The sequence below is a fragment of the Chelmon rostratus genome, chromosome 20, assembly GCF_017976325.1.
Source record: "Chelmon rostratus isolate fCheRos1 chromosome 20, fCheRos1.pri, whole genome shotgun sequence".
NCBI classification, from domain to species: domain Eukaryota; kingdom Metazoa; phylum Chordata; class Actinopteri; order Chaetodontiformes; family Chaetodontidae; genus Chelmon; species Chelmon rostratus.
The window spans coordinates 1,668,103-1,729,050 of record NC_055677.1 but is presented as its reverse complement, the minus strand read 5'-3'; the positions used below and the strand labels follow the sequence as shown (position 1 = coordinate 1,729,050).

The 60,948-nt window shown below is 40.9% G+C and overlaps 4 protein-coding genes across 7 annotated transcripts in view; all 4 read right to left on the bottom strand.

Moving 5' to 3' along the window:
- Positions 1–850: 850 nt before the first annotated feature.
- LOC121623621 (protein NLRC3-like) lies at positions 851–12,643 on the bottom strand. Of its 3 annotated transcripts, XM_041960967.1 has the most exons (6): positions 12,603–12,642; positions 12,038–12,237; positions 11,551–11,670; positions 10,649–10,884; positions 2,514–4,353; positions 851–1,109 (listed from the first exon to the last, which is right to left on the bottom strand). In XM_041960967.1, the coding sequence occupies exons 2-6, from the start codon at positions 12,157–12,159 to the stop codon at positions 866–868; spliced, it is 2,562 nt and encodes an 853-aa protein (XP_041816901.1). In that variant the 5' UTR covers positions 12,160–12,237; positions 12,603–12,642; the 3' UTR covers positions 851–865. The 3 variants fall into 3 exon arrangements, with proteins under 3 accessions (XP_041816901.1, XP_041816902.1, XP_041816903.1); XM_041960968.1 differs by lacking the exon at positions 11,551–11,670 and having other exon boundaries at positions 12,603–12,643; XM_041960969.1 differs by lacking the exon at positions 851–1,109 and having other exon boundaries at positions 2,510–4,353; positions 12,603–12,640.
- A 2,183-nt stretch (positions 12,644–14,826) lies between these two features.
- Positions 14,827–19,930, bottom strand: LOC121623656. 2 transcript variants are annotated; one of them, XM_041961020.1, is made up of 2 exons: positions 19,869–19,930; positions 14,827–17,118 (listed from the first exon to the last, which is right to left on the bottom strand). In XM_041961020.1, the coding sequence occupies exon 2, from the start codon at positions 16,516–16,518 to the stop codon at positions 15,709–15,711; it is 810 nt and encodes a 269-aa protein (XP_041816954.1). In that variant the 5' UTR covers positions 16,519–17,118; positions 19,869–19,930; the 3' UTR covers positions 14,827–15,708. The 2 variants fall into 2 exon arrangements, with proteins under 2 accessions (XP_041816954.1, XP_041816955.1); XM_041961021.1 differs by lacking the exon at positions 19,869–19,930 and adding an exon at positions 18,694–18,829.
- A 14,629-nt stretch (positions 19,931–34,559) lies between these two features.
- Positions 34,560–38,517, bottom strand: LOC121623628 (protein NLRC3-like). The gene is made up of 5 exons (XM_041960976.1): positions 38,463–38,517; positions 37,902–38,042; positions 37,433–37,552; positions 36,531–36,766; positions 34,560–36,418 (listed from the first exon to the last, which is right to left on the bottom strand). Exons 2-5 carry the CDS (start codon positions 38,021–38,023, stop codon positions 34,560–34,562), a joined length of 2,337 nt encoding a protein of 778 aa, XP_041816910.1. The 5' UTR covers positions 38,024–38,042; positions 38,463–38,517.
- A 21,917-nt stretch (positions 38,518–60,434) lies between these two features.
- LOC121623625 (protein NLRC3-like) overlaps positions 60,435–60,948 on the bottom strand; it is a 4,014-nt gene continuing 3,500 nt past the window's right edge. The window contains exon 5 of the mRNA XM_041960974.1: positions 60,435–60,948. This exon is cut by the window's right edge and continues 1,345 nt beyond it. Coding sequence (XP_041816908.1) covers positions 60,435–60,948 — 514 coding nt within the window.

Genomic DNA, 60,948 nt, shown 5'->3' with positions numbered 1-60,948 from the left:
CTGACTGACTGTGAGCTTCATCCTCAATCATCTCTATGGTGGAGAGGAGGACGCTGAATAAACTGCTATCCATCATGGATAATAATAATAATACAATACTTCTTACCACTACTGTTTGCTTTCGATATTTTATTATTATGTATATAATTTTTTACTGCTTGCTATTTCGATATTTTATTATATATAGTTTGTTCTTACAGTCACGGTACACTTTATTTTCGCTGCCATTTGCATTTGATATTCCTTTTGTGCAATACTTTTACTACTGTTTACTATTTGGCTGTTTTATTATTTTGTTATGTATATAACCTTTTTACTGCTCGCTATTTTTATATTTTTTATGTATAGTTTGTTCTTTATAGCCTTATTTTCACTTATTTCACTGTGTGTAATGCTGCTGCTGCACTGCAATTTCCCAGCTTGGGATAAATAAAGTCTATCTATCTATCTATCTATCTATCTATAACTGGATCAAATGTGCACTGAGCAAAGTGAGACGGATCTTCTCGTCATCTTAAATGTGTCCTGCTGCCTTCTTGTATTAATAAAGTTTATTATTTATGCTCCTGTTTACTGGTTGAGTCAGAACACAAAGTGACGACTTTTTCTGAATGGAAGCATCACGATATGTTGAAGTGTCACCTGTCGCTGGTGACAGATCAGACACGATACTTCAAACACCTGCGTTAGGAAATGTGCTTCACACAGTGTGTGTGTGTGTGTGTGTGTGTGTCATTCATAAAACCAACACAAATTAAGTCTAGACTGAACTCTGAGTCAAACTGTTCAGACTGTTAAACTTTGAAAAAGAGCTGTTGTGATTTGTGCTCAGACAAACCAAGAAAACAAGAGAACTGAAGAAAACTTAAAACACCTGGAATGGATTTAAATTTGGAAGACAAACACTGGACAAGAGGAAAAAAACATGAACTGACCTCAGAGTCTCCAGTCTACAGTTTGGACTCTCCAGTCCAGCACACAGCAGCTTCACTCCTGAATCCTGCAGCTTGGTGTAGCTCAGGTCCAGCTCTCTCAGATGGGAGGGGTTGGACTTCAGAGCTGAGGCCACGACTTCACAGTGAGTCTCTGAGAGTCTACAGCGTGAAAGTCTGTGATGAGAGAGAATATAAACTGAACATGCTGTCGGTTGGTCAGCCTCAGCTGCTCAGCCATTGATCACCAGGTTTGTGGTTTGAAGCTCCTCTTGTCCACATGTCAAACTTTCCTTGAGCAACATAATAAACAACAAATTTCAGCTTCAGACAAAATGTCTCTAATGTAAATATGTGTCATAGTTTGATGGACAGGCTGCTGTGATTTGTGTTTGTTGAACTTTATTAACTGCAGTCACATGTATTTACCTCAGTCATGTGTCTGTGTGTATTTTGTGAATCTTTGTTACACCTTGTGTCTCTCCATCTGCTTTTCATCTGCCATGAAATTAATTTAATGACTCCGATTTCATTAATATCAGACAACCCCGATTCAAAAGGTCTGAACTCCGTGAGAAACATCAATAAAACCAGAATCAATCATTTCCAATCAAACTGATTCCTGACAACAGTTTCCTGAAGTGTTCCTGAGTCCAGGTATTAATCTCTTTATCCAATCCTGTCGCTCCATCCTCGCTGTGAACCCCTGAGCCTTTCAATCATGATGCTATCACCTGTTACCAATCAACCTGTTTACCTGTGGAATGATCCAAACAGGTGTTTTTGGAGCGTTCCACATCTTTCCCAGTCTTTAGCTGCTCCTGTCACAACGTGTTTGAAACGTGTTGCTGCATCAGATTCAGAATCAGCAGATATTTACAGAAATCAATGAACTGATGAGCTCAGACAGTAAATATATTGACTTTGTGCTGTTTTCAGGTGAGTTTCTGTCAGAAAGGATCAGCATTCTGTTCATGTTTCACACAGCGTATCAACATTTTTGTTGTAATAATGACTAAAGATTGTATTGTTATAATTTTCTGGGTCATAGTTGTATCAAGTGGAGTTCAGCTGGCTGCAGTGAATGTTTTGGAACAAAGACTATAACTGAGCTGGTTGATGATGGAGATCCTCCACTGAACTGAACCTGCTGAGCTCTCCTTCACTGGCAGAATGAACCTGGAGGCGTCCCAGGAGCTGACTGTGTCATGAGCTGCTGTCTGAGTCAATCAGGAGCTCCATACACAAAGACTGTGGCTGCTAATTCAGTCAAAATCACAGTGGAAACGTGTGCTGCTGTTTTCTCTGCATATGTTACCTCTACAGTGACTGTTGTGAGAAACAAGTTCATTGGTTTGAACATTAAATATCTTGTCTTTGTATTTAATTTAATAAAATTAGAAAATAATTTGCAGATCACTGCATTCTGTTTTATTTACGTTTTAAAAAGTGTTCTGGCGTTCTTGGAATCAGGGTTAAACTCTTATAGTGTGAAGTTATGTGTGTAAAGTGTGTATCTTTAACACTGATGGCTTCAGCTTTACGTTTCTGAACAGTGTTGATAATCACATCTGGACTTACACAGCCTTTCTGCAGTTCCTCACAGCTGGAATCAGTCTCAGTTGTCCCTCCTCTGATGTGTTGTACTTCCACAGGTCCAACTCATCCAGAACCTCCTCTGACAGCTGCAGCATGTAGGCCAGAGCTGAGCACTGGAACACAGAGAGTTTCGTCCCTGATCTGTTCTCTGACTTCAGGAACTCTTGGATCTCCTGATGTACTGAGCGGTCGTTCATCTCCATCAGACAGTGGAAGATGTTGATGCTTCTGTCAGGAGAGATATCATCACTGTTCATCTCCTTCAGGTTGTTGATGGCTCTTTGGATGATTTCTGACTTGTTTTTTCTTTGACCCAGCAGGCCTCCTAAGAGTCTCTGGTTGGACTTCAGAGAGAGGCCATGAAGGAAGCGAACAAACAGGTCCAGGTGGCCATTTTTACTTTCAAGAGATTTCTCCATGTTGCTCCTCAGGAAGACATCCAGGGATGGGTGGTGGCTATTAATGTTTCCAAAATATTTAAATTTCTCAAAAAAAGAACTTGGTTTTGAGTCTTTTAGGAAAGCCTTCAGTACCTTTGTGTTCCTGCTGGTGTAACAGTGGAACATGTAGACTGCAGCCAGAAACTCCTGAATGCTCAGATGAACAAAGCAGTAAACTGTTTTTTGGAAGATCACACACTCTCTTTTGAAGATCTCTGTACAAACACCAGAGTAAACCAGGGCCTCAGTGACATCAAGACCACACTGCTCCAGGTCTTCTTGGTAGAACATGATGTTTCCTTTCTCCAGATGTTCAAACGCCAGCCTCCCCAGCTTCAGAAGAACTTCCCTGTCAGCCTTCATCAGCTCCTGTGGACTGGTCTCATGTCCCTCATCATACTTCTGCTTCTTCCTCTTTGTCTGAACCAGCAGGAAGTGGGAGTACATGTCAGTCAGGGTCTTGGGCAGCTCTCCTCTCTGGTCTGTAGTCAACATGTGGTCCAGAACTGTAGCAGTGATCCAGCAGAAGACTGGGATTTGACACATGATGTGGAGGCTCCTGGAGGTCTTGATGTGTGAGATGATTCTGCTGGACAGATCTTCATCACTGAATCTCCTCCTGAAGTACTCCTCCTTCTGGGCATCAGTGAAGCCTCGTACTTCTGTTACTCTGTCAACACATGCAGGAGGGATCTGATTGGCCGCCGCGGGTCTGGAAGTGATCCAGACGAGAGCCGAGGGAAGCAGATTCCCCTTGATGAGGTTTGTCAACAGCACGTTGACTGATGACTTCTGGGAGACATCAGACAAAACCTCATTGTTGTGGAAATCCAGTGAAAGTCGGCTTTCATCCAGGCCGTCAAAGATGAACAAAAGCTTACAGACAGCGAGCTTCTCTGCTGTCACCTTCTGTAATGTTGGATGGAAAACATGGAGCAGCGTCAGAAGACTGTACTGCTCATCTCTGATCAAGTTCAGCTCCCTGAACGAAAGCAGAATCACCAGGCTGACGTCTTGGTTTTCCAAGCCCTCTGCCCAGTCCAGACTGAACTTCTGCACTGAGAAGGTTTTTCCAACGCCAGCGACGCCGTTCGTCAGAACGACTCTGATGTGTCTCCGCTGGTCAGGTGAGGCTTTAAAGATGTCCTGGCACTTGATTGGAGTCTCATGGAGGGTCTCCATCTTGGAAGTTGTCTCAAGCTGCCTCACCTCATGTTGGGTATTAACCTCTTCACTCTGTCCCTCTGTGATGTAGAGCTCAGTGTAGATCCTGTTGAGGAGGGTTCCACTTCCTGTTTCATCACTTCCTTCAGTTACACATTCACATCTCCTCCTCAGACTGATCTTATATTCATCTAAAACCTCCTGAAGATCACCAGTCACTAAAAAAAGAGAGAAAATGAGAGAAAACAAAGAAAATCTGACAATCTGAAGATTGTTTTCATTATCAATAAAAAAAGCAATACAAGAATATATGAAGAGGTAAAGGTTCATGAGTCCAGTTTCTCTCCCTCGGCAGCGCTTCATCTAAACAGCTCACTGTGGCTGTTCCTTCCTCCCACCAAAATCTAAAATGCATCTACTGAACAAATAAAAAAATACACTGCATTTTATACAGCTGCTTCATCGTGAAAGCCTCCCACTGGTTTGCCAGTGGAAAACTTAAACATGAACCAGCAGCAGGAAATGTGTTTACATTAGAAGCAAATGAACAAAGCTCCAATATGATTATAGGAACAGGAAACAGTAAAAAAGGCTGATACCTGAACATTCAAACAGGAGCGCAGGAGTGAGTCAACTCCAAACCACAGACATTTAGTTAGATAAAAACATTTCTGACGGATACAAAGTACAAGCTTCATTTATTTGTCATTCAACAGCACAGGAGCTAACAGAGCTAATGCTGATGGAGCTAACAGCGCTAATAGAGCTAATGGCGCTAATGCTAACAGAGCTGATGGTGCTAACAGAGCTAACAGTGCTAACATTTCTAATAGAGCTAGCAGAGCTAATGGCGCTAATGCTAACAGAGCTAATAGAGTTAACAGCGTTGTGTCTGTCTATGTATGAGGCTGTTTGTGTGTATTTAACTGTATTTGTGTGTGACTGCGTATGTGTGTGTCTTCGTCTGTTTGTGTGTGTGTGTCTGCTTGAACTACACATTGATCAAATTGTCCCAAGTATTTTGAACAAGCACCCCAACCAGTTCCAACATGGAGATGTGTCTGGTATATGTGTGTCTGAATGTGTATGTGTGTGTGCGTGTGTAACTTCTGCCCCACCTGCTGATAATTACCTCTCTATCTCTCCCACTTTTGACCTGTTCCTGAACAGCTACTTTTTTGCTGTTGGTTTCTTCCGAACAACTTGTGATTGTGACAAAACCGTAGCTGCTATCAAAAAACCGATTACACTGTGAGATGCGGACAAGTTTGGACCAGATGTACGTGTGTTTTATGTCCAGATATTCTTTAGAAAAATGACTAAAGGGTCGATTTAAACAGACACACTCCGGCAGGCTGCGACTCAGAAAACAGGAGATTGTATGGGTTTAAATGGAGCAGCAGACCAGGGCAGCTGGTGCAAGATCCCTCTTTATTTAAATTTGGTGGGGGCTAACCCTTTAAAATTGAACTTTGACGAGAGAAGAAAGGTTTGTCTATAAAAAGATCCAAAAATTATGTGTCTCCTATTCACTGTTTGGATTTTACGGCAGTTTTAGAAAATAATTTCAGGCGATTTCTCACTGGCTCTTTCACTCTAATTGATGAGGTCATCCACTCTAGAGGGAAAAATTCTGAGCATTTTTTGAGAAACTTTATGGTCTTCAGATGGTCATAGCTCGAAAACCGCAAGAGATATCAAAAAATGTGCCGAGGTTCATTTTGAGCAAGCAGTGGACAATTGAAAAAGGCTGAAATTTGAGGAAATTTCCCATTCATTTCTTATGGTAAGTTCTTCACAGTTTTTTGCGCATAACTTTGCGAATTATTGACTCTGGTACTCGCCTACTATGCTGCCAATGGCTCAGGCTCATCCTACATCCAGCACATGTTCAGACCACACAGCCCAGTCCGCCTGTATAAAACTACCTGCTAGAGGATGACCGACGTCTCAGCACAGCAACTCGTTCAATTTTGTGAAAGGCTTGTTTAATCAAGAAAAAGGAGGGCAACTTAAGGCAACGAAATCAGAGATTGAACAAAGTATTCCAAGAGCATGGTGCAGGGCAGGAGTTGTCTTCATCCCTAAGGAGAAGAAGTCATCGGACCTTAGCCAGTTTCGGATGATTTCTCTCCTAAATGTTGAGGGAATGATTTTCTTTAGTATCGTAGCACAGAGGCTGGCTAATTACTTAGAAAGGAATGGTATGATAGATATGATGATACGAAAAGCAGGGATACCAGGATTTGCGGGATGCTTAGAGCATACTGGCATGATTTGGCATCAGATTCAGACAGCTAAGAGAGAGAAAAGAGACTTGAATGTTGTATTTTTAGATCTGGCTAATGCGTTTGGGTCAGTACCACATAGCCTTATTTGGAGTTCCTTTCACTACTCTAAAGTGCCGGAGATAGTTGTTAACTTGGTGAAAGCATATTTCCAAGACATCAGACTGTGTGTGCAAGTATCGCAGAGCTCACAACAGGCTGGCAAAGATTGGAGGTTGGTATTATGGCAGGATGTACAGTTTCCCCGCTAGCTTTCACAATGGCTATGGAGGTAATTATTAGGGCTTCCAAGTGGGTCGTAGGTGGGGAGAGACGGCAGAATGGAATGCGTCTTCCACCAATTAGGGCTTATATGGATGATATGACACTGCTAACTTCAACAGTGCCATGTACAAGGAGGTTGTTAGATAAAGTCAATCAGAATCTCAAGTGGGCTTGTATGAAGATTAAGCCTAGTAAGTCAAGAAGTATTTCAATATACAGAGGGAAAGTAAGTGATAGGAAGTTTGCTATAGATGGTGAGGAAATCCCAACAATTAGGGAGAAATCAGTCAAGAGTCTAGGACGGTGGTACAATGTGGACCTGAATGATGTTGAACAGGTTGTGCAATTTAGAAAGGATGTTGCAGAAGGGCTGGAGAGAATAGATAAATCAGGGCTCCCAGGAAAACTGAGGTTGTGGTGCTTGCAGTTTGGCTTGTATCCTAGGTTAATGTGGCCAATGTCAGTATATGAAGTCCCATTATCTGTAGCAGAGAGAATGGAAAGGCTAGTTAGCTCTTATATTAGAAAATGGTTGGATGCTCCCAGGTGCTAAAGCAATGTAGCTTTGTATGGGAAAGGAATGCTTCAGCTGCCAGTATCCAGTCTAACAGAGGAGTTTAAATGCACTAAGGTTAGGACAGAACTTTTATTATCTGGGAGTAAGGACATGTTAGTTAGCAATGTGGTTCCGAACCCTTCTGGGGGGAGGAAATGGAACCCAGGGGCAGCAGTGCAGGAGGCAGAGGCAGCTCTTAGGCATGCAGAAATAGTAGGAAATGTTCAATTTGGCCGGGGAGGCTTGGGGCTTGGCCCAGGCAAACCAGTGTGGAATAAAGCAGGTCTAAAGGAGAAAAGAAAGCTTGTAGTGGAACAGGTGCGTAGGCAGGAGGAGTTGTTAAGGGGGGCAAAAGCAGTTGCCAACCCCGCAGAACCTAAGTCTCTGGGTACAGGGCGATCAATCGTGCCCACTCTGCTCAGGTACAGCAAGCTTAAAACACATTTTGTCAGGTTGTAGAATTAGCTTATCACAAGGCCGGTATACATGGCGGCATAATCAGGTGCTGAGAAGCTTAGCCGCAGGCACTGAAGAGAGAAGGAAACAGGTGAAATCTGGAAGTTCTAGAAAGGAGAGGATAGGTGTGCAGTTTGTTCGAGAGGGGGAGAAAAATAGAGCTGCTAAGTCAGGGAGAAGGCAGGTAGGTGGCTGCCTGGTAGGGGCTGATGATTGGCAAATGCAGGTCGACTTGGGAGGAAAGCTAGTTGTGCCCCAGGAAATAGTTTATAGTAATCTGAGGCCGGACATTGTCTTATGGCTCATGAGTAAAAAGACTGTGTGTTTTATTGAGTTAACAGTCCCTTTTGAAAGTTCAGTGGAGGCAGCTTATGAAAGGAAGAAGACTAAGTATGCAGATTTAAAGACAGAATCTGAGTAGAGGGGATGGAAGACCAGGGTCTGTCCGGTTGAAGTGGGGTGTAGAGGTTTTGTTGCAGGGTCAGCTGTTTCACTGTTGAGGGAGCTGGGAGTGCAAGGGCAAAATTTAAGGAAGACAGTGAGGGAGATGAGGCTGCTAGGTCTAGTCAGTTGATATGGATCAGGAGAAATAGGGGGGGGGGGGGGGGGGGGGGGGGCAGAGGACATACATGCCTAATCCGGCAGGAGAAGAGGTTAAAGTCTGAACAAGACACCTCTCCTCTGCTCTGCTTTCCCCGCCCCATCTTCTCGCTCTCCCAATAGGAAGAGATCCAGTAAGAGGAAGTTTAGAAAAGGTGGGGGTGTGTCCAGCTAGAGTCTCTCTTTGGGACCATGTGGCCTGTTCAGGTGAGTTTGCGTTGTAAGATACAGAGTTGGCTTGTTTTGTTCTTTTTTGGTTGTTTTCCTGTTTTGTTTGCTTCTTGAAGGAAATGTTAGAAGAGGCTGTTAAATCTAGTCTGTGGTTTAGGCCTCCACCTTCAGCACCCTCTAAACTTTCTACCCCCTACCCGAACAAGGGTCTGTATCCGATCCCTGCTTTCATCGTTGACTCTACCTCTTTACTTTCTACCCCCTACCCGAACCAGGGTTTGTATTCCCACCCCGCTTTTATTGGTGCAGTTGGTGAGAGGCAGGGGTAGATGATGGTAGTGCGGCAGTTGGCAGTTACATGTGACATCTAGGCCTGTAGTAGCATTGTAGCAGCTAACAATAGCTAAAGCGGTGGTAGTATGATAGTATCTTAGCAGTTAGTATTGGCATCTAGCAGTTAACAATAAAGTATAGGTGAATCTAGCTGTATTGTCTTCTTCTGTTCCTCTTAGCAGATAGCGGGTAGCATTTAGCATTAGCATTAGCTAAATGGTGGCATCGGAACTGTATTGTCTTCTTCTGTTCTTCTTAGCGGTTAGCATTAGCATTAGCTAAATGGTAGCATTAGTACTGGCCACTCCCTGGAACATCTCTGGGTCAGTTGAACGTGGCAGTGCTGTTTGGATTGTGTAGGAGCAGTGTGAACTGGCAATAGGGGGGGTGACTCTGGGATGCCGGAGTTCACCGCCTAGCCTCCTGGAGGTGTCGTGGGACTAAGTAGGCGAAACACCGTTGAAGGGAGGTTTCCACCTGATGACCCCAGAGACGTGTTAGGAATCACTGCTCTTTGGCAGGTACAGAGGCAGATTAGGGCTCCAAGGTTCTTCACTGAGAATGAATCCTCTTTTTGAGCACAAGTATCTTGTGTTTAAATTAACTTAAGTGGTAGACTTTACCATGTGGACAGTTACTCCACCCACTCAGCTGCTCCACTATTCAGTCTTTGTTATCAGTATCTTCTGTTCCAACAGTGTGCGTCTCTGACAATGTGAGTTATCATCAATAATACCTGACTTTATGCTTCATGGTGCTTTAATACTGTCCAGACTGCAGCGTTTACAAGCTCATGTGGTAACTGAGGGAATCTTTCTTCATTAGGCCTGAAAGGTAATATGACAAACTCTCTGTCTCACTGGGATGGCTGTGCTGTGCAGCTGATACAGTCGGACTGTCTCTGTCTCCAAGGACACCAAGACCAAGAGACTCACCTGAACTTCACCTGAGATTCAACAGACAGACTTTCTCCTCTCAGAATGTGACCTGACACCTTCAGCTAACCCAACCTTCAGAGTCGGGGTGGAGATCGACCGAGTGATTCTGCTGCACTGCTACACCTCATTCTCCTCCACTGAGCTCCATATTTGACTGACTGACTGTGGTTTCTCAGTTGAGATTGTGTGAATTTGTCACTTTTCTAAGAAAAAGGCAATGAATCATTTAACTCAGCAGCAAAGCGAAGCAACTCCCAGCAGTCTAATCTGGTCACCGTCTACTTGTTGAAGTCAGAACCATATTAGTGTTTCACTGAAGCCTCTTTCACACTGGACAAAAACCCACTAAGAGCCACGAACATCTGGCTTTGTCTTCAGTGTGAAAGGGTTCAATCAGCATCCATTCCCAGTTCAAACGACTCTGCAGTCGTTGGGTGTATTTATGGGCTCCAGCTCCGATCGGCAGCGGTGGAAACGTGACGCCCAGGGGTGTCACGATGATGATGAAGCTCCAGACATTAGCATGTAAATATTGCCTGACATCAGACACAACTGGCAACTGGTGGCACTCCATTTCTATCTCATCATCATCATCATCATCTCAGGAAAGATTTTGAAGAAACCACCATGTGTTTCCAGTTCATTCCTGACTCTGAATGCACGTTTACCTGCGTTTACAAACCCTGCATACACCTGATCACTTTGGTGTGAAAGTGGTCCAATGTTCAAGCCGTCAGCCTGAAAACTCAGAAACTAAATGTAGCACTTGGAGCAGTTCAGCGTATTTGATGAAGATGATGTTCTCACATGTTTCTTGCAGTTTTTGTGTTGAATGCTCTCATTGTAAAATAAATGTCATGAATTGTAGAAGGTCACAGTTTCAACATGTGTGGGTGGACAGTCTTACTTTGCACAGAGCAGGTTTGACTGGCTGTCTGCAGTCCAGCTCTCGTTCTGGATCTGTCTCCACACCGCGGACAGGAGGAGTCTCCTGATGAAGCAGACTGGTCCCAGTATGAGGTGATGCACTGTCTGCAGAACCGGTGTCCACAGCTGGTAGAGACTGGATCCTTCAGGACGTCCTGACACAAAACACAGCAGGACGGCTGCTCCTCCACAGAAACATGACTCCTCTTCCTCTCTCTGAAAGACATTTCTTTATAACTAAACTCAATCACTGATGGTTGTTGAAAATGTGAAGATTTGTGCGACGCTGTGTTAGTTCACTTTAAACTGACATTAGAAGTGTCTCTTTCTCGTGCGCTGATGACTTTTACACAAGTTCTGTCCATGGATGTTTGTTCCTGACCTTTAGGAACAATATCTGATGGAGAGAGTCTGAACTCAAAGGTTCACTTACTAATGATTCAAAGTGTTGATCACGGTGAGCAAAGCTCTTCTACAAATCACTTTTTATCACATGTTGTACAATTATGACACAAAGTGATTCAACATGCATCAGGTCATAACAGCTGATCTGATGAAGAGTCAAACCAATAAATGATTCTCAGATCAAATATGAGAAAGTGAATTTCACATGTGAAGCAGATTCTTTCACATTCTGAATCGTTGCAAATGTTCACAGCAGCTTCAATGTGAGGGCAGAAATATATGAATGTTCCTGAGGTGTAAATGTTGAAATGAAGCTTCTCAACAGTTTTACTGCAGAAATAAAATAAGGTCGATCTGAGTTTGAAACACTTTCTGCACCAAAAGTTCTGCATCATGAATAGAAATCTAGATATTTTATCTTCATCCTCAATGCATCATCTCCCATCAGGTCAGTTTACAGTAAAAACAGAGTCTCACTTTGTGTCTGAGGGTCCAGGTTCATGGCTGAAGACTGGAGGATAATCTTTGGACCGGTCACTCTTCATAGACAGACAGCTGGATGCTGGAGACTCTGCTCTCTGTCTGCTGTACTGAACTCTGCAAACACCAACATGTTTTTATTTCTATCACATTCACATTAATGAAGCTCTAAAAACACAAACTGCTGCTCCTGTCCATAATGAGGACCTTTAAAAGTCTGCATTAGTCCTCTTAGATTAGATCAGAGCTTTTCTCTGTGACTGACAGCTGTCACACATTCTAAGATGAAGATGCCTCCAATGATTTCTCTTCATGTCACAAAACGTTTGTTAAATTTAAAAATACATTTTAGTGACATTTTTAATATAAAACCACAAAATGAAAACAATGAAAACAATGAAAACAATGAAAACAGTGAAAACATGGCGCTGACAGAAGTCACTGAAAGTGAGTCGTAGAAATGAGTTAATAGCAGTTCTCTCACTTTGTGTCTGAGGGTCCAGGTTCATGGCTGAAGTCTGGAGGACGTTCTTTGGACCGGTCACTCTTCATAGACAGACAGCTGGATGCTGAAGACTTAACTCTGTCCTCCTCTTCCTCCATCATCTTCTGATCTGAGGTCAGTCTGAGAGTAAAACAGTGACGCTGACGGTGAGCTCAGAACACAAGAATCAAGAAACAAGACTGAGAGAGCAGGAAGTAACACACACACACACACACACACACACACAATCATGTTTCCATCATTTCTGGGGACATTAAAACGACTTATATTCATTTCCTGGAGACTAATCCTAACCATCACCATGACCACTGCTTGCCTAAACCTGAACTTGACCAAAGTCTTCACCCTAAAAGTTAATGATTTACATTACAGGGACTTCCGTTTTGTCCCCATAAGGACGGCGAGTCCCCACAATGTGATTAATACATGGTCATACATGGTCTCTCTCTCACACAGTCTAACATTTGTGTCCTCTACAGTCCACAGGAAGGAAACTGACTCACACTTTAACAGTAAAGTCATGAAACGTTGGATTAACACTCACCTGCTTCAGCTTCACTTCTCCTCCGTCTGCTCTGTTCACTCAACATGGAGTCTGAACTCTCTGACTTTAGTTTCTCTTTCAGGATTCCCTCCCTGTTCTCATGAGCCTGGGTCACATGATCAGTGTTGCTCCTCCCCTCATCATTTACAGGAAGTCACCAGGCAGCATCTGTGTGTGTGTATGTGTGTGTGTGTGTGTTGCTCACAGATCAGCTGTTTAACATGATGTGTTCATCAGTGTTTCTTTTGGCTCGAACAGACTGAATTAAAAAGGCTTTTCTGTCAAGATGTTGGTGCTTCAGCATTTAAATGATGGAAATAATCTGTTTTGTTGAAGTTACAACTAAACTGCATCAAAGCAAATGAACTGAATGTACTTTTAGACTGACAAGAAACACAAACACAGTTCATCTCAGCACAGGAGACACGTTTTTAATCAGTTTGCAGTTTTTGGGGATGATGTTATTGATTCTTTGGGACTAAATAATCTTTGTTCGTTTTATTTTGTGCTAATTGTCGGCTGGAAGCTGGTTTTGGGTCAAAGTTTTCAAATCGTGCTTGCAGGATGTCAGTTTGTGAATGTTTGGAGAAAAAAGAGAAGATTTGCTCATTTCTGGGCCAGAAGACTCAGATTTTTCTGACATTTTACTGAAACTCTCCATCACATGTTGGATTTGTCAGTTTTATGAGACACTGTGTTTTCACACATGATGTGATTCAACATGTTTTTACTTGCATTTTGTTTTGTCTTCCCTCTTTCTACCATTCAAGCTGTGTCTCGTGTGCTGGACACGTTTGAGCGCTGAACACTGAAAATGTCATTTTTTCACGTCATGTATTTTTTAAATGGACTCACCTCTTCACACCTGTCTGGCCTCATTGACCCTTATATCTCATCGCATGCATCACGCTGTCAGAATACAGGGCTCCTGTCTGTGGTCGGACTTAAAAAGAAGCCACCTGGTCAAACAGCAGACCCAACAGGACACCGAGCTGCAGATGGTCACACTTCAAACACTTCAAACCTTCGGCGCGGCTTCGGAGTTTAATGGTTTCTTTTGTTGTCTGTTTTAAATTTTTCTTTATTATAGACAGGAGTCTGCACAGGGTGTTTTATTTTGAAAACCTCCGTTCCTGTGTCTGACATCCTGTCTGGCTCGTTCTGCTCTCTGCAGACTGACACGTCGTCCGTCACAGCATATGGGAGCATATTCTGTGCTGAGCAGAACGGAGACCTGATTCTGAAACGTAGACTGAACGCGCCTGATGGAGCTGTATGGATTGTCTACAATGGCAGCGATCAGATCCGTCGGACGCTTTGCGGACAGAACACGGAAGTTAGGGGTAGTGCTTAGGGGTGACGGATGATGTTTTGTTGAGTTGGAAACATTACAGTTGAAGTGCTGACACAATGCGACTGCTCTCATCGCTCCACACACAGTAGATTTATGCCCTTGAAGTGAATCACCAACCCTGTTTTGAAATGGGAGAAAATATCTGAGTGTCAGACACACTTATAGGGAGGGACTGTCAAAGGGGTGGAATCTATCACAGAGAACGCGTTGCCAGCCTGAAACAGCTGGTAAAATTTGCTCTTTCTTATCCTCCTCTCGAAACCATTCGCCATGCCAACCAGAACATATTTACATCTACTGAGGACTAGGTGAAAGATTTAAGTTGTAACTTATACTGATGTTGGAACTATTTTAACTGATGCAATCCTGAAAACATTATTAGTGTGTAAACTCCATCTTAAGATAGATGACTTTATTAATCCCCAGCTGGGGACATTTGGGTATTACAGCAGCAGGTAATAGCAGTTGGAAAAAATAGCAACAGAAAGAGAAATACAAAATACAAGCTGGCTATATATCAATCAATCAATCAATCAATCAAAATGTATTTATATAGCACTTTACAACACTCAAGGTGACCAAAGTGCTTTCTAGTTAAAAACAAACTGTAAAATTAGAAATGAAAACAGATTAAAAGAAAACAACAACAGAACACACACCAGGGAAATAACAAACAGATAAAATCTAATAAAATAAGATGATAAAATAAAATGTCACCACATTACTGTGTATTAAAAGCCGGTCTGAAAAGATGTGTTTTGAGCCGAGTTTTGAAGAGGCCAAAGTCTGTGATGGTGCGCATGTCAGGGGGCAGTTTGTTCCAGAGTCTGGGCCAAGCGACAGAAAAGGCTTGATCCACCTAGATTTGTGGACCTTAGCGCCCTGTTTGGGTTTCGGACAGAGAGAAGCTCTGTCAAATAAATAGGAGCTAGGCCGCTGAGGGCTTTAAAAACAAAAAGTACATTTTTTTAAATCTATGTCACTGTCATGCAGTCTGTGAGGGACTGAAGAGCAACACTTTTGGTTGGGAACACTGGTAAATACAGCTGGAGGTCATCAGCGTAGCAGTTAAATGCTAAATTATGTCTCGCTATAATTGACGCCCTGCGGCAACATATAAAGTGAAAAAAGCAAAGGTCCCAAAATAGAGCCCTGGGGAACTCCACAAAACAAAGAGGCAACAGAGGAGGACAGGTCACCAATCATGACAGAAAAAGTCCTGTTGTTTAGGTAAGAATCAAACCACTTGAGTGCAGTACCACGGATACCAACATAATTATTTAAGCGGGACAAGAGAATGGAATGGTCCACTGTATCAAATGCTGCCGTTAAGTCAAGCAGCACAAGGACAACAGGACGTTTGGCATCAACAAACACAGTTATGTCATTGTGTACTTTAAGCAGTGCAGACTCTGTGCTCTGCCGTGATCTGAACCCAGACTGGAATTTTTCCAGGATAAAATTATTTTCTAAAAATGCCTGTAACTGGACAAAAACAATTTTCTCAAGGACTTTTGAGATAAAAGGCACGTTAGAAACAGGTCTAAAATGAGATAAAACATTAGCATCCAGATGTGTTTTTTTTAAGAAGTGGTCTCACAACAGCATGTTTAAAAGAAGCCGGAACACATCCTGAGCTAAGGCAAGTGTTCATTAAAACCAAGAGGACAGGCCCAACAGTAGAGAACACCTCTTTAAGCAATTTTGTTGGGAAAACATCCAAAGGGCAATTTGTTGTTTTCATGTGTTTCACTACATCAGCAAGTGATGAGAGGGAGATGGGCTCAAAGTGGTCAAACGCTGAGGAGTGTGGGGTTGTAGCAGACTGGTCTGGTCTGGTCTGATGCTGCCGCTGCTCAGCGCTCTCACAGACATCACTTTGTCAACGAAAAAGCGCAAGAAGTCCTCACATGTAGAAACAGTGGCGTCAGACAGAGGACGAGAGTGGGGGCTCACAACGGAATTAATGGTACTGAACAACACGCGGGGGCAGTGTCCATTAGTCGAGATAATGTCGAACGAGGACGTACGTGTAATGAGGAAAGAACAGCGAGGGGGGGGGGGGCTCAGTGAACGTGCTGTCGTCACCGGGTTAATCCACGTCTCCGTCAACAAGAGGAAATCCAGCACGTGTGTTGAGAAGCAATCGTTCAGGATAAAAGTTTCATTTGTCAAAGACCTCGTATTAATGAGGGGGACGCGCACTGGCGTGTGGTCGGTTCGCTTGGAACCACGAGCAACAGGACGGAGATTTTCCTGCAAGGAGCCTCGTCTGTAGATGCTGACCCGCCACGGGCGGCTGGGATGTGTGTAGCCGGCATCTGGAACAGCTGATCGGAGCCAGCTGACCTCCGAGGAGCACCGCACAATGAAGCCGTCAAATTCCCGGGGTAACCGCAGCAGGTGACGATGATCGTACTCCGAGGACTGTGCCAGGCAGACTCTCAGTCGAACAAGGACTCCGCTTCGTTTCCCCCGCTTTCTGTGACGACGTTTGCGGGGCGGAGGAACAGGTAGACGCCGCAGGTAGTGGGGCACAGACGCCAGGAACGGTGGGAGCATCTTTGACTGTCCACTACAGTCGTAGAACGTAGACTTTATCGATCATACGCCAGCAACGGTGACACATTATTTACAAAAAGTGAAATTAATAGCAGGAGCAACAAAACACAGAGCAGAGGTGGACGGCTCGCCGTACACAAAGGCGCCATCTTTGTCAAATACATATATGTACATTTATACTAATGAGTATATAAAGTCCAGGTTCCAGGTGGAGGAGGTGTGTAAGTGAGGAGCAGAAGGAGTGGAGGAGTGTCTGCAGAGACTGTGTAGAAGGACAGAGCTGATGATACTCTGTCACATCCACAGCAACACACAGGGAGGATGCTGGACTGGACACTGTGTCTGACAGTGGAGCTGATCTCAGAGCAGTTCACACTGCAGCACTGACACTCATCTCCACTTGTTGTGATTCCTCTGTCAGTCACTGCTGGATGAAGCTCTCCTCTCCACTCTACCTCCCAGTAACATGGCCCAGTCAGAGCCTCTCCACCCACAAGCTGCTGCTGCTGCTTCAACCTCTCTGGATCATCAGGACGCAGCCGATCGGCTCTCAGCCAATCACCTTTCTGATCGCTCACGCTCGATCACGATCACTTCCATCTGATGAGAGAAGAAGACAGACAACAGAAGTCATGAATCAGAGTTTACAGAGACTCCTTCATCAGCTGGCAGTCAGTGATGCAGCACATCCAGTATAAAGAGCAGCAGGGACTTCAGTCCTGTTCAGACCAGAAGTGGAGCGGCTGTGTAGCGTAGCCAGCTTCCTCTCAGCTCTCATGTTAACGTGTTGGAGTGAACACACTGAGCTGGAAGCTCACACACCTGCAGACACTTTGGCCATCAAGCCTGTTTACTCTGCACATGTCACTCAAGTACACAGTGGAAATAAAGTGCTGAGAGTCCCTGAACGCATCATCACTGCAGAGACACAGATATTCACTGTTCACTGGAATGATGCATTTACTGCTGTTAAGGTTCAAAGCTGCTAACAACCAGAGTCTCAGTCACATCTGAATATTTCATCTACTTTAGAAATATCACAGGACAAACATGTAAATATGGAGTCTGGTATAAAAATATTGGGACAAATGGACAGATGCATATATATACTGGTACAGCTGGTCTGACAGGGATCAGCTATATATGAACATGTTCCTCTCTGTGGAAATCTGATGAAGAGTATACAGACATGACCGTGACGTGTTTTAACGTCACTGTTTTCTGTTCTTGCTTTGTTTTAATGCTCACTTTTAATATTGTCGTTCTATTTTTTATTTTTCTTAATATTCCATCATTGTGTTTTATTTGAAAGCCCTTTGTGCTCGATGCTGGTCAAGTGCCGTGGAAATAAAATCCTGACAGTGAAGTAAGTATCAATGAAATATTAGCCGCCCCCGACTCCTCTCAGTTTATCACACTATACTTCAGCCACTCTACTAATTATATGAAGTTAATATTCAGCAGTTTTTAACGAGGCTAATCACACCCACTGTGAGGTTCTGCTGCAGAAGTTCTACATTTCATTCCATGTTTCACCCATTTTACACAAACAACACAGCGTTGTGTTTGATGGGACGACGTTAGCCAAGTCAAAAAGTACTGTCAGCCAGTATTTAGCCGGTGTTCAGTCACTTACATACACTCATACGTTTTCATACACCGGCATGGTTACTAAATGTAATGATGGTTCTTTGAAATGAGAGCCAGAGATTTGCAGGCTTCAGTCACACTGATCTGAGAGCTGTGACAAACATTAACTGATCAATTCTTTAGTGCTGAAATGAGAGAACAAACAGTTTGAGATCAGATTTGATGGTACGACAGTTTGATGAAGGAGGACCTCTGTCTCTATACAGCTCGTGATGCTGTCAGCTGTAATCCAGCTTTATTTCCTGTAGACATGAACACAACAACAACAGTCGTCTGCACATCAACTCAAACACATGATCACAACAAGATTCTGACTCCTCTGATTGGCTGACTGTTCTCTCTCTCTCTGTCTTTCTGTCCAATCCTGAAGCCTGTCACCATTCTCCTCTCACAGCTTCACTGAGGAAAGCAGCTGCTGAGAAGGTTGGAGGTTTACAGGAAATACTGGATCTGTGCTTTGATACTAACTGTGTTTAGAACAAACCTGCTGAGACCAGCATGGACTGACTCCAACCCTCTACTGACCTCACGGTCTTCAGTCTACAGTCTGGACTCTCCACCAGATCAGACAGCAGCTTCACTTCTGAATCCTGCAGGTAGTTTCCTCTCAGGTCCAGTTCTGTCAGATGGGAGGGGTTGGACTTCAGAGCTGAGGCCAGAGAAGCACAGCTGATCTCTGACAACCTGCAGCGCCTCAACCTGAATAAAGAATAAATGATGAAGATAAAAATCCATTTCTAATCCAATCAGATGTGTTCAGGTTGTAAATGTGCAGCTCAACATGACTCTGTCCTAATCAATGAGCTTTGCCCTAAAATCAGTCCAGTGACTTTGTCATTGTGTTATTGTGGATCATCATAATGTCAGATTCTACAGACATCATCCAAATGTCACCACAACATTCATACAGCTGTTCATGTCAACACAGATCAATAACATGCTGCTCATCTCACTCAAGGCCACATATTGATCCTTTTAACAGCTGTGTGTGTGTGTGTGTGTGTGTGTGTGTGTGTGTGTGTGTGTCTGTGAGTGTGTGTGTGTTCCTGTGTGTGTGCGTGTGTGTGTGTGTGTGTGTGTGTGTGTGTGTGTGTGTGTGTGTGTTCTGAAGGATCAATATCAATCATCAGTCATTATTTGTAAAAAACACATTAAAATCATCAGAAACTAAAGAAATATTTCCACTTCATCAAGTCAACTTGATCAATTGAAACAAATATTAGTTCAGAGGATCTTCTGGATCCAGATGTGAACATTTACCAAAAATCATCAACATTCATTGACTTGAACAACTAACAGTCAACATTTTCTACACTTTCTTTAAGAAGCACAAATCTTTCTGACTGAAGACTAAATTTACTTCAACAAACATGAAAATATCAACAAAAGCTCATTTAAAACGTGACTGATGGAAGTTGTGTCTGAACAGAAATGAGCTTCAGTTGTTCATTAAACATATTTTCATTCTGTTTTTAAATGTCTCTTTTCATAGTTGATCTGTCACATGTTTTGCTTTCTCTGCAACACTCAGCTTTTATCTTTACCTGCGTTCTTTCAATTCATTTTCTGTTTCCTGTTTTTATTCTGTTTTCAATGTAAAACACTTTCAGCTGCATGTTTTGTATAAAAGGTCTTTTATCAATAAAGTTTATTATTATTATTCAAGATCTACAATAGTAACAGAGAGTCAGTGAACTGACCTCAGAGTCTTCAGTCTACAGTCTGGACTCTCCAGTCCAGCAGACAGCAGCTTCACTCCTGAATCCTGCAGCCTGTTCTCACTCAGGTCCAGTTCTGTCAGATGGGAGGGGTTGGACTTCAGAGCTGAGACCAGAGAAGCACAGCTGGTCTTTGACAAACTGCAGCTCCACAACCTGAATAAAGAATAAATGATGAAGATAAAAATCCATTTCTAATCCAATCAGATGTGTTCAGGTTGTAAATGTGCAGCTCAACATGACTCTGTCCTAATCAATGAGCTTTGCCCTAAAATCAGTCCAGTGACTTTGTCATTGTGTTATTGTGGATCATCATGATGTCAGATTCTACAGACATCATCCAAATGTCACCACAACATTCATACAGCTGTTCATGTCAACACAGATCAATAACATGCTGCTCATCTCACTCAAGGCCACATATTGATCCTTTTAACAGCTGTGTGTGTGTGTGTGTGTGCGTGCGTTCTGAAGGATCAATATCAATCATCAGTCATTATTTGTGAAAACACATTCAAATCATCAGAAACTAAAGAAATATTTCCACTTCATCAAGTCAACTTGATCAATTGAAACAAATATTAGTTCAGAGGATCTTCTGGATCCAGATGTGAACATTTACCAAAAATCATCAACATTCATTGACTTGAACAACTAACAGTCAACATTTTCTACACTTTCTTTAAGAAGCACAAATCTTTGTGACTGAAGACTAAATTTACTTCAACAAACATGAAAATATCAACAAAAGCTCATTTAAAACGTGACTGATGGAAGTTGTGTCTGAACAGAAATGAGCTTCAGTTGTTCATTAAACATAATTTCATTCTGTTTTTAAATGTCTCTTTTCATAGTTGATCTGTCACATGTTTTGCTTTCTCTGCAACACTCAGCTTTTATCTTTACCTGCGTTCTTTCAATTCATTTTCTGTTTCCTGTTTTTATTCTGTTTTCAATGTAAAACACTTTGAGCTGCATGTTTTGTACAAAAGGTCTTTCATCAATAAAGTTTATTATTATTATTATTAAAGATCGACAATAGTAACAGAGAGTCAGTGAACTGACCTCAGAGTCTCCAGTCTACAGTTTGGACTCTCCAGTCCAGCAGACAGCAGCTTCACTCCTGAATCCTGCAGGTTGTTGTAGCTCAGGTCCAGTTCTGTCAGATGGGAGGGGTTGGACTTCAGAGCTGAGGCCAGAGAAGCACAGCTGATCTCTGACAAACTGCAGCCCCACAACCTGAATAAAGAATAAATGATGAAGATAAAAATCCATTTCTAATCCAATCAGATGTGTTCAGGTTGTAAATGTGCAGCTCAACATGACTCTGTCCTAATCAATGAGCTTTGCCCTAAAATCAGTCCAGTGACTTTGTCATTGTGTTATTGTGGATCATCATAATGTCAGATTCTACAGACATCATCCAAATGTCAAAGAAGAGCCATGTCTCTCTTACTAGGAAGCCTGATCTGGTGCTTTCGAATGAACTCAACAATTTTTACAACCGTTTTAACAACTGTAATTTTAATGAGGAACTGCCGGTTTTTAAAAATGTTGTCTCCTCTCAGAATATCGTTGTCGACAAGGGCAAAGTGTGTAAACTTTTCCGGGGAGTCAAGGAAAGGAAAAGCCCTGGCCCGGATGGCATTGGAGGGCGTGTTCTTAAGAACTGTGCTGACCAGCTGTCAGACATATTTACTTTTATTTTTTCAATGTCCCTCCAGCTTCATAAGGTCCCCTCACTTTGGAAAGACTCCATTATTGTCCCAGTTCCAAAATCTGCATCCCCCAAATCACTAAATGATTTTAGACCCGTGGCATTAACTTCCCTAGTCATGAAATCTTTTGAGAAGATTGTCAAGGAAGCACTTCTGACCTCTGTTCAAGATAACCTGGACCCACTGCAGTTCGCTTTCAGGTCAGGCAGAGGCGTTGAGGATGCATTAGCCACCCTTTTAAATCTTGTCTTGACTCATCTTGAGGGAGCCAAGACTTTTGCTCGTCTTTTATTTATTGACTTTTCATCAGCTTTTAACTGCATACAGCCACACATTTTAGCAGAGAGACTGAGGGACTTCCACAGCATTGATCCTGGTCTAATAGCCTGGCTAATGGACTTTTTTAACAGAAAGACCACAACGTGTGAGGGTAAATGGTGTTTTTTCAGACACTCTCGTCTCCTCCACTGGATCACCTCAGGGCTGCGTCCTTTCACCATTACTGTTTGTTTTGTACACGAACGAGTGCCGTAGCCAACATGTGGGGCGTCACATCTTGAAATTCGCAGATGACTCAGTAATCGTGTCCTTACTGAGCAGTGACGACCCTGACCATGGCCCTGTAGTGAAGGAATTCACAGACTGGTGTTCCTCATCTTTTATGTGTATTAATGTGTCAAAGACCAAAGAAATGGTGACAGACTTCCGCAAACATCTGTCAGCCACTCCTCCTCTTGTCATCAAGGATCAAACCGTTGAGCTGGTCCATAATTACAAATACCTTGGTACTGACATTGATGACAAGCTGTCTTTTGATCTCCATGTTGATGCTGTTTGCAAGAAGGCACATCAACGCATGTACTTCCTGAGGAAATTGCGGAGTTTTAATGTTGACTGCACTTTTATGAGAATGTTTTATTCTTGTTTTATTGAGTCTGTTCTGACATTTTCTTTGATTTGCTGGCACGGCTTACTTTCCCTCAAGAACTAAAACAGACTGCAGGGTATAGTGAGAGTGTGCAGCAGAATTGCAGGCATTGACCTCAATGATCTTGCTGACATGTACAAGCTAAGGACCCTGAATAAGGCCCGCTCCATTCTCACTGACGAGTGTCACCCTTTGGTTGGTGAGTTTGTGCTGCTCCCGTCAGGCCGCAGGTTCATCCTGCCAAGATGCAGGACCAACAGACTTAAGTACTCTTTTGTCCCTGCTGCCATAGGTCTTCTGAACAAGTGACTGACTAATGTACTGTCCCATCTATTATTTCCTCTGTGCAATATGTTGTTGTTTTGTGATTGTTGCCTGTTTTTGTTACTGCTGGCTGTAGAGCAATTTGCCCCACGGGGACAATAAAGACTCCTTGAACCCCTTGAATGTCACCACAACATTCGGACAGCTGTTCATGTCAACACAGATCAATAACATGCTGCTCATCTCACTCAAGTCCACATACTGATCCTTTAAACAGCTGTGTGTGTGTGTGTGTGTGTGTGTGTGTGTTCTGAAGGATCAATATCAATCATCAGTCATTATTTGTGAAAACACATTCAAATCATCAGAAACTAAAGAAATATTTCCACTTCATCAAGTCAACTTGATCAATTGAAACAAATATTAGTTCAGAGGATCTTCTGGATCCAGATGTGAACATTTACCAAAAATCATCAACATTCATTGACTTGAACAACTAACAGTCAACATTTTCTACACTTTCTTTAAGAAGCACAAATCTTGACTTCCGGTTTGGCTCTGAGAGAGGATGGCAGCATAGGAGTCAGCGCTCCCGACTTTGAGAATAAATAGCCCACAACAACTCGAATTCATATCGTGTTCGAAATTAAAACAAGGTCAGGGCTTTTAAGATGTCAAAATCCAAAAACAAAAAGAGATCCACACGAAACATATTACACGATGGAGATGAAGACGATGAAGTTTCACTTGCTAGCAGCAACATGGAAGATAATGACATGCTAACAGATGAGGGGGAACAGCGACGCAAGCCTGGATCTTATACTGAGAGAACTGAGAGAATTCAGGAGAGATAATAGCTTGCAGCTTCAGGGAATCCGAGAGGATATCAATAAAACAAACAAGAGAGTGGAAGAAGCGGAGGAAAGGATTCTGGAAGCTGAAGCTAAAATACAAGCTAACGAGGAAGCAGCAGCTGAGATGCTCAAACTGCACATTGAAATGGATACTAAGCTAACAGACCTAGAGGGACGGTCCAGAAGAGAAAATATAAGAATTCACGGTGTTAAAGAGGGATCGGAAGATGACGCACCATCAATGGCTGTTTTTGTTGAACATTTATTGAAGCTTTAACTGGAGTTACCAGACTCACGGGAAATACGTGTAGAGAGAGCGCACCGTGCACTGGTGCCAAAGCCCCCACCAAACGCACCACCACGATCCATAGTTGCCAAACTGGCCAGCTACAGAACGAAGGAGGAAATATTAAAACTTGTCTGGCAGAAGCGGGGATTTGAGTATCAGGGAAATAAGGTTAATCTGGATCATGATTATGCACATGAGGTTTTGAAGCAGCGGAAGGAATATGCGGAGGTGAAAGCGGTGCTAAAGGACAAGAAAATCCGGTTCCAGACCCCGTTCCCAGCAAGGATGAGAGTATTTTACCCAGAGGGAACTGTGCTGTATGGCTCGGTGGAGGAGACAACCAGCGACATGGCAAAGAGGGGATTCCCAGTAAAGGTCATCAAACGCCCAGAGACTATTTTGGAGCAGATCCGAAGCCTATCGTATCGCGCACACAGAGGAAGACCAGGGGCCAGGTGAATAAGGATCGTAACCAGGGCTACAAGGAAAAACTCCAGGCATACAGACGTCAAGAACAGGAGTGATGAAAAGAGGACTGAGGACAGATAGGTTCATGTAAGTCATCAGTTCATCAGTTGATGTCCCGAGGACTGTTGATATAGGGTACATAGGATCTCTTTACTTTAATTAATATACGAACTAAACATGGCATAAAAGACATTTATATATATATATTTATATATATATATATATAGTCGGGCGCTTTTCTTTCTTTTGTTTGTTTTTCTGTTTACCTGTGCTGTGACAGGAATGGACATTAGCCAGATAATAATAATTCCATCGGGGCTCACTTAGGGTCATACTTGAGACCCCACGGTTGGAAGTTAACATATTTATCTTTTTTCTTTTACCGGTTCGAGGACAAATAAGAGTTCTTACTGCAGCTGTTGTTCTGTACAGCTCAAAGGTTTGTATTATTGTTTATATATGTTTTGGGAGTGTAAGGATTACACAAGGTTTTGCTATTTTACAAACATCTGGAAAATTGGAGTATGGCTAGTGGAAAGATAAATATTATTTCATATAATGTAAATGGTCTTCTAAATCCGATTAAGCGCAAAAAGATATTAACAAAAATGAAGAGAGAACAAGCACAGATAGTATACCTGCAGGAAACCCACCTGGACTTTAAGGAACATGAGAAATTGAAAAGATTGGGTTTCACAGGTGTGTTTTCCTCCTCTTATAAGTCTGGAAGAAGAAGGGGTGTCGCTATTCTTATATCAGGCAAACTACATTTTGAAAAAGTATTTGAGAAAAGTGATCCGGAGGGGCGATATGTATTAGTAAGGGGAAACATAGAAGGGACCCCGATCACGTTACTAAATATTTATGCACCACCTGGAAGCGACATCCACTTCTTCAAGAAAGTGGTTGATATGATGGTATCGGAAACAGTTGGCCTCTTAGTCTGTGGGGGAGACCTAAATATACACTTACAACCAAAAATGGATACCTCTAGTGAGAAAATACAGAATTCGAACTCATTGATTAAGAAAATTAGCCTGCTATTTGAGGAGGTGGGTTTAATAGATATATGGAGAGATCTACACCCCAATCAGAGAGATTATACACATTACTCCCCTCCCCATGCATTATACACAAGAATAGATTATTTGTTAATATTTGGAAAATACAAAGATAAAATACATACCTGTGAAATTGGAACAATTGACCTAAGTGATCATGCACCTATATACCTTTCGATAAACCTAAATCCAAGAGCAAAAATCAATAATTGGAAACTAAACTCAAGCCTGCTTAATGACCCTCGCTTTAAAGAGCAGATTAAAAAAGAGATTCGTTTCTATCTGGATTTGAATGATAAAGGAGATGTCTCTCCTCCTATTTTGTGGGATGCTCTAAAAGCTGTCCTGAGAGGCAAAATCATTTCAATATCAGCTTATAAAAAAAAAGAGAGAAACAAGAAATTAGCAGAACTACAAAATAAACTAAAAGAATTAGAGAAAATACATAAAGAGAAAGCTGCACAGTATGTACTGGACGAAATCAGGAAAACGAGAAATGAAATTAATAGTGTGACAACTCAGGAGATTAAGAAAAATCTAATGTTTCTTAAACAAAGATATTATGAAGGAGGGTCAAAATCAATGAAAGTTCTGGCTTGGAAACTTAAAAAGAAAACAGTACAGAACACATAAGATTAAAGATCCACTGACAAAAGTAACAAAAACTAAACTAAATGAAATTCAGGGAGCCTTTGAGACATTTTATAAGAGTCTTTACACTAAAAAACAGGATGCACTATCGCTGAAATAGATAGTAGATAGTTTTCTAGATTATCTGGAATTACCCCTGCTAAACAAAGAACAGAATAAAATAATGATTGAAGACATAACAGAAAAAGAATTGAAAATAGCAATAAACAAATTGAAATTAAATAAGTCACCAGGATCAGATGGCTATACAGCAGAATGGTATAAAGAGATGAAAGAGGAGCTAATACCTGTGATGCTTCATACATTAAATTGGGCATTAAGCACAAACACCACCCAGTTGGAGGGAAGCTATAATATCTGCCATCCCAAAAGAAAATAAAGATAAATTAGAATGTGGATCATACAGACCTATATCTGTTCTTAATATAGACTATAGGCTATTTACTTCTATCATAGCTAGGCGACTGGAAAGATTTTTACCTAACCTTATACATAATGACCAAACCGGCTTTATCCGAGAGCGTCAAACACAGACAACATACGACGAACATTACAAATAATTAGCCACATCCAAAAAAATAAAACAGCAGCGATGGTAATTAGTATTGATGCGGAAAAGGCCTTCGATTCAGTGAACTGGAGTTTCCTTTACCGAGTACTTCACAGATTTGGCCTACAAGAATCAATAATTAAAACTATACAAGCACTATATGATAAACCCACTGCAAGAGTCAAGGTAAATGGTAGCTTATCAAATAGTTTTACTTTAGAAAGGGGCACAAGACAAGGTTGTACATGTTCACCACTATTATTTGCACTATACTTAGAACCATTTAATCAATATATAAGACAAAACATAGAAATAATTGGCATCAACATTCAGGGAAAAGAGCAGCCTGCTACGCAGATGATATTTTGATCTTCTTGAGTCAACCAACAATCTCACTACCCAATTTAATGTATTCATTTGATTACTTTAGTCGCATGTCAGGATACAAAATTAATATTAGCAAAACACAATTACTTACATATAATTACAATCCGACAGATGAAATTAAGGATAAATATGATCTGGCGTGGCAGACAGAATATTTTAAATATCTGGGGGTTATCATACCGAAGGACCTCACAGAACTAAATAAACACAATTATTTACCAATAGAAAGGAAAATTAAAGAGGATATAGTGAGATGGAATTTAATTCCATGCTTGAGTTTTAGCTCAAGAATAGACTTGATTAAAACGAATATCTTACCCAAATTATTATATCTATTCCAAACTCTACCAATAGAAATAAGCCAAAAACAATTTAATGAATGGGACAAAATCCTGTCCAGATACATATAGCAAGGTAAAAGGCCTAGAATTAGATTTAAAACCCTGCAACTGCCAAAATTAAAAGGAGGATGGGGCCTTCCTTCTCTTAGATTATTACTGGGCAGCACAAATACGACCTATAATATGTTGGTGTAACCCTTCCTATGATGCCCAGTGGAAAAACATTGAAGAGGCTCTAACTAAGATTCCCATACAAGCCTTGATGGCTGATAGTAGTTTGCAAGATTTTATTAGAAGTATAGAAAATCCATGGATCAAGTTAACTCTAAAAATATGGAAAACAGTGATAACCAAATACAAATTAGAAAAAAGATATTGTGATCCTTAAGTGGGGTGCATATGACACACAGTTTGCACCAAATAAATTAGATAAAAGATTCATAGACTGGACAACTAGAGGCATAACGGCTATATGTAAGATTATAAAGGATAATGTATTACTTAGTTTTGAAAGAATTAAAGAGAAATATGCTCTAGAGACACAAGATTTCTATCGATACCTGCAGCTGAGACACTTTATTAGTGAAAGGATAAAAAATCTATCAGAACAAAGCAAACAGCTGTTAGACATATTTAAAAGGGCTTATAACTCACACAAAGATAGAGGTATAATTTCAGGGCTATATAAAGGGCTTATTAACATGAAAACACATTCCACTCTGTATATCAAGACAAAATGGGAAATGGAGGGAGGACCAGATCTGACGGAGGAAGAGTGGGCAATAATCTGGGAATATCAATGGAAGTGTAGCAGCTCACAGAGCTGGAAAGAGTTTGGTTGGAAAAGTTTGATATTTTATTACACCACACCAAAAGTCCCACTATAGAGACAACTCTCCAACTTGTTGGAGAAATTGTGGAAATACAAAGGCAAATCATTATCATGTCTTTTGGAGTTTTTCAGTTATCAAAACTTTTTGGAAGGAAATACATGAGGCAACACAAGAAATTTTTGGGAGTCACTTCTCTCTGGAAAAAAAAAGCCCTCACAAGAAAATGGCTTTCATCAGAAAGCCCAACGCTGAATATGTGGATGGACATTACAATTGATATATGTAGGATGGAGAGACTAACTGCAGAGGTGAACTATAAGACGGACTTATTTGTTTCACGATGGAAGAAATGGATAAACTACATCATGTTATGTAGACCAGACTTCGATTTCCTTAATTTTGCAGAAGAAGATTTTGTATAGCAAATGCAATAACCGTACTTCACTCCCATTTTGTTCATGTTTGATCATGTTTGTTTGGTTGGTTGTTTGTTCGTTTCATTGCTATTATCAGAAAAAAAAGGACACTCAAGCTAACATATTGGTAATAACAATTGAAATGGATGTCTGTTTAAAATTGATGCAGAAGGTCAATAAAAAAAGTGAATTATAAAAAAAAAGAAGCACAAATCTTTGTGACTGAAGCCTAAATTTACTTCAACAAACATGAAAATATCAACAAAAGCTCATTTAAAACGTGACTGATGGAAGTTGTGTCTGAACAGAAATGAGCTTCAGTTGTTCATTAAACATATTTTCATTCTGTTTTTAAATGTCTCTTTTCATAGTTGATCTGTCACATGTTTTGCTTTCTCTGCAACACTCAGCTTTTATCTGTACCTGCGTTCTTTCAATTCATTTTCTGTTTCCTGTTTTTATTCTGTTTTCAATGTAAAACACTTTGAGCTGCATGTTTTGTACAAAAGGTCTTTGATCAATAAAGTTTATTATTATTATTAAAGATCGACAATAGTAACAGAGAGTCAGTGAACTGACCTCAGAGTCTTCAGTCTACAGTCTGGACTCTCCAGTCCAGCAGACAGCAGCTTCACTCCTGAATCCTGCAGCTTGTTTTCACTCAGGTCCAGTTCTGTCAGATGGGAGGGGTTGGACTTCAGAGCTGAGGCCAGAGAAGCACAGCTGATCTCTGACAACCTGCAGTACCTCAAGCTGAATAAAGAATAAATGATGAAGATAAAAATCCATTTCTAATCCAATCAGATGTGTTCAGGTTGTAAATGTGCAGCTCACATGACTCTGTCCTAATCAATGAGCTTTGCCCTAAAATCAGTCCAGTGACTTTGTCATTGTGTTATTGTGGATCATCATAATGTCAGATTCTACAGACATCATCCAATGTCACCACAACATTCATACAGCTGTTCATGTCAACACAGATCAATAACATGCTGCTCATCTCACTCAAGTCTGGAATAACGATCAAATCAGACGTGTTGTTACTTCTGTTACTTTTACTTTCGTTCATTTCTTCTCATTCATAATAATCATGAGTCATTTTATGAAACATGCTCAGACAGGTGTTTTGCCTTTAAGACATCATGTTGGATGGACTTTTATTTTGAAGCCTTTTATTTTGACAAGTGTTTGTCCTGCTTCAGGAGTTCTGGGTTCACAAAGATCACTTCCTGTTCGTCATTGGAGGAAGTCAGCTGAATCTGTCCACATGCTCTTCTATATACACTCTAATCCACACTGGAAATGCTACAGAGGCAATGATGGAAATAAAGAATTTGATTGTTTGTTAAAAACGTTACTTCCATTGAAATGTGTTTGATTTGTTTGAAAAAAAAACATGTTTTATTTTCATGTATTTACAGCAGGAAAAACACATGTTGCCAACAAACTGGTGATTGTGTCTCTTCTGTCTTACAGTTAGTTTTCACTCAGTCTGCGTCAGATGGTGTGAAGAGCCACAGGAAACAGCGAGTAAAGCTAACTACGACTCAAGTCATCATTCTGTAAGTCAGAGCTGAGCTAGCTGGACAGCAGCAGCTCCCACGCTGGACTGAAAACATCACAGATGCTTTCTATAGAACTTAAATATGCCAATATGAAGTAAATAAGACTTTAGGACATAAATCATCATTTCAGTCAATACAAAACTCATCAACTCGTCTCCATCGACACACAGCTGACTGACTGTGAGCTTCATCCTCAATCATCTCTATAACTGGATCAAATGTGCACTGAGCAAAGTGAGACGGATCTTCTCGTCATCTTAAATGTGTCCTGCTGCCTTCTTGTGTTAATAAAGTTTATTATTTATGCTCCTGTTTACTGGTTGAGTCAGAACACAAAGCGACGACTTTTACTGAATGGAAGCATCACGACATGTTGAAGTGTCACCTGTCGCTGGTGACAGATCAGACACGATACTTCAAACACCTGCGTTAGGAAATGTGCTTCACACAGTGTGTGTGTGTGTGTGTGTGTGTCACATTCATAAAACCAACACATATTAAATTCAGACTAAACTCTGAGTCAAACTGTTCAGACTGTTAAACTTTGAAAAAGAGCTGCTGTGATTTGTGCTCACCAGAAAACAAGAGAACTGAAGAAAACTTAAAACACCTGGAATGGATTTACATTTGGCCGATAAACACTGGACAAGAGCAAAATACATGAACTGACCTCAGAGTCTTCAGTCTACAGTCTGGACTCTCCAGTCCAGCAGACAGCAGCTTCACTCCTGAATCCTGCAGCTCGTTTCCACTCAGGTCCAGTTCTGTCAGATGGGAGGGGTTGGACTTCAGAGCTGAGACCAGAGAAGCACAGCTGATCTCTGACAAACTGCAGTTCCTCAACCTGAATAAAGAATAAATGATGAAGATAAAAATCCATTTCTAATCCAATCAGATGTGTTCAGGTTGTAAATGTGCAGCTCAACATGACTCTGTCCTAATCAATGAGCTTTGCCCTAAAATCAGTCCAGTGACTTTGTCATTGTGTTATTGTGGATCATCATAATGTCAGATTCTACAGACATCATCCAAATGTCACCACAACATTCATACAGCTGTTCATGTCAACACAGATCAATAACATGCTGCTCATCTCACTCAGTCTGGAATAACGATCAAATCAGACGTGTTGTTACTTCTGCTACTTTCACTTTCGTTCATTTCTTCTCATTCATAATAATTATGAGTCATTTTATGAAACATGCTCAGACAGGTGTTTTGCCTTTAAAACATAATGTTGGATGGACTTTTATTTTGATAGACTTTTATTTTGACAAGTGTTTGTCCTGCTTCAGGAGTTCTGGGTTCACAAAGATCACTTCCTGTTCGTCATTGGAGGAAGTCAGCTGAATCTGTCCACATGCTCTTCTATAAACACTCTAATCCACACTGGAAATGCTACAGAGGCAAAGATGGAAATAAAGAATTTGATTGTTTGTTAAAAACGTTACTTCCATTGAAATGTGTTTGATTTGTTTGAAAAAAAAATGTTTTATTTTCATGTATTTACAGCAGGAAAAACACATGTTGCCAACAAACTGGTGATTGTGTCTCTTCTGTCTTACAGTTAGTTTTCACTCAGTCTGCGTCAGATGGTGTGAAGAGCCACAGGAAACAGCGAGTAAAGCTAACTATGACTCAAGTCATCATTCTGTAAGTCAGAGCTGAGCTAGCTGGACAGCAGCAGCTCCCACGCTGGACTGAAAACATCACAGATGCTTTCTATAGAACTTAAATATGCCAATATGAAATAAATAAGACTTTAGGACATAAATAATCATTTCAGTAAATACAAAACTCATCAACTCGTCTCCATCAACACACAGCTGACTGACTGTGAGCTTCGTCCTCAATCATCTCTATGGTGGAGAGGAGGACGCTGAATAAACTGCTATCCATCATGGACAATGATCAGCAGCCTCTCCATCACACAGTGGACAGACAGCGGAGCACCTTCTCCCACAGGCTGCTGCAGCTCCGCTGTCGAAGGGACAGATACAGGAAATCTTTCCTGCCACATGTCATTACACTGTACAATAACAGCTGAAGATAATAATAATAATACCATACTTCTTACCACGACTGTTTGCTTTTGATATTTTATTATTATGTATATAATTTTTTACTGCTTGCTATTTCGATATTTTATTATATATAGTTTGTTCTTACAGTCACGGTACACTTAATTTTCACTGCCATTTGCATTTGATATTCCTTTTGTGCAATACTTTTACTACTGTTTACTATTTGGCTATTTTATTATTTTGTTATGTATATAACCTTTTTACTGCTCGCTATTTTTATATTTTTATTATGTATAGTTTGTTCTTTATAGCCTTATTTTCACTTATTTCACTGTGTGTAATGCTGCTGCTGCACTGCAATTTCCCAGCTTGGGATAAATAAAGTATATCTATCTATCTATCTATCTATCTATGACTGGATCAAATGTGCACTGAGCAAAGTGAGACGGATCTTCTCGTCATCTTAAATGTGTCCTGCTGGCTTCTTGTATTAATAAAGTTTATTATTTATGCTCCTGTTTACTGGTTGAGTCAGAACACAAAGTGACGACTTTTTCTGAATGGAAGCATCACGACATGTTGAAGTGTCACCTGTCGCTGGTGACAGATCAGACACGATACTTCAAACACCTGCGTTAGGAAATGTGCTTCACACAGTGTGTGTGTGTGTGTGTGTGTGTGTCATTCATAAAACCAACACAAATTAAGTCTAGACTGAACTCTGAGTCAAACTGTTCAGACTGTTAAACTTTGAAAAAGAGCTGTTGTGATTTGTGCTCAGACAAACCAAGAAAACAAGAGAACTGAAGAAAACTTAAAACACCTGGAATGGATTTAAATTTGGTAGACAAACACTGGACAAGAACAAAAAAACAAGAACTGACCTCAGAGTCTCCAGTCTACAGTTTGGACTCTCCAGTCCAGCAGACAGCAACTTCACTCCTGAATCCTGCAGCTTGGTGTAGCTCAGGTCCAGCTCTCTCAGATGGGAGGGGTTGGACTTCAGAGCTGAGGCCACGACTTCACAGTGAGTCTCTGAGAGTCGACAGCCTGAAAGTCTGTGATGACAGAGAATATAAACTGAACATGCTGTCGGTTGGTCAGCCTCAGCTGCTCAGCCATTGATCACCAGGTTTGTGGTTTGAAGCTCCTCTTGTCCACATGTCAAACTTTCCTTGAGCAACATAATAAACCACAAATTTCAGCTTCAGACAAAATGTCTCTAATGTAAATATGTGTCATATTTTGATGAACAGGCTGCTCTGATTTGTGTTTGTTGAACTTTATTAACTGCAGTCACATGTATTTACCTCAGTCATGTGTCTGTGTGTATTTTGTGAATCTTTGTTACATCTTGTGTCACTTTATCTGCTTTTCATCTGCCATGAAATTAATTTAATGACTCCTATTTCATTAATATCAGACAACCCCGATTCAAAAGGTCTGAACTCCGTGAGAAACATCAATAAAACCAGAATCAATCATTTCCAATCAACCTGTTTACCTGTGGAATGATCCAAACAGGTGTTTTTGGAGCGTCCCACATCTTTCCCAGTCTTTAGCTGCTCCTGTCACAACGTGTTTCAAACGTGTTGCTGCATCAGATTCAGAATCAGCTGATATTTACAGAAATCAATGAACTGATGAGCTCAGACAGTAAATATATTGACTTTGTGCTGTTTTCAGGTGAGTTTCTGTCAGAAAGGATCAGCATTCTGTTCATGTTTCACACAGCGTATCAACATTTTTGTTGTAATAATGACTAAAGATTGTATTGTTATAATTTTCTGGGTCATAGTTGTATCAAGTGGAGTTCAGCTGGCTGCAGTGAATGTTTTGGAACAAAGACTATAACTGAGCTGGTTGATGATGGAGATCCTCCACTGAACTGAACCTGCTGAGCTCTCCTTCACTGGCAGAATGAACCTGGAGGCGTCCCAGGAGCTGACTGTGTCATGAGCTGCTGTCTGAGTCAATCAGGAGCTCCATACACAAAGACTGTGGCTGCTAATTCAGTCAAAATCACAGTGGAAACGTGTGCTGCTGTTTTCTCTGCATATGTTGCCTCTACAGTTACTGTTGTGAGAAACAAGTTCATTGGTTTGAACATTAAATATCTTGTCTTTGTATTTAATTTAATAAAATTAGAAAATAATTTGCAGATCACTGCATTCTGTTTTATTTACGTTTTAAAAAGTGTTCTGCCTTTTTTTAAATCAGGGTTAAACTCTTATAGTGTGAAGTTATGTGTGTAAAGTGTGTATCTTTAACACTGATGGCTTCAGCTTTACGTTTCTGAACAGTGTTGATAATCACATCTGGACTTACACAGCCTTTCTGCAGTTCCTCACAGCTGGAATCAGTCTCTGTCGTCCCTCCAGTGTTGTGTTGTACTTCTTCAGGTAAAACTCATCCAGAACCTCCTCTGACATCTGCAGCATGTAGGCCAGAGCTGAGCAGTGGATCTCAGAGAGTTTCTTCTCTGATCTGTTCTCTGACTTCAGGAACTCTTGGATCTCCTGATGTACTGAGGGGTCGTTCATCTCCATCAGACAGTGGAAGATGTTGATGCTTCTGTCAGGAGAGATATCATCACTGTTCATCTCCTTCAGGTTGTTGATGGCTCTTTGGATGATTTCTGACTTGTTTTTTCTTTGACCCAGCAGGCCTCCTAAGAGTCTCTGGTTGGACTTCAGAGAGAGGCCATGAAGGAAGCGAACAAACAGGTCCAGGTGACCATTTTTACTCCTCAGGGATTTCTCCATGTTGCTCCTCAGAAAGACATCCAGGGATGGGTAGTGGCTGACAAAGTTTCGAAAATATTTAATGTTCTCCAAAAAAGAACTTGGTTTTGAGTCGCTGGGTTTCCAGTCTTTTAGGAAACCCTCCAGTACCGCTGTGTTCCTGCTGGTGTAACAGTGGAACATGTAGACTGCAGCCAGAAACTCCTGAATGCTCAGATGAACAAAGCAGTAAACTGTTTTCTGGAAGATCACACACTCTCTTTTGAAGATCTCTGTACAAACTCCAGAGTAAACCAGGGCTTCAGTGACATCAAGACCACACTGCTCCAGGTCTTCTTGGTAGAACATGATGTTTCCTTTCTCCAGCTGTTCAAAGGCCAGCCTCCCCAGCTTCAGAAGAACTTCCCTGTCAGCCTTCATCAGCTCCTGTGGACTCGTCTCGTGTCCCTCATCATACTTCTGCTTCTTCCTCTTTGTCTGAACCAGCAGGAAGTGGGAGTACATGTCAGTCAGGGTCTTGGGCAGCTCTCCTCTCTGGTCTGTAGTCAACATGTGGTCCAGAACTGTAGCAGTGATCCAGCAGAAGACTGGGATTTGACACATGATGTGGAGACTCCTGGACGTCTTGATGTGTGAGATGATTCTGCTGGACAGATCTTCATCACTGAATCTCCTCCTGAAGTACTCCTCCTTCTGGGCATCAGTGAAGCCTCGTACTTCTGTTACCCTGTCGACACATGTAGGAGGGATCTGATTGGCCGCCGCGGGTCTGGAAGTGATCCAGACGAGAGCCGAGGGAAGCAGATTCCCCTTGATGAGGTTTGTCAACAGCACGTTGACTGATGACTTCTGCGAGACATCAGACAAAACCTCGTTGTTGTGGAAATCCAGTGAAAGTCTGCTTTCATCCAGGCCGTCAAAGATGAACAAAAGCTTACAGACAGCGAGCTTCTCTGCTGTCACCTTCTGTAATGTTGGATGGAAAACACGGAGCAGCGTCAGAAGACTGTACTGCTCATCTTTGATCAAGTTCAGCTCCCTGAACGAAAGCAGAACCACCAGGCTGACGTCTTGGTTTTCCAAGCCCTCTGCCCAGTCCAGACTGAACTTCTGCACTGAGAAGGTTTTTCCAACGCCAGCGACGCCGTTCGTCAGAACGACTCTGATGTGTCTCTGCTGGTCAGGTGAGGCTTTAAAGATGTCCTGGCACTTGATTGGAGTCTCATGGAGGGTCTCCATCTTGGAGGTTGTCTCAAGCTGCCTCACCTCATGTTGGGTATTAACCTCTTCACTCTGTCCCTCTGTGATGTAGAGCTCAGTGTAGATCCTGTTGAGGAGGGTTCCACTTCCTGTTTCATCACTTCCTTCAGTCACACATTCACATCTCCTCCTCAGACTGATCTTATGTTCATCTAAAACCTCCTGAAGATCACCAGTCACTAAAAAAAGAGAAAAATGAGACAAAACAAAGAAAATCTGACAAACTCTGCAAATAAATGTCATGAATTGTAGAAGGTCACAGTTTCAACATGTGTGGATGGACAGTCTTACTTTGCACAGTGCAGGTCTGACTGGCTGTCTGCAGTCCAGCTCTCGTTCTGGATCTGTCTCCACACCGGGGACAGGAGGACTCTCCTGATGAAGCAGACTGGTCCCAGTATGAGGTGATGCACTGTCTGCAGAACCAGTGTCCACAGCTGGTAGAGACTGGATCCTTCAGGACGTCCTGACACAAAACACAGCAGGACGGCTGCTCCTCCACAGAAACATGACTCCTCTTCCTCTCTCTGAAAGACATTTCTTTATAACTAAACTCAATCGCTGATGGTTGTTGAAAATATGAAGATTTGTGCGACGCTGTGTTAGTTCAGTTTAAACTGACATTAGAAGTGTCTCTTTCTCGTGCACTGATGACTTTTACACAAGTTCTGTCCATGGATGTTTGTTCCTGACCTTTAGGAACTATATCTGATGGAGAGAGTCTGAACTCAAAGGTTCACTTACTAATGATTCAAAGTGTTGATCACGGTGAGCAAAGCTCTTCTACAAATCACTTTTTATCACATGTTGTACAATTATGACACAAAGTGATTCAACATGCATCAGGTCATAACAGCTGATCTGATGAAGAGTCAAACCAATAAATGATTCTCAGATCAAATATGAGAAAGTGAATTTCACATGTGAAGCAGATTCTTTCACATTCTGAATCGTTGCAAATGTTCACAGCAGCTTCAATGTGAGGGCAGAAATATATGAATGTTCCTGAGGTGTAAATGTTGAAATGAAGCTTCTCAACAGTTTTACTGCAGAAATAAAATAAGGTCGATCTGAGTTTGAAACACTTTCTGCACCAAAAGTTCTGCATCATGAATAGAAATCTAGATATTTGATCTTCATCCTCAATGCATCATCTCCCATCAGGTCAGTTTACAGTAAAAACAGAGTCTCACTTTGTGTCTGAGGGTCCAGGTTCTTGGCTGAAGTCTGGAGGAAGATCTTTGGACCGGTCACTCTTCATAGACAGACAGCTGGATGCTGAAGACTCAGCTCTCTGTCTGCTGTACTGAACTCTGCAAACACCAATATGTTTTTATTTCTATCACATTCACATTAATGAAGCTCTAAAAACACAAACTGCTGCTCCTGTCCATAATGAGGAGCTTTAAAAGTCTGCATTAGTCCTCTTAGATTAGATCAGAGCTTTTCTCTGTGACTGACAGCTGTCACACATTCTGAGATGAAGATGCCTCCAATGATTTCTCTTCATGTCACAAAACATTTGTTAAATTTAAAAATACATTTTAGTGACATTTTTAATATAAAACCACAAAATGAAAACAATGAAAACAATGAAAACATGGCGCTGACAGAAGTCACTGAAAGTGAGTCGTAGAAATGAGTTAATAGCAGGTCTCTCACTTTGTGTCTGAGGGTCCAGGTTCATGGCTGAAGTCTGGAGGACGTTCTTTGGACCGGTCACTCTTCATAGACAGACAGCTGGATGCTGAAGACTCAGCTCTGTCCTCCTCTTCCTCCATCATCTTCTGATCTGAGGTCAGTCTGAGAGTAAAACAGTGACGCTGACGGTGAGCTCAAAACACAAGAATCAAGAAACAAGACTGAGAGAGCAGGAAGTAACACACACACACACACACACACACACACAATCATGTTTCCATCATTTCTGGGGACATTAAAACGACTTATATTCATTTCCTGGAGACTAATCCTAACCATCACCATGACCACTGCTTGCCTAAACCTGAACTTGACCAAAGTCTTCACCCTAAAAGTTCATGATTTACATTACAGGGACTTCCGTTTTGTCCCCATAAGGACGGCGAGTCCCCACAATGTGATTAATACATGGTCATACATGGTCTCTCTCTCACACAGTCTAACATTTGTGTCCTCTACAGTCCACAGGAAGGAAACTGACTCACACTTTAACAGTAAAGTCATGAAATGTTTAACACTCACCTGCTTCAGCTTCACTTCCCCTCCGTCTGCTCTGTTCACTCAACATGGAGTCTGAACTCTTTGACTTTAGTTTCTCTTTCAGGATTCCCTCCCTGTTCTCATGAGCCTGGGTCACATGATCAGTGTTGCTCCTCCCCTCTTCATTTACAGGAAGTCACCAGGCAGCATCTGTGTGTGTGTGTATGTGTGTGTGTGTGTTGCTCACAGATCAGCTGTTTAACATGATGTGTTCATCAGTGTTTCTTTTGGCTGGAACAGACTGAATTAAAAAGGCTTTTCTGTCAAGATGTTGGTGCTTCAGTATTTAAATGATGGAAATAATCTGTTTTGTTGAAGTTACAACTAAACTGCATCAAAGCAAATGAACTGAATGTACTTTTAGACTGACAGGAAACACAAACACAGTTCATCTCAGCACAGGAGACACGTTTTTAATCAGTTTGCAGTTTTTGGGGATGATGTTATTGATTCTTTGGGACTAAATAATCTTTGTTCGTTTTTATTTTGTGCTAATTGTCGGCTGGAAGCTGGTTTTGGGTCAAAGTTTTCAAATCGTGCTTGCAGGATGTCAGTTTGTGAATGTTTGGAGAAAAAAAGAGAAGATTTGCTCATTTCTGGGCCAGAAGACTCAGATTTTTCTGACATTTTACTGAAACTCTCCATCACATGTTGGATTTGTCAGTTTTATGAGACACTGTGTTTTCACACATGATGTGATTCAACATGTTTTTACTTGCATTTTGTTTTGTCTTCCCTCTTTCTACTATTCAAGCTGTGTCTCGTGTGCTGGACACGTTTGAGCGCTGAACACTGAAAATGTCATTTTTTCACGTCATGTATTTTTTAAATGGACTCACCTCTTCACACCTGTCTGACCTCATTAACCCTTATATCTCATCGCATGCATCACGCTGTCAGAATACAGGGCTCCTGTCTGTGGTCGGACTTAAAAAGAAGCCACCTGGTCAAACAGCAGACCCAACAGGACGCCGAGCTGCAGATGGTCACACTTCAAACACTTCAAACCTTCGGCGCGGCTTCGGAGTTTAATGGTTTCTTTTGTTGTCTGTTTTAAATTTTTCTTTATTATAGACAGGAGTCTGCACAGGGTGTTTTATTTTGAAAACCTCCGTTCCTGTGTCTGACATCCTGTCTGGCTCGTTCTGCTCTCTGCAGACTGACACGTCGTCCGTCACAGCATATGGGAGCATATTCTGTGCTGAGCAGAGCGGAGACCTGATTCTGAAACGTAGACTGAACGCGCCTGATGGAGCTGTATGGATTGTCTACAATGGCAGCGATCAGATCCGTCGGACGCTTTGCGGACAGAACACGGAAGTTAGGGGTAGTGCTTAGGGGTGACGGATGATGTTTTGTTGAGTTGGAAACATTACAGTTGAAGTGCTGACACAATGCGACTGCTCTCATCGCTCCACACACAGTAGATTTATGCCCTTGAAGTGAATCACCAACCCTGTTTTGAAATGGGAGAAAATATCTGAGTGTCAGACACACTTATAGGGAGGGACTGTCAAAGGGGTGGAATCTATCACAGAGAACGCGTTGCCAGCCTGAAACAGCTGGTAAAATTTGCTCTTTCTTATCCTCCTCTCGAAACCATTCGCCATGCCAACCAGAACATATTTACATCTACTGAGGACTAGGTGAAAGATTTAAGTTGTAACTTATACTGATGTTGGAACTATTTTAACTGATGCAATCCTGAAAACATTATTAGTGTGTAAACTCCATCTTAAGATAGATGACTTTATTAATCCCCAGCTGGGGACATTTGGGTATTACAGCAGCAGGTAATAGCAGTTGGAAAAATAGCAACAGAAAGAGAAATACAAAATACAAGCTGGCTATATATCAATCAATCAATCAATCAATCAAAATGTATTTATATAGCACTTTACAACACTAAAGGTGACTTAAGTGTTTTCTAGTTAAAAACAAACTGTAAAATTAGAAATGAAAACAGATTAAAAGAAAACAACAACAGAACACACACCAGGGAAATAACAAACAGATAAAATCTAATAAAATAAGATGATAAAATAAAATGTCACCACATTACTGTGTATTAAAAGCCAGTCTGAAAAGATGTGTTTTGAGCCGAGTTTTGAAGAGGCCAAAGTCTGTGATGGTGCGCATGTCAGGGGGCAGTTTGTTCCAGAGTCTGGGCCAAGCGACAGAAAAGGCTTGATCCACCTAGATTTGTGGACCTTAGCGCCCTGTTTGGGTTTCGGACAGAGAGAAGCTCTGTCAAATAAATAGGAGCTAGGCCGCTGAGGGCTTTAAAAACAAAAAGTAAATTTTTTTTAAATCTATGTCACTGTCATGCAGTCTGTGAGGGACTGAAGAGCAACACTTTTGGTTGGGAACACTGGTAAATACAGCTGGAGGTCATCAGCGTAGCAGTTAAATGCTAAATTATGTCTCGCTATAATTGACCCCAGCGGCAACATATAAAGTGAAAAAAACAAAGGTCCCAAAATAGAGCCCTGGGGAACTCCACAAAACAAAGAGGCAACAGAGGAGGACAGGTCACCAATCATGACAGGAAAAGTCCTGTTGTTTAGGTAAGAATCAAACCACTTGAGTGGAGTACCATGGATACCAACATAATTATTTAAGCGGGACAAGAGAATGGAATGGTCCACTGTATCAAATGCTGCCGTTAAGTCAAGCAGCACAAGGACAACAGGACGTTTGGCATCAACAAACACAGCTATGTCATTGTGTACTTTAAGCAGTGCAGACTCTGTGCTCTGCCGTGATCTGAACCCAGACTGGAATTTTTCCAGGATAAAATTATTTTCTAAAAAATGCCTGTAACTGGACAAAAACAATTTTCTCAAGGACTTTTGAGATAAAAGGCACGTTAGAAACAGGTCTAAAATGAGATAAAACATTAGCATCAAGATGTGTTTTTTTAAGAAGTGGTCTCACAACAGCATGTTTAAAAGAAGCCGGAACACATCCTGAGCTAAGGCAAGTGTTCATTAAAACCAAGAGGACAGGCCCAACAGTAGAGAACACCTCTTTAAGCAGTTTTGTTGGGAAAACATCCAAAGGGCAATTTGTTGTTTTCATGTGTTTCACTACATCAGCAAGTGATGAGAGGGAGATGGGCTCAAAGTGGTCAAACACTGAGGAGTGTGGGGTTGTAGCAGACTGGTCTGGTCTGGTCTGATGCTGCTGCTGCTCAGCGCTCTCACAGACATCACTTTGTCAACGAAAAAGCGCAAGAAGTCCTCACATGTAGAAACAGTGGCGTCAGACAGAGGACGAGAGTGGGGGCTCACAACGGAATTAATGGTACTGAACAACACACGGGGGCAGTGTCCATTAGTCGAGATAATGTCGAACGAGGACGTACGTGTACTGAGGAAAGAACAGCGAGGGGGGGGGGGCTCAGTGAACGTGCTGTCGTCACCGGGGGTTAATCCACGTTTCCGTCAACAAGAGGAAATCCAGCACGTGTGTTGAGAAGCAATCGTTCAGGATAAAAGTTTCATTTGTCAAAGACCTCGTATTAATGAGGGGGACGCGCACTGGTGTGTGGTCGGTTCGCTTGGAACCACGAGCAACAGGACGGAGATTTTCCTGCAAGGAGCCTCGTCTGTAGATGCTGACCCGCCACGGGCGGCTGGGATGTGTGTAGCCGGCATCTGGAACAGCTGATCGGAGCCAGCTGACCTCCGAGGAGCACCGCACAATGAAGCCGTCAAATTCCCGGGGTAACCGCAGCAGGTGACGATGATCGTACTCCGAGGACTGTGCCAGGCAGACTCTCAGTCGAACAAGGACTCCGCTTCGTTTCCCCCGCTTTCTGTGACGATGTTTGCGGGGCGGAGGAACAGGCAGATGCCGCAGGTAGTGGGGCACAGACGCCAGGAACGGTGGGAGCGTCTTTGACTGTCCACTACAGTCGTAGAACGTAGACTTTATCGATCATACAGCAGCAACGGTGACACATTATTTACAAAAAGTGAAATTAAGAGCAGGAGCAACAAAACACAGAGCAGAGGTGGACGGCTCGCCGTACACAAAGGCGCCATCTTTGTCAAATACATATATGTACATTTATACTAATGAGTATATAAAGTCCAGGTTCCAGGTGGAGGAGGTGTGAGAGTGAGGAGCAGAAGGAGTGGAGGAGTGTCTGCAGAGACTGTGTAGAAGGACAGAGCTGATGATACTCTGTCACATCCACAGCAACACACAGGGAGGATGCTGGACTGGACACTGTGTCTGACAGTGGAGCTGATCTCAGAGCAGTTCACACTGCAGCACTGACACTCATCTCCACTTGTTGTGATTCCTCTGTCAGTCACTGCTGGATGAAGCTCTCCTCTCCACTCTACCTCCCAGTAACATGGCCCAGTCAGAGCCTCTCCACCCACAAGCTGCTGCTGCTGCTTCAACCTCTCTGGATCATCAGGACGCAGCCGATCGGCTCTCAGCCAATCACCTTTCTGATCGCTCACGCTCGATCACGATCACTTCCATCTGATGAGAGAAGAAGACAGACAACAGAAGTCATGAATCAGAGTTTACAGAGACTCCTTCATCAGCTGGCAGTCAGTGATGCAGCACATCCAGTATAAAGAGCAGCAGGGACTTCAGTCCTGTTCAGACCAGAAGTGGAGCGGCTGTGTAGCGTAGCCAGCTTCCTCTCAGCTCTCATGTTAACGTGTTGGAGTGAACACACTGAGCTGGAAGCTCACACACCTGCAGACACTTTGGCCATCAAGCCTGTTTACTCTGCACATTTCACTCAAATACACAGTGGAATTAAAGTGCTGAGAGTCCCTGAACGCATCATCACTGCAGAGACACAGATATTCACTGTTCACTGGAATGATGCATTTACTGCTGTTAAGGTTCAAAGCTGCTAACAACCAGAGTCTCAGTCACATCTGAATATTTCATCTACTTTAGAAATATCACAGGACAAACATGTAAATATGGAGTCTGGTATAAAAATATTGGGACAAATGGACAGATGCATTTATATACTGGTACAGCTGGTCTGACAGGGATCAGCTATATATGAACATGTTCCTCTCTGTGGAAATCTGATGAAGAGTATACAGACATGACCGTGACGTGTTTTAACGTCACTGTTTTCTCTTCTTGCTTTGCTTTAATGCTCACTTTTAAAATTGTCGTTATATTTTTTATTTTTCTTAATATTCCATCATTGTGTTTTATTTTGAAAGCCCTTTGTGCTCGATGCTGGTCAAGTGCCGTGGAAATAAAATCCTGACAGTGAAGTATCAATGAATTATTAGCTGCCCCCGACTCCTCTCAGTTTATCACACTATACTTCAGCCACTCTACTAATAATATGAAGTTAATATTCAGCAGTTTTTAACGAGGCTAATCACACCCACTGTGAGGTTCTGCTGCAGAAGTTCTACATTTCATTCCATGTTTCACCCATTTTACACAAACAACACAGCGTTGTGTTTGATGGGTCGACGTTAGCCAAGTCAAAAAGTACTGTCAGCCAGTATTTAGCCGGTGTTCACTCACTTACAGACACTCATACGTTTTCATACACCGGCCACATGGTAACTAAATGTAATGATGGTTCTTTGAAATGAGAGCCAGAGATTTGCAGGCTTCAGTCACACTGATCTGAGAGCTGTGACAAACATTAACTGATCAATTCTTTAGTGCTGAAATGAGAGAACGAACAGTTTGAGATCAGATTTGATGGTACGACAGTTTGATGAAGGAGGACCTCTGTCTCTATACAGCTTGTGATGCTGTCAGCTGTAATCCAGCTTTATTTCCTGTAGACATGAACACAACAACAACAGTCGTCTGCACATCAACTCAAACACATGATCACAACAAGATTCTGACTCCTCTGATTGGCTGACTGTTCTCTCTCTCTGTCTTTCTGTCCAATCCTGAAGCCTGTCACCATTCTCCTCTCACAGCTTCACTGAGGAAAGCAGCTGCTGAGAAGGTTGGAGGTTTACAGGAAATACTGGATCTGTGCTTTGATACTAACTGTGTTTAGAACAAACCTGCTGAGACCAGCATGGACTGACTCCAACCCTCTACTGACCTCACGGTCCTCAGTCTACAGTCTGGACTCTCCACCAGATCAGACAGCAGCTTCACTCCTGAATCCTGCAGCTCGTTTCCACTCAGGTCCAGTTCTGTCAGATGGGAGGGGTTGGACTTCAGAGCTGAGGCCAGAGAAGCACAGCTGATCTCTGACAAACTGCAGCCACTCAACCTGAATAAAGAATAAATGATGAAGATAAAAATCCATTTCTAATCCAATCAGATGTGTTCAGGTTGTAAATGTGCAGCTCAACATGACTCTGTCCTAATCAATGAGCTTTGCCCTGAAATCAGTCCAGTGACTTTGTCATTGTGTTATTGTGGATCATCATAATGTCAGATTCTACAGACATCATCCAAATGTCACCACAACATTCATACAGCTGTTCATGTCAACACAGATCAATAACATGCTGCTCATCTCACTCAAGTCCACATATTGATCCTTTAAACAGCTGTGTGTGTGTGTGTGTGTGTGTGTGTGTGTGTGTGTGTGTGTGTGTGTGTGTGTTTGTGTCTGTGTGTGTGAGTGTGTGTGTGTGAGTGTGTGTGTGTGTGTGTTCTGAAGGATCAATATCAATCATCAGTCATTATTTGTGAAAACACATTAAAATCATCAGAAACTAAAGAAATATTTCCACTTCATCAAGTCAACTTGATCAATTGAAACAAATATTAGTTCAGAGGATCTTCTGGATCCAGATGTGAACATTTACCAAAAATCATCAACATTCATTGACTTGAACAACTAACAGTCAACATTTTCTACACTTTCTTTAAGAAGCACAAATCTTTGTGACTGAAGACTAAATTTACTTCAACAAACATGAAAATATCAACAAAAGCTCATTTAAAACGTGACTGATGGAAGTTGTGTCTGAACAGAAATGAGCTTCACTTGTTCATTAAACATAATTTCATTCTGTTTTTAAATGTCTCTTTTCATAGTTGATCTGTCACATGTTTTGCTTTCTCTGCAACACTCAGCTTTTATCTTTACCTGCGTTCTTTCAATTCATTTTCTGTTTCCTGTTTTTATTCTGTTTTCAATGTAAAACACTTTGAGCTGCATGTTTTGTACAAAAGGTCTTTTATCAATAAAGTTTATTATTATTATTAAAGATCGACAATAGTAACAGAGAGTCAGTGAACTGACCTCAGAGTCTTCAGTCTACAGTCTGGACTCTCCAGTCCAGCAGACAGCAGCTTCACTCCTGAATCCTGCAGGTTGTTGTTACTCAGGTCCAGTTCTGTCAGATGGGAGGGGTTGGACTTCAGAGCTGAGGCCAGAGAAGCACAGCTGGTCTTTGACAAACTGCAGCTCCTCAACCTGAATAAAGAATAAATGATGAAGATAAAAATCCATTTCTAATCCAATCAGATGTGTTCAGGTTGTAAATGTGCAGCTCAACATGACTCTGTCCTAATCAATGAGCTTTGCCCTAAAATCAGTCCAGTGACTTTGTCATTGTGTTATTGTGGATCATCATAATGTCAGATTCTACAGACATCATCCAAATGTCACCACAACATTCATACAGCTGTTCATGTCAACACAGATCAATAACATGCTGCTCATCTCACTCAAGTCCACATATTGATCCTTTAAACAGCTGTGTGTGTGTGTGTGTCTGTGTGTGTGTGTGTTCTGAAGGATCAATATCAATCATCAGTCATTATTTGTGAAAACACATTAAAATCATCAGAAACTAAAGAAATATTTCCACTTCATCAAGTCAACTTGATCAATTGAAACAAATATTAGTTCAGAGGATCTTCTGGATCCAGATGTGAACATTTACCAAAAATCATCAACATTCATTGACTTGAACAACTAACAGTCAACATTTTCTACACTTTCTTTAAGAAGCACAAATCTTTGTGACTGAAGACTAAATTTACTTCAACAAACATGAAAATATCAACAAAAGCTCATTTAAAACGTGACTGATGGAAGTTGTGTCTGAACAGAAATGAGCTTCAGTTGTTCATTAAACATATTTTCATTCTGTTTTTAAATGTCTCTTTTCATAGTTGATCTGTCACATGTTTTGCTTTCTCTGCAACACTCAGCTTTTATCTTTACCTGCGTTCTTTCAATTCATTTTCTGTTTCCTGTTTTTATTCTGTTTTCAATGTAAAACACTTTGAGCTGCATGTTTTGTACAAAAGGTCTTTTATCAATAAAGTTTATTATTATTATTAAAGATCGACAATAGTAACAGAGAGTCAGTGAACTGACCTCAGAGTCTCAGTCTACAGTTGGACTCTCCAGTCCAGCAGACAGCAGCTTCACTCCTGAATCCTGCATTGTTGTTGTAGCTCAGGTCCAGTTCTGTCAGATGGGAGGGGTTGGACTTCAGAGCTGAGGCCAGAGAAGCACAGCTGATCTCTGACAAACTGCAGCCACAACCTGAATAAAGAATAAATGATGAAGATAAAAATCCATTTCTAATCCAATCAGATGTGTTCAGGTTGTAAATGTGCAGCTCAACATGACTCTGTCCTAATCAATGAGCTTTGCTCTAAAATCAGTCCAGTGACTTTGTCATTGTGTTATTGTGGATCATCATAATGTCAGATTCTACAGACATCATCCAAATGTCAAAGAAGAGCCATGTCCCTCTTACTAGGAAGCCTGATCTGGTGCTTTCGAATGAACTCAACAATTTTTACAACCGTTTTAACAACTGTAATTTTAATGAGGAACTGTCGGTTTTTAAAAATGTTGTCTCCTCTCAGAATATCGTTGTCGACAGGGCAAAGTGTGTAAACTTTTCCGGGGAGTCAAGGAAAGGAAAAGCCCTGGCCCGGATGGCATTGGAGGGCGTGTTCTTAAGAACTGTGCTGACCAGCTGTCAGACATATTTACTTTTATTTTTTCAATGTCCCTCCAGCTTCATAAGGTCCCCTCACTTTGGAAAGACTCCATTATTGTCCCAGTTCCAAAATCTGCATCCCCCAAATCACTAAATGATTTTAGACCCGTGGCATTAACTTCCCTAGTCATGAAATCTTTTGAGAAGATTGTCAAGGAAGCACTTCTGACCTCTGTTCAAGATAACCTGGACCCACTGCAGTTCGCTTACAGGTCAGGCAGACGTGTTGAGGATGCATTAGCCACCCTTTTAAATCTTGTCTTGACTCATCTTGAGGGAGCCAAGACTTTTGCTCGTCTTTTATTTATTGACTTTTCATCAGCTTTTAACTGCATACAGCCACACATTTTAGCAGAGAGACTGAGGGACTTCCACAGCATTGATCCTGGTCTAATAGCCTGGCTAATGGACTTTTTAACAGAAAGACCACAACGTGTGAGGGTAAATGGTGTTTTTTCAGACACTCTCGTCTCCTCCACTGGATCACCTCAGGGCTGCGTCCTTTCACCATTACTGTTTGTTTTGAACATGAACGAGTGCCGTAGCCAACATGTGGGGCGTCACATCTTGAAATTCGCAGATGACTCAGTAATCGTGTCCTCACTGAGCAGTGACGACCCTGACCATGGCCCTGTAGTGAAGGAATTCACAGACTGGTGTTCCTCATCTTTTATGTGTATTAATGTGTCAAAGACCAAAGAAATGGTGATAGACTTCCGCAAACATCTGTCAGCCACTCCTCCTCTCGTCATTGAGGATCAAACCGTTGAGCTGGTCCATAATTATAAATATCTTGGTACTAACATTGATGACAGGCTGTCTTTTGATCTCCATTCGATGCTGTTTGCAAGAAGGCCATCAACGCATGTATTTCCTCAGGAAATTGCGGAGTTTTAATGTTGACTGCACTTTTATGAGAATGTTTTATTCTTGTTTTATTGAGTCTGTTCTGACATTTTCTTTGATTTGCTGGCACGGCTTACTTTCCCTCAAGAACTAAAACAGACTGCAGGGTATAGTGAGAGTGTGCAGCAGAATTGCAGGCATTGACCTCAATGATCTCGCTGACATGTACAAGCTCAGGACCCTGAATAAGGCCCGCTCGATTCTCACTGACGAGTGTCACCCTTTGGTTGGTGAGTTTGTGCTGCTCCCGTCAGGCCGCAGGTTCATCCTGCCAAGATGCAGGACCAACAGACTTAAGTACTCTTTTGTCCCTGCTGCCATAGGTCTTCTGAACAAGTGACTGATTAATGTACTGTCCCATCTATTATTTCCTCTGTGCAATATGTTGTTGTTTTTGTGATTGTTGCCTGTTTTTGTTACTGCTGGCTGTAGAGCAATTTGCCCCACGGGGACAATAAAGACTCCTTGAACCCCTTGAATGTCACCACAACATTCATACAGCTGTTCATGTCAACACAGATCAATAACATGCTGCTCATCTCACTCAAGTCCACATACTGATCCTTTAAACAGCTGTGTGTGTGTGTGTGTGTGTGTGTGTGTGTGTGTTCTGAAGGATCAATATCAATCATCAGTCATTGTTTGTGAAAACACATTAAAATCATCAGAAACTAAAGAAATATTTCCACTTCATCAAGTCAACTTGATCAATTGAAACAAATATTAGTTCAGAGGATCTTCTGGATCCAGATGTGAACATTTACCAAAAATCATCAACATTCATTGACTTGAACAACTAACAGTCAACATTTTCTACACTTTCTTTAAGAAGCACAAATCTTGACTTCCGGTTTGGCTCTGAGAGAGGATGGCAGCATAGGAGTCAGCGCTCCCGACTTTGAGAATAAATAGCCCACAACAACTCGAATTCATATCGTGTTCGAAATTAAAACAAGGTCAGGGCTTTTAAGATGTCAAAATCCAAAAACAAAAAGAGATCCACACGAAACATATTACACGATGGAGATGAAGACGATGAAGTTTCACTTGCTAGCAGCAACATGGAGATAATGACATGCTAACAGATGAGGGGGAACAGCGACGCAAGCCTGGATCTTATACTGAGAGAACTGAGAGAATTCAGGAGAGATAATAGCTTGCAGCTTCAGGGAATCCGAGAGGATATCAATAAAACAAACAAGAGAGTGGAAGAAGCGGAGGAAAGGATTCTGGAAGCTGAAGCTAAAATACAAGCTAACGAGGAAGCAGCAGCTGAGATGCTCAAACTGCACATTGAAATGGATACTAAGCTAACAGACCTAGAGGGACGGTCCAGAAGAGAAAATATAAGAATTCACGGTGTTAAAGAGGGATCGGAAGATGACGCACCATCAATGGCTGTTTTTGTTGAACATTTATTGAAGCTTTAACTGGAGTTACCAGACTCACGGGAAATACGTGTAGAGAGAGCGCACCGTGCACTGGTGCCAAAGCCCCCACCAAACGCACCACCACGATCCATAGTTGCCAAACTGGCCAGCTACAGAACGAAGGAGGAAATATTAAAACTTGTCTGGCAGAAGCGGGGATTTGAGTATCAGGGAAATAAGGTTAATCTGGATCATGATTATGCACATGAGGTTTTGAAGCAGCGGAAGGAATATGCGGAGGTGAAAGCGGTGCTAAAGGACAAGAAAATCCGGTTCCAGACCCCGTTCCCAGCAAGGATGAGAGTATTTTACCCAGAGGGAACTGTGCTGTATGGCTCGGTGGAGGAGACAACCAGCGACATGGCAAAGAGGGGATTCCCAGTAAAGGTCATCAAACGCCCAGAGACTATTTTGGAGCAGATCCGAAGCCTATCGTATCGCGCACACAGAGGAAGACCAGGGGCCAGGTGAATAAGGATCGTAACCAGGGCTACAAGGAAAAACTCCAGGCATACAGACGTCAAGAACAGGAGTGATGAAAAGAGGACTGAGGACAGATAGGTTCATGTAAGTCATCAGTTCATCAGTTGATGTCCCGAGGACTGTTGATATAGGGTACATAGGATCTCTTTACTTTAATTAATATACGAACTAAACATGGCATAAAAGACATTTATATATATATATTATATATATATATATATAGTCGGGCGCTTTTCTTTCTTTTGTTTGTTTTTCTGTTTACCTGTGCTGTGACAGGAATGGACATTAGCCAGATAATAATAATTCCATCGGGGCTCACTTAGGGTCATACTTGAGACCCCACGGTTGGAAGTCAACATATTTATCTTTTTTCTTTTACCGGTTCGAGGACAAATAAGAGTTCTTACTGCAGCTGTTGTTCTGTACAGCTCAAAGGTTTGTATTATTGTTTATATATGTTTTGGGAGTGTAAGGATTACACAAGGTTTTGCTATTTTACAAACATCTGGAAAATTGGAGTATGGCTAGTGGAAAGATAAATATTATTTCATATAATGTAAATGGTCTTCTAAATCCGATTAAGCGCAAAAAGATATTAACAAAAATGAAGAGAGAACAAGCACAGATAGTATACCTGCAGGAAACCCACCTGGACTTTAAGGAACATGAGAAATTGAAAAGATTGGGTTTCACAGGTGTGTTTTCCTCCTCTTATAAGTCTGGAAGAAGAAGGGGTGTCGCTATTCTTATATCAGGCAAACTACATTTTGAAAAAAGTATTTGAGAAAAGTGATCCGGAGGGGCGATATGTATTAGTAAGGGGAAACATAGAAGGGACCCCGATCACGTTACTAAATATTTATGCACCACCTGGAAGCGACATCCACTTCTTCAAGAAAGTGGTTGATATGATGGTATCGGAAACAGTTGGCCTCTTAGTCTGTGGGGGAGACCTAAATATACACTTACAACCAAAAATGGATACCTCTAGTGAGAAAATACAGAATTCGAACTCATTGATTAAGAAAATTAGCCTGCTATTTGAGGAGGTGGGTTTAATAGATATATGGAGAGATCTACACCCCAATCAGAGAGATTATACACATTACTCCCCTCCCCATGCATTATACACAAGAATAGATTATTTCTTAATATTTGGAAAATACAAAGATAAAATACATACCTGTGAAATTGGAACAATTGACCTAAGTGATCATGCACCTATATACCTTTCGATAAACCTAAATCTAAGAGCAAAAATCAATAATTGGAAACTAAACTCAAGCCTGCTTAATGACCCTCGCTTTAAAGAGCAGATTAAAAAAGAGATTCGTTTCTATCTGGATTTGAATGATAAAGGAGATGTCTCTCCTCCTATTTTGTGGGATGCTCTAAAAGCTGTCCTGAGAGGCAAAATCATTTCAATATCAGCTTATAAAAAAAAGAGAGAAACAAGAAATTAGCAGAACTACAAAATAAACTAAAAGAATTAGAGAAAATACATAAAGAGAAAGCTGCACAGTATGTACTGGACGAAATCAGGAAAACGAGAAATGAAATTAATAGTGTGACAACTCAGGAGATTAAGAAAAATCTAATGTTTCTTAAACAAAGATATTATGAAGGAGGGTCAAAATCAATGAAAGTTCTGGCTTGGAAACTTAAAAAGAAAACAGTACAGAACACATAAGATTAAAGATCCACTGACAAAAGTAACAAAAACTAAACTAAATGAAATTCAGGGAGCCTTTGAGACATTTTATAAGAGTCTTTACACTAAAAAAACAGGATGCACTATCGCTGAAATAGATAGTAGATAGTTTTCTAGATTATCTGGAATTACCCCTGCTAAACAAAGAACAGAATAAAATAATGATTGAAGACATAACAGAAAAAGAATTGAAAATAGCAATAAACAAATTGAAATTAAATAAGTCACCAGGATCAGATGGCTATACAGCAGAATGGCATAAAGAGATGAAAGAGGAGCTAATACCTGTGATGCTTCATACATTAAATTGGGCATTAAGCACAAACACCACCCAGTTGGAGGGAAGCTATAATATCTGCCATCCCAAAAGAAAATAAAGATAAATTAGAATGTGGATCATACAGACCTATATCTGTTCTTAATATAGACTATAGGCTATTTACTTCTATCATAGCTAGGCGACTGGAAAGATTTTTACCTAACCTTATACATAATGACCAAACCGGCTTTATCCGAGAGCGTCAAACACAGACAACATACGACGAACATTACAAATAATTAGCCACATCCAAAAAAATAAAACAGCAGCGATGGTAATTAGTATTGATGCGGAAAAGGCCTTCGATTCAGTGAACTGGAGTTTCCTTTACCGAGTACTTCACAGATTTGGCCTACAAGAATCAATAATTAAAACTATACAAGCACTATATGATAAACCCACTGCAAGAGTCAAGGTAAATGGTAGCTTATCAAATAGTTTTACTTTAGAAAGAGGCACAAGACAAGGTTGTACATGTTCACCACTATTATTTGCACTATACTTAGAACCATTTAATCAATATATAAGACAAAACATAGAAATAATTGGCATCAACATTCAGGGAAAAGAGCAGCCTGCTACGCAGATGATATTTTGATCTTCTTGAGTCAACCAACAATCTCACTACCCAATTTAATGTATTCATTTGATTACTTTAGTCGCATGTCAGGATACAAAATTAATATTAGCAAAACACAATTACTTACATATAATTACAATCCGACAGATGAAATTAAGGATAATATGATCTGGCGTGGCAGACAGAATATTTTAAATATCTGGGGGTTATCATACCGAAGGACCTCACAGAACTAAATAAACACAATTATTTACCAATAGAAAGGAAAATTAAAGAGGATATAGTGAGATGGAATTTAATTCCATGCTTGAGTTTTAGCTCAAGAATAGACTTGATTAAAACGAATATCTTACCCAAATTATTATATCTATTCCAAACTCTACCAATAGAAATAAGCCAAAAACAATTTAATGAATGGGACAAAATCCTGTCCAGATACATATAGCAAGGTAAAAGGCCTAGAATTAGATTTAAAACCCTGCAACTGCCAAAATTAAAAGGAGGATGGGGCCTTCCTTCTCTTAGATTATTACTGGGCAGCACAAATACGACCTATAATATGTTGGTGTAACCCTTCCTATGATGCCCAGTGGAAAAACATTGAAGAGGCTCTAACTAAGATTCCCATACAAGCCTTGATGGCTGATAGTAGTTTGCAAGATTTTATTAGAAGTATAGAAAATCCATGGATCAAGTTAACTCTAAAAATATGGAAAACAGTGATAACCAAATACAAATTAGAAAAAAGATATTGTGATCCTTAAGTGGGGTGCATATGACACACAGTTTGCACCAAATAAATTAGATAAAAGATTCATAGACTGGACAACTAGAGGCATAACGGCTATATGTAAGATTATAAAGGATAATGTATTACTTAGTTTTGAAAGAATTAAAGAGAAATATGCTCTAGAGACACAAGATTTCTATCGATACCTGCAGCTGAGACACTTTATTAGTGAAAGGATAAAAAATCTATCAGAACAAGCAAACAGCTGTTAGACATATTTAAAAGGGCTTATAACTCACACAAAGATAGAGGTATAATTTCAGGGCTATATAAAGGGCTTATTAACATGAAAACACATTCCACTCTGTATATCAAGACAAAATGGGAAATGGAGGGAGGACCAGATCTGACGGAGGAAGAGTGGGCAATAATCTGGGAATATCAATGGAAGTGTAGCAGCTCACAGAGCTGGAAAGAGTTTGGTTGGAAAAGTTTGATATTTTATTACACCACACCAAAAGTCCCACTATAGAGACAACTCTCCACTTGTTGGAGAAATTGTGGAAATACAAAGGCAAATCATTATCATGTCTTTTGGAGTTTTTCAGTTATCAAAACTTTTTGGAAGGAAATACATGAGGCAACACAAGAAATTTTTGGGAGTCACTTCTCTCTGGAAAAAAAAAAGCCCTCACAAGAAAATGGCTTTCATCAGAAAGCCCAACGCTGAATATGGATGGACATTACAATTGATATATGTAGGATGGAGAGACTAACTGCAGAGGTGAACTATAAGACGGACTTATTTGTTTCACGATGGAAGAAATGGATAAACTACATCATGTTATGTAGACCAGACTTCGATTTCCTTAATTTTGCAGAAGAAGATTTTGTATAGCAAATGCAATAACCGTACTTCACTCCCATTTTGTTCATGTTTGATCATGTTTGTTTGGTTGGTTGTTTGTTCGTTTCATTGCTATTATCAGAAAAAAAAAGGACACTCAAGCTAACATATTGGTAATAACAATTGAAATGGATGTCTGTTTAAAATTGATGCAGAAGGTCAATAAAAAAAGTGAATTATAAAAAAAAAGAAGCACAAATCTTTGTGACTGAAGCCTAAATTTACTTCAACAAACATGAAATATCAACAAAAGCTCATTTAAAACGTGACTGATGGAAGTTGTGTCTGAACAGAAATGAGCTTCAGTTGTTCATTAAACATATTTTCATTCTGTTTTTAAATGTCTCTTTTCATAGTTGATCTGTCACATGTTTTGCTTTCTCTGCAACACTCAGCTTTTATCTGTACCTGCGTTCTTTCAATTCATTTTCTGTTTCCTGTTTTTATTCTGTTTTCAATGTAAAACACTTTGAGCTGCATGTTTTGTACAAAAGGTCTTTGATCAATAAAGTTTATTATTATTATTAAAGATCGACAATAGTAACAGAGAGTCAGTGAACTGACCTCAGAGTCTTCAGTCTACAGTCTGGACTCTCCAGTCCAGCAGACAGCAGCTTCACTCCTGAATCCTGCAGCTTGTTTTCACTCAGGTCCAGTTCTGTCAGATGGGAGGGGTTGGACTTCAGAGCTGAGGCCAGAGAAGCACAGCTGATCTCTGACAACCTGCAGTACCTCAAGCTGAATAAAGAATAAATGATGAAGATAAAAATCCATTTCTAATCCAATCAGATGTGTTCAGGTTGTAAATGTGCAGCTCAACATGACTCTGTCCTAATCAATGAGCTTTGCCCTAAAATCAGTCCAGTGACTTTGTCATTGTGTTATTGTGGATCATCATAATGTCAGATTCTACAGACATCATCCAAATGTCACCACAACATTCATACAGCTGTTCATGTCAACACAGATCAATAACATGCTGCTCATCTCACTCAAGTCTGGAATAACGATCAAATCAGACGTGTTGTTACTTCTGTTACTTTTACTTTCGTTCATTTCTTCTCATTCATAATAATCATGAGTCATTTTATGAAACATGCTCAGACAGGTGTTTTGCCTTTAAGACATCATGTTGGATGGACTTTTATTTTGAAAGCCTTTTATTTTGACAAGTGTTTGTCCTGCTTCAGGAGTTCTGGGTTCACAAAGATCACTTCCTGTTCGTCATTGGAGGAAGTCAGCTGAATCTGTCCACATGCTCTTCTATATACACTCTAATCCACACTGGAAATGCTACAGAGGCAATGATGGAAATAAAGAATTTGATTGTTTGTTAAAAACGTTACTTCCATTGAAATGTGTTTGATTTGTTTGAAAAAAAACATGTTTTATTTTCATGTATTTACAGCAGGAAAAACACATGTTGCCAACAAACTGGTGATTGTGTCTCTTCTGTCTTACAGTTAGTTTTCACTCAGTCTGCGTCAGATGGTGTGAAGAGCCACAGGAAACAGCGAGTAAAGCTAACTACGACTCAAGTCATCATTCTGTAAGTCAGAGCTGAGCTAGCTGGACAGCAGCAGCTCCCACGCTGGACTGAAAACATCACAGATGCTTTCTATAGAACTTAAATATGCCAATATGAAGTAAATAAGACTTTAGGACATAAATCATCATTTCAGTCAATACAAAACTCATCAACTCGTCTCCATCGACACACAGCTGACTGACTGTGAGCTTCATCCTCAATCATCTCTATAACTGGATCAAATGTGCACTGAGCAAAGTGAGACGGATCTTCTCGTCATCTTAAATGTGTCCTGCTGCCTTCTTGTGTTAATAAAGTTTATTATTTATGCTCCTGTTTACTGGTTGAGTCAGAACACAAAGCGACGACTTTTACTGAATGGAAGCATCACGACATGTTGAAGTGTCACCTGTCGCTGGTGACAGATCAGACACGATACTTCAAACACCTGCGTTAGGAAATGTGCTTCACACAGTGTGTGTGTGTGTGTGTGTGTGTCACATTCATAAAACCAACACATATTAAATTCAGACTAAACTCTGAGTCAAACTGTTCAGACTGTTAAACTTTGAAAAAGAGCTGCTGTGATTTGTGCTCACCAGAAAACAAGAGAACTGAAGAAAACTTAAAACACCTGGAATGGATTTACATTTGGCCGATAAACACTGGACAAGAGCAAAATACATGAACTGACCTCAGAGTCTTCAGTCTACAGTCTGGACTCTCCAGTCCAGTAGACAGCAGCTTCACTCCTGAATCCTGCACCTTGTTGTTGTAGCTCAGGTCCAGTTCTGTCAGATGGGAGGGGTTGGACTTCAGAGCTGAGACCAGAGAAGCACAGCTGATCTCTGACAAACTGCAGCTCCTCAACCTGAATAAAGAATAAATGATGAAGATAAAAATCCATTTCTAATCCAATCAGATGTGTTCAGGTTGTACATGTGCAGCTCAACATGACTCTGTCCTAATCAATGAGCTTTGCCCTAAAATCAGTCCAGTGACTTTGTCATTGTGTTATTGTGGATCATCATAATGTCAGATTCTACAGACATCATCCAAATGTCACCACAACATTCATACAGCTGTTCATGTCAACACAGATCAATAACATGCTGCTCATCTCACTCAAGTCTGGAATAACGATCAAATCAGACGTGTTGTTACTTCTGTTACTTTCATTTTCGTCCGTTTCTTCTTATTCATAATAATCATGAGTCATTTTATGAAACATGCTCAGACAGGTGTTTTGCCTTTAAAACATAATGTTGGATGGACTTTTATTTTGATAGACTTTTATTTTGACAAGTGTTTGTCCTGCTTCAGGAGTTCTGGGTTCACAAAGATCACTTCCTGTTCGTCATTGGAGGAAGTCAGCTGAATCTGTCCACATGCTCTTCTATAAACACTCTAATCCACACTGGAAATGCTACAGAGGCAAAGATGGAAATAAAGATTTGATTGTTTGTTAAAAACGTTACTTCCATTGAAATGTATTTGATTTGTTTGAAAAAAAAACATGTTTTATTTTCATGTATTTACAGCAGGAAAAACACATGTTGCCAACAAACTGGTGATTGTGTCTCTTCTGTCTTACAGTTAGTTTTCACTCAGTCTGTGTCAGATGGTGTGAAGAGCCACAGGAAACAGCGAGTAAAGCTAACTACGACTCAAGTCATCATTCTGTAAGTCAGAGCTGAGCTAGCTGGACAGCAGCAGCTCCCACGCTGGACTGAAAACATCACAGATGCTTTCTATAGAACTTAAATATGCCAATATGAAATAAATAAGACTTTAGGACATAAATAATCATTTCAGTAAATACAAAACTCATCAACTCGTCTGCATCAACACACAGCTGACTGACTGTGAGCTTCATCCTCAATCATCTCTATGGTGGAGAGGAGGACGCTGAATAAACTGCTATCCATCATGGACAATGATCAGCACCCTCTCCATCACACAGTGGACAGACAGCGGAGCACCTTCTCCCACAGGCTGCTGCAGCTCCGCTGTCGAAGGGACAGATACAGGAAATCTTTCCTGCCACATGTCATTACACTGTACAATAACAGCTGAAGATAATAATAATAATACAATACTTCTTACCACGACTGTTTGCTTTTGATATTTTATTATTATGTATATAATTTTTTACTGCTTGTTATTTCGATATTTTATTATATATAGTTTGTTCTTACAGTCACGGTACACTTAATTTTCACTGCCATTTGCATTTGATATTCCTTTTGTGCAATACTTTTACTACTGTTTACTATTTGGCTATTTTATTATTTTGTTATGTATATAAACTTTTTACTGCTCGCTATTTTTATATTTTTATTATGTATAGTTTGTTCTTTATAGTCTTATTTTCACTTATTTCACTGTGTGTAATGCTGCTGCTGCACTGCAATTTCCCAGCTTGGGATAAATAAAGTATATCTATCTATCTATCTATCTATCTATCTATCTATCTATCTATGACTGCATCAAATGTGCACTGAGCAAAGTGAGACGGATCTTCTCGTCATCTTAAATGTGTCCTGCTGGCTTCTTGTATTAATAAAGTTTATTATTTATGCTCCTGTTTACTGGTTGAGTCAGAACACAAAGTGACGACTTTTTCTGAATGGAAGCATCACGACATGTTGAAGTGTCACCTGTCGCTGGTGACAGATCAGACACGATACTTCAAACACCTGCGTTAGGAAATGTGCTTCACACAGTGTGTGTGTGTGTGTGTGTGTGTGTGTGTGTCATTCATAAAACCAACACAAATTAAGTCTAGACTGAACTCTGAGTCAAACTGTTCAGACTGTTAAACTTTGAAAAAGAGCTGTTGTGATTTGTGCTCAGACAAACCCAGAAAACAAGAGAACTGAAGAAAACTTAAAACACCTGGAATGGATTTAAATTTGGTAGACAAACACTGGACAAGAACAAAAAAACAAGAACTGACCTCAGAGTCTCCAGTCTACAGTTTGGACTCTCCAGTCCAGCAGACAGCAACTTCACTCCTGAATCCTGCAGCTTGGTGTAGCTCAGGTCCAGCTCTCTCAGATGGGAGGGGTTGGACTTCAGAGCTGAGGCCACGACTTCACAGTGAGTCTCTGAGAGTCGACAGCCTGAAAGTCTGTGATGACAGAGAATATAAACTGAACATGCTGTCGGTTGGTCAGCCTCAGCTGCTCAGCCATTGACCACCAGGTTTGTGGTTTGAAGCTCCTCTTGTCCACATGTCAAACTTTCCTTGAGCAACATAATAAACCACAAATTTCAGCTTCAGACAAAATGTCTCTAATGTAAATATGTGTCATAGTTTGATGAACAGGCTGCTCTGATTTGTGTTTGTTGAACTTTATTAACTGCAGTCACATGTATTTACCTCAGTCATGTGTCTGTGTGTATTTTGTGAATCTTTGTTACATCTTGTGTCACTTTATCTGCTTTTCATCTGCCATGAAATTAATTTAATGACTCCTATTTCATTAATATCAGACAACCCCGATTCAAAAGGTCTGAACTGAGAGAGAGACCGTGAGAAACATCAATAAAACCAGAATCAATCATTTCCAATCAGCCTGTTTACCTGTGGAATGATCCAAACAGGTGTTTTTGGAGCGTCCCACATCTTTCCCAGTCTTTAGTTGCTGCTGTCACAACGTGTTTGAAACGTGTTGCTGCATCAGATTCAGATTCAGCTGATATTTACAGAAATCAATGAACTGATGAGCTCAGACAGTAAATATATTGACTTTGTGCTGTTTTCAGGTCAGTTTCTGTCAGAAAGGATCAGCATTCTGTTCATGTTTCACACAGCGTATCAACATTTTTGTTGTAATAATGACTAAAGATTGTATTGTTATAATTTTCTGGGTCATAGTTGTATCAAGTGGAGTTCAGCTGGCTGCAGTGAATGTTTTGGAACAAAGACTATAACTGAGCTGGTTGATGATGGAGATCCTCCACTGAACTGAACCTGCTGAGCTCTTCACTGGCAGAATGAACCTGGAGGCGTCCCAGGAGCTGACTGTGTCATGAGCTGCTGTCTGAGTCAATCAGGAGCTCCATACACAAAGACTGTGGCTGCTAATTCAGTCAAAATCACAGTGGAAACGTGTGCTGCTGTTTTCTCTGCATATGTTGCCTCTACAGTTACTGTTGTGAGAAACAAGTTCATTGGTTTGAACATTAAATATCTTGTCTTTGTATTTAATTTAATAAAATTAGAAAATAATTTGCAGATCACTGCATTCTGTTTTATTTACGTTTTAAAAAGTGTTCTGGCTTTTTTGAAATCAGGGTTAAACTCTTATAGTGTGAAGTTATGTGTGTAAAGTGTGTATCTTTAACACTGATGGCTTCAGCTTTACGTTTCTGAACAGTGTTGATAATCACATCTGGACTTACAGAGCCTTTCTACAGTTCCTCACAGCTGGAATCAGTCTCTGTCGTCCCTCCAGTGTTGTGTTGTACTTCTTCAGGTAAAACTCATCCAGAACCTCCTCTGACATCTGCAGCATGTAGGCCAGAGCTGAGCAGTGGATCTCAGAGAGTTTCTTCTCTGATCTGTTCTCTGACTTCAGGAACTCTTGGATCTCCTGATGTACTGAGGGGTCGTTCATCTCCATCAGACAGTGGAAGATGTTGATGCTTCTGTCAGGAGAGATATCATCACTGTTCATCTCCTTCAGGTTGTTGATGGCTCTTTGGATGATTTCTGACTTGTTTTTTCTTTGACCCAGCAGGCCTCCTAAGAGTCTCTGGTTGGACTTCAGAGAGAGGCCATGAAGGAAGCGAACAAACAGGTCCAGGTGGCCATTTTTACTTTCAAGAGATTTCTCCATGTTGCTCCTTAGAAAGACATCCAGGGATGGGTGGTGGCTATTAATGTTTCCAAAATATTTAATGTTCTCCAAA

Excerpts from the sequence above, each read along its gene's own strand:
- LOC121623621 (XM_041960967.1), bottom strand. The coding sequence starts at position 12,159 with ATGATGGAGGAAGAGGAGGACAGAGTTAAGTCTTCAGCATCCAGCTGT. Across the intron at positions 4,354-10,648 it reads TCAAACCTGCTCTGTGCAAA|TGACTGGTGATCTTCAGGAG; the intron begins GTAAGACTGTCC and ends CTCTTTTTTTAG. Across the intron at positions 1,110-2,513 it reads AGGAACTGCAGAAAGGCTGT|ACTTTCACGCTGTAGACTCT; the intron begins GTAAGTCCAGAT and ends CTCTCATCACAG.
- LOC121623656 (XM_041961020.1), bottom strand. The coding sequence starts at position 16,518 with ATGCTCCCACCGTTCCTGGCGTCTGTGCCCCACTACCTGCGGCGTCTA.
- LOC121623628 (XM_041960976.1), bottom strand. The coding sequence starts at position 38,023 with ATGATGGAGGAAGAGGAGGACAGAGCTGAGTCTTCAGCATCCAGCTGT. Across the intron at positions 36,767-37,432 it reads CCTGGACCCTCAGACACAAA|AGAGAGGAAGAGGAGTCATG; the intron begins GTGAGACTCTGT and ends AATGTCTTTCAG. Across the intron at positions 36,419-36,530 it reads TCAGACCTGCACTGTGCAAA|TGACTGGTGATCTTCAGGAG; the intron begins GTAAGACTGTCC and ends CTCTTTTTTTAG.